Raw genomic sequence first — 72,089 nt, forward strand, 5'->3', positions numbered from 1 at the left:
TGGGTCAAGCTAATGACGTTAAAAGAGCGCTTGCTGGGAGGCAACCAAGTGATTTAAAAACTTTTGATTTTGATTTTGGTTTTGTAACTTTTAATTTGTGGACATTATTTTTGTAAATATTTTGTTGGATATAGCATCTACTGAAGGATGCTAGGTGGTTAAGTATCTACTGAAGGATACTCAGTTTGTAACACCTACTGATGGCTGTTGGTAAGAAACTTTTGCACCTACTGATGGGTGTTGGTAAGTTTGTTACACCTACTGATGGGTGTTGGTGGATTTTGGGTCAGGCTCGTGACGTTAAACAAGCGCTACCTGGGAGGCAACCCAGTTGATTGATTATATTTTTGTTTGTTCTGTTGTAGTTGCATAATAGGATTTTGCATGAGTAATCTGAACATGTTATTGCAGGGAGTAAGTGAGAGGCATGGGTAGGAGGCACCTAGGTTAAGCTAGGAAGGAGAAGAGCACTTCCCGAAAGTGCCGCTGAGCGGTAGTGTCGCAGACTGGGCTTAGGCTGCCCCTAAGCGGAATCCGAGCCCATTAGGGTATTTTTATACCCTAAGCTGGGCCTTAGTTTCTCTTTTCAGATTTTTCTGTGCACACACACTCCTACATACTTTTTCAATGGTTCTCTACAACTTTTCCCTCATCCCTTTTGAGAAAATCTCTCTTGCACTCATCTTGTCATTAGCTTTCCATCTAAGTTTGGGGTAGGAAGAGAGATCATCATAGCTTGAAAGCATTCTCAGTTCATCTAGCATCTCCACCCAAGTAAGTCAAGCATTTTTCATTCTAGGGTTCTTGAATGTAAATTTGATTGTTAAACCATGAATCTTTAGGGGTTTTGATTTCTATGCATGATTTGATGATTTAATTGAAGTTTGAACCGATTAAACTGAATGATTTTGATCTGAAAAACTGAAAATTGCATGTGGGTGGAGTTAGGACAGGTAAAAATGAAGTTTTCAAAAATCTGCAGAGTCACCGCTCAGGGGTAAATTGCCGCTGAGCGGCACTCTGACAGACAACAGATTTTTGCTGAATTGCGTTCTGGATTGCTGCATTGGTGGCGCTGAGGGGTGATTTTTGACCCTCAACGGTGGTTTAGCCTCGAAATAAGGTGTTTTCTGTGTTTTACTAATGATTAACAACATGTTTTGTGGTTTGGTATCTGTGTAGGAATGGCATCCTCTTCAGGCAACAGATTTAAGACCATGGCATCCAAAAGAAAAGAAAAGGAACCAGAACAACCCCATTCTAGTAGGTTCCTATCTCGCAAACATGTGAAGCATTTCAAGGTGGTTCAAGATATGAGGCTCCTAATGGAAAGAAAGGTTGGAATGATACCTAACTTTGCTCCTCAATTTGGAGAACAATTGTTAGGGAATGATTGGGGAAAGCTAGCCACATACCCTACACCTGCCAATATAGTTGTGGTAAAAGAATTCTACACTAATGCAAGAAAGATTGGTGATTATCCAGCTGAGAATTACCTAGGCTATGTCAGAGGCCATGCTATTAGGTATGATCCTAATTCCATCAACAACTTCTTGGATACTGTGTGGGCTGGTGAACAGTGCCAGTTCGCTCTTTGTATGGAAGAAGGCGCTGATTTTGATGATGTGGAGAGAGTTCTATGTGTACCTGGAGGACATTTTCAAAGGAATAGAACTGGTGATGGGAGGGTCGCACCTCCCACAAAAGTTGTGCATAAAAGAATGCAGTATAGTACTAGGAAGTGACTCCTAGGTCGTCTCTCAAGGACCAAATTTTGGTTCAGTCTCAGATCAAACACGTAGTGGGGGGTTTGTGACAATGTTTTTGTGATTTTAAATGAACTAAATTAAAACTTGAAATTAAATACAACTAAACATACTTGAAAACATTGACAGAAATGAATAAAGCATGAAGACCGACGGTCCAACCGATGACCGAACGGTTCTACATTGAGACCAAACGACCTCTAAAGCAAGTGGAGAAATTGGAATTGTAAGAAGTTAAAGAACCCGAACAGAGCAAACAACATAGAGGACGAAAACAGGAAACTAAATGGTCCTAACAAGATGTGGGAATTAATTAAAACAGAAAAATTAGAAACACGCATAAATGCACATTGGTTGCTGAATCAAATGATGAGCTTAGATAAGAATTGCAAGAGTGAAACATCATTATAAAATAAAATCAAATATTTATAATCAAATTTTAATGCAAAGAAATGCTTAGACCAATTAAATGCAGCGGAGGAATCATCAATTGCAATTGTCCTATTAAAATGCAGCTATTAAACTAGAGAAACAATAAAATGCTCATTGTGGTCCCACAGCACCAACGCACATCCATTCACTATGTAATATAAAAATAGCTTTAGTTAAATTTGAAGACACTTCTGGACAAAATCATGGGCACAATCCAATTAAATAAAATAAATTTCCATCACCGAGTCAATCTTCTACATGTGTTGGAATAATAAAAACCTAGAGCACTTCTTCCTCCAATTCGCATGCCTCCCATCTCAACTCCGTGGCGGCTCTCCCTCATACAAATCACACGTGCTGCCACCTACTAAATTAAATTCAAATGCTATAAAGGAAAACTGAGCTACTACTCTAAAGAAAGAAACACTCGTTTCTTGCTGCTGTGACCGAGAGATTAAAACGAAAACATGTGTCTCTTCCTTTGTTCCAAAATTGAAATCAGTGCCAGTAAAATGAAAGCAAACATTTTTTTTTTCTTTTATCCAAAGCCAACAAGAGTGAATATGAATGTATCAGCGTGCACAAGTAAAGCAAAAATGAGAAAAGAAAGTGTGGAGGCTGCTGCTCACAACGTGCTGGATGCAGCAGCTCAAGCCAAGAAAAGGAAAAATGAATCTCTCTCTCCAGGATGCAGCGTGTGCTGCTTCCCTTCTCCTCCTCCAGCCGTGTGTTTCTCTCCCTCCGTGACAACACACTACCTAACGTGCTGCTGCTGCTCTCTATTCAACAACCATCCTATCCTCCGTGGTGGCTACAGCTAGTGCGTTCCTGCTGCTACCCATAGCCCTCCATTCTCCGTGTCTTTTTTTTTTTCTCCAGTTCTTCCCCTACTAGGTCACACCAACTTTCTCCCGCGTGGGCCGCTGCACCTCCATCCTTTTTCTGATGCCTCCATGTGCACACCAAAGCTACTGGAAGCGTGAAGAAGTGTGGGCCTGTTGTACCAATTCAAAGCTGCTGGCTTGGAGCTCTCCAACGTGCATCCGCTTGCTGCTGGACTTCTAAGCTGCTGGACAGCTTCTTCTTTTTGCCACCACATGCTTTCTGGACGTGGATACCCCTTGCTGGATGCCACCTCCTAAGTGTGGGCCGTGTGCTTCAATTCCCGTGGAGACCTAGTTCCGTGTGTGTTCTTCTCTTCTTGCTGGATCAAGGCCGTAAGTGCCTCTTCCCAAATGAATCCAGCTTCTATGTGCACCCCTTGCTGCCAGCGTGTGGGCTGTGACACTTCCAAGAAAACGTGGCAGCACCTCCAATTCATTTTCTCGGCTGGACCATGTGCTTCTATGTGGGCCCTTCCATTTTGCTTCTTAAAATTCAAGAATTAAAGGACTTGGTTAAGAGTGTTGGGAGGTCTTAGCATCATCCAATGATCAATTCCAGCCACCACAATTACTAAACAACAAGCAAACAATGCAACAGATTAGAAATCACTCAAACAGCAAGCATTGGAATGACATAGGGGAGTAAAAAAAAATACTGGGAACAACACAGAACGAATTTGAACAAAATAAAAACTATACGTGAAAATAGACATCCATACGAAACTATGAAAAAAAATTGCATGGAAAACGGATAAGAATTGAACTCAAACGAAGACACACAAGTTGACACAAACAGCAGTAATCACTGGACTGACATATGAGAGTAAAATAAATACTGGGAACAGCACAGAATGAATTTGAACAAAGTAAAAACTATATGTTAAAATAGACATCCAGACGAAACTATGAAAAAAAATTGCATGGAAAACGGATAAGAATTGAACTCAAACGAAGACACACAAGTTGACACAACATTCACGCGGCAGCCAGCGAAAATAAAAATGGCTAAGATGCATTGGCTCAATTGCCATTTCTCATTTAGCTTTCAAATGTCCCAAAAAGTTATCCAAAATTTTCCCGTAATTAATAATGCAAAATAATAAGCTCAGATAATTCAAATTAGTTAAAATAAGAATTTCCGATCAAATTAAGCACAATTAGGAAAAACAGGAAAATACCGGACGTTTAAGCATAATTCCCCAACTAATTCTAGCACATTAAACTAAGTGAAGTGAGGAAAATATTGGTTCATCAAAATAGACCACACTTAGTCTTTTGCACTCCTGGGCAAAATCAAGACGCAAATCAGGGAATAGGTCAAAGGACTTTTAAGAAGGTGACACAACGTCGACACACAGAAAATAAAGACTCACAAGGAAACAAACAAAATTACACATTCCTCAAGAAATCTGGACAAAGAAAAGAGGTAGACAATATCCAACTCAGAATCAGAGAAAGCAGATACTCATGAAATTATCCAAGCAATTCAAATCATGACAAAATGATCAATCAGCTCAAGAGGTGAATCAAAAGTAACAAAACCTCACAGATGCACTATCAGTGTTTCTCTCAAGTGTTTAAGGTAAATCAATGTCACTCAATGCACTCAAGAAAGCAAACACAAATAGACTTGACAAGCCTCTAATATCAAAACTCAAGCACATACGCATGTTCAAATCAAAAGGTCTTTTCATGGTTGTAATGGGGCCAAGGACAAGGGAGGATATATCTGGATAAGAAGCTACAAACCATAAGGAACAGAGGAGCAATGGGGAACAAGTGTAAACACATTCAAACACACCCACAACCTCTACTTCAATCCTCTTCTTGACTCCATTATTCACAATTATTCACAATTTTTTTTTTCATTTTTTCTGTATTTTTTTTTCATCTTGTCTCTTTCTTTTCTCTCTGTTTAGGACACAACTATAAGAGACAAGATACACAACATATTTACAAACACAAAACAAGAAGAGGAACCAACCAGCCAATTCATCAGAAACCCCTAGGAGACCACACTTGTTCCCAAAACACTTCCAAAGCTCCAAAATTCCCTAAGGTTAAGGTAATCATGGTTTTTCACTTAGGGCTAGTGTATGAGCTTCAAAACAAAGAAATGAGGAAAGTATAGGCTCAAAAGGGGTTATCAAAGGATCAGAACAAGGTAAGCTTATTTGGCTAGAGAGGCTCAAAAACAAAATTGCCTTTATCACTTCCAAACATGCATATCAATCAAGAATTATCAACAAGAGTCAAGCCAAGGCATATGCGCAAGCAATCAAGAGACGTATCACACACAAGAAAGAACATAAAGTGGCTCAAATCTCACACAGGGTAATTCTGTCACAATCAATTCAACTCTCAAAAATCATAACCATCTTCCCAAGCAAAGAAAAGCAAGGATTCCAACATCTCAGAGTATCAATGAAGTGAAGGAAATGATAAGTCTACAACCCAAACAAGGTTCAGAAATGAAGAGAATCATGCACAACTGTATACAAGACACGACAAAAATAACCTAGAAAAGAAAAAAAATTTAACCAAGAAATCAAAAACTAACAAAGAAAAATAAAAAAATCTCCCCCAATAGACCACACTTAAACTACACAGTGTCCTCAATGTGTCATAAGCATAAGATCAGAAATCAGAACAATCAACACATCATGGACAAGTGCAATAAAAGTAGGAAAAGGAGGAGAAGAGAAAAGAAAAACTCCCCTGATCATGGTGGCAGTTGCCAATTTTGGACTTGCAGGGAGATGTCTTCCACCATTGGATCCAGCAAGGAAGTTTTGAGGAAGAATTGCTTCATCCTCCAGATTTGATCTAGCAGGGAGATATCATCCACAGCTGGATCTAAGAAGCAAAGATTGTTGATGAGCAGGTTCAGCTGGTGCCTATTGATCTTGAAGCTTTTGTCAGTGTTAGCACCTTTCTTTTCCACTGTGGGTGTTTGTTGATCAAATTCATTTGTACCTCCTGCAATAGGGTTAGTGCAATGTGGCTCTACAGAAATTTCATGCAGGGGTATAACACCCAATCCCAATTTATCAGACTGAACCTCAGATACATCCTCAGAACATGAATCAATTTCAAAATCACAAGCAATATCAACTACAGACTCAGATTCATGTTCAATGCATGGAGAATAAACATTCGGATGCGACAGCAAAAATTGGTTCTCATCATGCATAGAGGGAAAATTAAAATCAGACTCAACAACAATATAATCATCAGCATACCTCTCAACAACATAATCATCAATATAATCAAATTGAGGTATGCTCACCTCCTCTTCCTTGAAGATTGCTAAAGTGTGGGAAGATGAAGGTGGTCTACCTGGTTCAGGATTACTGCTTATTTCTGCCTGCTCTTCAAAATACTCATCACTCTCCTCAGGTGCAAGGGTATGGACATAGGATGATGGGAAAGTAGATGGCACAGTAGTAAGCTCATGACTCTTCTCCCAATCTTCTATGTTGATGCCACTATCATCATCATCTGGAATCTGAACAGTCTGAAATGGTAACTCTGAATCTTGAGACTGTTCCTCAGTGAGTTGAGTGGCCATCTGCCCTATCTGATCAGTCATACTCTGAATGGCAGCTCCTATTTCTTGCTGGAACTGCATGTTCTCTTGTTGGAACTGAAAGTTCTGCATGGTCATCTGCTCCAACAACTCCTTCAATGTAGGCTCAGAAGTAGAAGGCTGAGGAGCTATTTCGGCAGGAGCATTATACTGCTGACTCTCGTATTGCTGGACTGGTGGAGGCATAAAAGTACTCTGGAATGGTGGTTCTTGATATTGATGCTGTGGAGCATCATACCATCCCAAGGTAGGGTCATTCCACCCAAGACCGTTGCTGTAAGCATATTGCACAGGGGAAAATTTGCTCAGAAACTGATGCTCAAGATATCCCCAATCGGTAACGGATCTCAGAGGAAGAGAGTCTTTCCAATCCTTAGCTGCTCCTTGTAGTGAATGCGGAAATGCGCTCAGGAAAATGTAATCAAGAGGGACATCTGGAGGTTTCATTGAAGAGCACATGATGTGGAGCTCCTCCAAATGTCTGTGTGGGCATTCTCCTGCAAAACCATGAAACTTAGGCAGCAAATGTATCAGTCCAGGGGTGAGATCGCAATGAAGATCATCCTCCTTAAGTGAAACCGGCTCACAAAGAGCACTCTCAGAAATTAAAGGATGAGTCATATTGTTCTCAACATAGAAATCAGCAGAATATGAATTACAATCAGAGTAACATGCAGAAGGAGAATCATAATCAGAGGCACTAGCAAAACAAGCAGTATTCACGAAATCAGAATAGGTAGACATGGAAAAAGAAAAATACTACAAATTACGAAATAAATAAAACACAACACATTTATACATGCAAACACGCACACACAAAACAGAACATCACATCACATCACATCACATCACAACACAAGACAAAACACAACACACACAAACACAACAAAAAGACCTAAGACCGAACCATTAGTCCCCGGCAACGGCGCCATTTTGATGGGAGGGTCGCACCTCCCACAAAAGTTGTGCATAAAAGAATGCAGTATAGTACTAGGAAGTGACTCCTAGGTCGTCTCTCAAGGACCAAATTTTGGTTCAGTCTCAGATCAAACACGTAGTGGGGGGTTTGTGACAATGTTTTTGTGATTTTAAATGAACTAAATTAAAACTTGAAATTAAATACAACTAAACATACTTGAAAACATTGACAGAAATGAACAAAGCATGAAGACCGACGGTCCAACCGATGACCGAACGGTTCTACATTGAGACCAAACGACCTCTAAAGCAAGTGGAGAAATTGGAATTGTAAGAAGTTAAAGAACCCGAACAGAGCAAACAACATAGAGGACGAAAACAGGAAACTAAATGGTCCTAACAAGATGTGGGAATTAATTAAAACAGAAAAATTAGAAACACGCATAAATGCACATTGGTTGCTGAATCAAATGATGAGCTTAGATAAGAATTGCAAGAGTGAAACATCATTATAAAATAAAATCAAATATTTATAATCAAATTTTAATGCAAAGAAATGCTTAGACCAATTAAATGCAGCGGAGGAATCATCAATTGCAATTGTCCTATTAAAATGCAGCTATTAAACTAGAGAAACAATAAAATGCTCATTGTGGTCCCACAGCACCAACGCACATCCATTCACTATGTAATATAAAAATAGCTTTAGTTAAATTTGAAGACACTTCTGGACAAAATCATGGGCACAATCCAATTAAATAAAATAAATTTCCATCACCGAGTCAATCTTCTACATGTGTTGGAATAATAAAAACCTAGAGCACTTCTTCCTCCAATTCGCATGCCTCCCATCTCAACTCCGTGGCGGCTCTCCCTCATACAAATCACACGTGCTGCCACCTACTAAATTAAATTCAAATGCTATAAAGGAAAACTGAGCTACTACTCTAAAGAAAGAAACACTCGTTTCTTGCTGCTGTGACCGAGAGATTAAAACGAAAACATGTGTCTCTTCCTTTGTTCCAAAATTGAAATCAGTGCCAGTAAAATGAAAGCAAACATTTTTTTTTTCTTTTATCCAAAGCCAACAAGAGTGAATATGAATGTATCAGCGTGCACAAGTAAAGCAAAAATGAGAAAAGAAAGTGTGGAGGCTGCTGCTCACAACGTGCTGGATGCAGCAGCTCAAGCCAAGAAAAGGAAAAATGAATCTCTCTCTCCAGGATGCAGCGTGTGCTGCTTCCCTTCTCCTCCTCCAGCCGTGTGTTTCTCTCCCTCCGTGACAACACACTACCTAACGTGCTGCTGCTGCTCTCTATTCAACAACCATCCTATCCTCCGTGGTGGCTACAGCTAGTGCGTTCCTGCTGCTACCCATAGCCCTCCATTCTCCGTGTCTTTTTTTTTTTCTCCAGTTCTTCCCCTACTAGGTCACACCAACTTTCTCCCGCGTGGGCCGCTGCACCTCCATCCTTTTTCTGATGCCTCCATGTGCACACCAAAGCTACTGGAAGCGTGAAGAAGTGTGGGCCTGTTGTACCAATTCAAAGCTGCTGGCTTGGAGCTCTCCAACGTGCATCCGCTTGCTGCTGGACTTCTAAGCTGCTGGACAGCTTCTTCTTTTTGCCACCACATGCTTTCTGGACGTGGATACCCCTTGCTGGATGCCACCTCCTAAGTGTGGGCCGTGTGCTTCAATTCCCGTGGAGACCTAGTTCCGTGTGTGTTCTTCTCTTCTTGCTGGATCAAGGCCGTAAGTGCCTCTTCCCAAATGAATCCAGCTTCTATGTGCACCCCTTGCTGCCAGCGTGTGGGCTGTGACACTTCCAAGAAAACGTGGCAGCACCTCCAATTCATTTTCTCGGCTGGACCATGTGCTTCTATGTGGGCCCTTCCATTTTGCTTCTTAAAATTCAAGAATTAAAGGACTTGGTTAAGAGTGTTGGGAGGTCTTAGCATCATCCAATGATCAATTCCAGCCACCACAATTACTAAACAACAAGCAAACAATGCAACAGATTAGAAATCACTCAAACAGCAAGCATTGGAATGACATAGGGGAGTAAAAAAAAATAATGGGAACAACACAGAACGAATTTGAACAAAATAAAAACTATACGTGAAAATAGACTTCCATACGAAACTATGAAAAAAAATTGCATGGAAAACGGATAAGAATTGAACTCAAACGAAGACACACAAGTTGACACAAACAGCAGTAATCACTGGACTGACATATGAGAGTAAAATAAATACTGGGAACAGCACAGAATGAATTTGAACAAAGTAAAAACTATATGTTAAAATAGACATCCAGACGAAACTATGAAAAAAAATTGCATGGAAAACGGATAAGAATTGAACTCAAACGAAGACACACAAGTTGACACAACATTCACGCGGCAGCCAGCGAAAATAAAAATGGCTAAGATGCATTGGCTCAATTGCCATTTCTCATTTAGCTTTCAAATGTCCCAAAAAGTTATCCAAAATTTTCCCGTAATTAATAATGCAAAATAATAAGCTCAGATAATTCAAATTAGTTAAAATAAGAATTTCCGATCAAATTAAGCACAATTAGGAAAAACAGGAAAATACCGGACGTTTAAGCATAATTCCCCAACTAATTCTAGCACATTAAACTAAGTGAAGTGAGGAAAATATTGGTTCATCAACTGGCTCTGTTGTGAAAATTAGGAGGACTGACTTGACTCCTCTTGCAAAGTATTGGATGGCGTTCTCTCATGCCAACATTCAGCCATGTTCTCATGTGTCAGACATCACTCTTAGCAGGGCACTCCTCCTTTACTGTGCAATCAGGAACTTGAATGTCAATATTGGACAGGTAATAGCTGATGAGATAAGGGTATGCGCTAAGACAACAAACAACAAAGCACCCTTAGGACATCCTTCTTTAATCACACACCTCTGCAAGATAGCTGGGGTGGATACTTCTGCTCCACCATTTGAAAGGCCAAGGAAAGCCATTGATGAGGCTTATTATAGACAATACTGTGGAGGTGAGGAAGCAGCTGAGCCAGTTTCACCACGCCATACTCGCAGAGAAAGAGGGCAAGCACAGAATCAGGCATCTGCTGAGACACATGAAGCAGAACCTTTCCAAATGAGGGACATGTACATGTCTCTTATAGGTGCACAGTTACAATCTATCAACAGAGGGCAGGTGGCCACTGTTGAGATGATTGTTGGAATGTATGATACACCTCCAGCACACAGGTGGACTATGGAGGAGTTTCATAATGTGGTAGCTTGGCCAGAAGAACAGGTACAAGGCAGCAGAGTTGGAGCAGCTGAAGCTTCAGCTATGGAGATGGATGAAGAAGATGCTGATGATGATGATGATGATGCATTTGAGGATGCGGAAGATGAGGAAGAAGAGGAGGATACAGATGACAGCTCAGATTGATGAGGAGCTGAGATAGCATTTACTGATGAATGCTATCATAACTAGAGCAGGACTTATGCTTTTATTTGGTTTTGTGTTCTGAACTTAATTACTGTTGTTTTAGAATAGGGTTTGATGTACTCAATTAAAAACTTTGTCTGGTATGATGGTTTGCTTATGATTGTGATTGTTTGATAAGTGATGCTTGATGATACTTTGATATGGATTGATGTGGAGATGTACATTATATGCTTGTACAGGTGATTCACAAGCTTTGTGAACAAATGCAAGATGTTGTGATTGTGATTATGAATCTAAGCAGGATGTTATATGTGGAATGTGAATGAGCTTATATGTGAGGTTTTGAGCTCCAGAGTTGTTATTGTTGAATACTATTACTGTGGAAACATGAATGACTTTGCCCAGGTTTTCTATGATTGAATTACTTGCTTGTTTGCATCATATGATCAAGGCCATTTGTTGGTAACCCTTATATTAGCCAATTTCATGATTAGCCACTAAAAGAGAACACTATGTGTTCTACCCTTTGAACCCTTAGCCTTGAACATGATTTGGAAACCCTTGTTGAAAAGCTTTACCTTGAGTTACGTAGAAAATATTTTGTGGTATTGATAAATGTTCAAGTTTGGGGTTGTTGTATAGAAACGGAAATTGAAAGCATTGAGCTAAGAGCTAAGAAATAAGAATATGAAAAGAAAAGGAAAAAGAGAAAGAAAAGAAAAGAAAAAGCAAAGCTCAATGCAAAGGAAAGTTGGGAAAAGTAAGAATGATTGTGTTGATATGATTCTCTTAACTCAAGGGTTTTGTGATCCAGAAAAACCAATTTTCTTGTTAGCCCAGCCACATTATAAGCCATTGAAAAAGTCCTTGTGATGATGCATGCTTGTGAATTTATTTGATTGTAGTTAAATGAAAGGCAAAGACAATTCATGTGACATTGTGATAGTAGAGTGAATGAGTGATTACCTCTTATACACTTGTGTTTGAGTGAAACACTTTACCTAGTGAGGAAATATTCATTGAGCACATGAACATCCATGTTTAGTTGATTGATCATTCATGAAAAATAGCATTTGTTGGATATTAAGTAATTTTGTGAACACTAAGGCATGTGCACGTCTTGATTGAAATCTTTGTCATGAGTTTGATTGAAGTCTTTACTTATCTTGAAAAGAAGATTTTTGAATGACTGAACCATTATAAGGATTGGTAGAAGATTGAGTTACATCTTGTTTGCTTGAGGACAAGCAAAGTTCTAAGTTTGGGGTTGTGATAACAGTTGAAAAACTGTTATTTTCATGCTTAAAATTGATACTAAAAGCAACCTTTAACACTTAGAAACTAGCTTGAAATCATGCTTTTGGTCATATTTTTAGAAATAAGAGAGCTGGACAGGTTTATGCTTAATTTCAGTGTTTTTAGCAGGTTTAAGGTGAATTTGGTGAAAGAACTGAAGAAGTATAGAGATGGAATCAGAAAAGGCATGAAAAAGTGCAAAAGGAGAAGCCGCAACTGCCGCTCAGCGGCAGTTTACCGCTGAGCGGCACTCAGGCAATCACGTTGGCTCTGCTGAGGGGAGGAAAACAACTCACGCACTTATCGTTGAGCGGTAGTTTACCGCTGAGCGGCACTATTTTGGGCTTGGGCCTAATTTTCTGTAATTTTAGAATAGTATATATGCTTTAGGATGTCCTAGGGTTTGTATCTTTGGCAGAGACGAAGCAAACACTCTCTTTTCCACCCCTTGAAGGAAGACCTTGGATGCTCAGGCTACCGCCTCCTCTTTCTAGGGTTTTATCTTTCATTCTTTCATTATTGTTCATCTAGTTTCACCATGAATATGGTGAACTAAACCTTGTATTGTTGTTGGGGAATCAATGTAGTCTTGTGAAACTCTCATATATGGAATTTGTTTTAACATCTTATATTAAGATACATGCTTTCTTTCATCTTTAGTTAGTGATTTTCCTCTTTCCTTAATGCTTGCTTTGTTTAACTCATTCACTGCCATGATTATTGATTTTCTCGATACGGGAACGTACGGGGAAATCTAGATCAAGGGAATTTCTTCCAATAGCATATTGGTTGCCTTTAAGCTCCTGCACTTTAGAACTAATTACTAGGAATGCTAGGAATTGTATGAACTCGTAATTAAGGATAGGCCTTCTTGCAAGGTGATTTAGAGAGTGGCATTAGCATTGATGAAAAGAATGATGAATTCCTAAAAATATATGAGAGTGGATAAGATGAAATTGACACTAGTGCAGAAAGGGGTTTTAATGTCCGATATTTTGGCCTTTTGACGTCCGCCGTACGCCCGACGTTTATGTGGGTGACGTCGCTCAGACGTCCGTTGTGGCAGGACGGACGTCTCTGTAAACGTCCGTTGTGTCAGCACGGACGTCTACATGAACGTCCGTTGTGTCATGACGGACGTCGACATGAACGTCCGTTGTGTCAGGAGGGACGTCTACATGAACGTCCGTTTTGTCTGGACGGACGCCTATGTAAACGTCCGTTGTGTCTGGACGGACGCCTATATAAACGTCCGTTGTGTCTGGACGGACGTCTATATATACGTCCGCCTCCTCCCCCCTGACGTCTACCTTGCTGAAATGTTTTAGGTAGGAGCTGGGGGGTGGACGTCCGTGTGTGCACTAACAGACGTCTATAGACGTCCGACTGTGCACTAACGGACGTCTACTGGGCGTTTTTTTTTTAAAAATTAGTTTATTTTTTCAATAAAACCACACCTGAAAACCAGAAAAATGTCCCAGAACAATTTTGCAATATTATAAAAATGCGTTTTATATAAACAAAGTTCTACTTAATGTGGAGTTCAATCCACTACCAACTATCAACATAAAACTTAAACTAAAAAACTAAACAATGTTCAACAAGAAATATAACTATTCCTAACTCCATCTTTGCAGAAGATAAGCGGTCCACTCCTGCCTTATCTGTTTAATTGTGTCTTCTGTAATAGGCGATGTAGTCTTGAAGCGCTGCAAAATTCAACAAAGATTCATTATTGTTTCATATATAGTTGAAGATGAATATGATTTGTAATGTATTGAAGGTATACATCATTACCTCATTCCAGTCATCTGTAATGACTGCTCGAATGATGGTCTTAATCCAACACATCACATAGAAGCCACATTCCCATGAATCTAGCTGGTGGTTACACTAAAATAACAAACTAAATAGTTAAGAATTTAGATCATTCAATAACATAAATGAAAAGGAAACTATAAATGACTTACAACCTTTGGATACAAAATTTGAACCAGTTGACCACGAGATTTACCAATAACTCTGTACAGATTGAAAACACAAAGTATAATTAATATGACTATTTTATCATAAAAGTTAAAGGTGAACATCAAATTCAAAGTCATTTTTGGAGAAACACTTACCCTTGAAGCATGGTTCTCAACTCAGTTTTCATCCTCCTGTGCAACGAACAAAAAAATATAATTTTACATTGTTTGGGAATGATTACCATCAGCTGCCAGTGCGACCTATCACGAAGGACAAATAGTTATTCAACTAATTAACGAAACTATAATAATAAACTGACCACATATAACAACACCTACCCGTCAATGTATGGCACAAGGTATACGTCTCTTTTTGACTCATCCATCCATGTTTGCAAATAATCTTGTCTGTTTTGAAGTGTGTTACCAGACGGTTGAATGGTCTGAGGTTCAACAAATCCGTACATGGAAGACCGACCTTGGTCTACAACGATTGTGTCCATGTACCTAAAACAACAAAGTTAAGTTGTTAGAAACTATATAACAATGTAAATAAAAGTAATATGAAAGACCAAATTGAGTAACTTACATGCACCACAGCTGAATGATGGAAATATTCAACATCCTGTCTCCCCCAATCACCTCCAATGCATCAGAAAATGTGATATAAACTGGCACATGTGGGGGAAGACCAAATACCCTCAAATCCCAGTAGAGTTCTAATGATGCTTTCTTTAATCTGGGTAATTTTGTCACTAACTTTGATAGAGGATCATCCTCCGCTTCAGCCATCTCATCATCTTCATGTATGACTGTATCATGAATTGGCTGCTTCTGAGGACGTGTGAACTGAAGATAAGAATTTACGTCAAAGCTTTGTCAACAATTATATGAAGAATAAACATAGAAATACTATTTTAAAAGACATTATACCTGTGGAGTAGCGATGTGGGACATGATCAATGCTCTAGGCCATGCAATAAATGATCCTATGGCCTCCCCCACAAAGTTAATTTCTGGAGTGGGTACAGGCACCTGAGCCTGGGGATCCCGAACCTCGTCAATGGTCACACGCACGTGCTGGGGTAATATGGCAACACCATGAATGGTCTCCCCTCCCTCAAGCACTCGTCCGACAGCCACAATGCGTGGGGGATCCCCATCAACCAACAGCTCATATTGACCGCTATACTGAGTGGGGTCTACAGCAGAGCATGATCCTTTAGTGCTGACACGAGGTGGTGTGGGAGTTTCATCGACCCCCATGTTGCCTTGCGTCATGGAATGCAGCTTTTCTTCAAGTGCTCTTTGTATTTGTTTTTGTTCTTGTAGCTGCTCCATGAATCGTTGCTCCATTGATCTCATGCTTTGGTTGAGTCTTTCCTCCCATTGAAGATCCATCTGCCTCAGTGTCTCCTGACTCATTGATTGGGGGGTTTTCTGTGTAGGGCCAAAATAGTCACGAAGACCAATCGCCCCAGGAACTCCACGTACACGTCCTGGGTGCTCGGGCCTTCCAATGGCCGTTGTCAGAATGTCGTCCCTACCTTGGCCAGCAAATGTGCCCTGAGTCTGCTGCTCAACCAACTCATCCTGCACATAAAAAAACCAAGTTACTTAGAAGACATGCTGTGATAAATACACAATCAAATAACTGCTTATAATTTGAACTTACAATTCTCTGTGAGATCAAGGCAGCTGAGGAAGATGTCATGTTCCCATCAGATTTAGTCCGAGCAGCCTTCCACAGCTCGTACCTAGCAGGTGCAGGTGCTAGGTCCGGCGACTCAAGTCCCAAGGCATCGGCTCTAGACTTTCTCAGTTTCTTCTCCAATTTTGCATATCCACCTCGTGATAACAAGTGGGGTGCGTCGTTTAACCTTTGTCTTTCTTGGGCGGCTAACCTTTTATCCTGTGAAACCATGTATATAAGTAAGTGTAAAATCATAAAAACTCAATGAAAGACGATCTTAAGAAACATACCTTCCATTCCTCAGACTCTCTAGATGCACGAAACTGCATCCAATCCTCCTTTGTGAAGGTATAATGCTGAGATGGATTTTCATGTTGTCTATCTCCAAAGACATATAGTCGTGTCAGCCTTGTCTTGAAATCCCTCCATCTTATCGCTATATGCGATAACACTTTCTTTCTGATTTGCATTGTGTTTGGAATATCAAAATGTTGCTGTTTAAAACCAAAAACTTGTTACCAAAAGAAAACATAACAGATAAGTATATCACAAATTGCATGAAGTCTAAACATACCTGAACATCTTGCCATAAGAGGTTCTTGTCGACCTCTGGGACGTCATCCCAACATGCATGAAGGATAGAGACATGACTTTTTGCTAACTTGCCCAAATAACTCCTAAACCTATCAGCATTTGGCCCTGATGGATGACCTGATCTGGGGTCAATGTCAACATGCCTCCTCTGACCATCCACGCGTCCGGATGTCACATCTGCCACTCGGGTAACGCCTCGTCCACGTCTGCTCTTTCCCGATCCTGAGTCTGAGGCCGACATACCTGAAAAAATATACAACGTTAGTAATAATTCAATTATGATGAACATACATATAAAGTCAATAAAAGTGAAAATATTAACCTATTAATTAATTGTTTTTTCCCAAATGCCTTCGTTGTGATCACTACGAATTGCCTGCATTACATCGGCAACGTCATCAACTGGGTCTTCAGTGGGTCTACATGCAACAGATGTTGTCTCAAGTATATCAAGAGAATCGTCATCCTCATGTCCATGCATGTTTCTACCTTCTAAAACCACTGACCATTTGTTATTCGATGGATCACTTACGTAGAATATTTGTCTTGCTTGACTAGCCATGATAAATGGTTCATCAGTGTAATTCATCTTGTTCAAGTCTACCAATGTGAAACCAAGGTCATCCATCATGACACCAGAATTTATATCAACCCATTTACACTTGAAAACTGGTACTCTAAAAGTAACGTAATCAACTTCCCATATTTCTTGTATTATTCCAAAATAACTGATGGATGCTGTGATTGGATTTTTGTCTTTAGAACTAGCAAAGTGCACAGCCTCAGCTTGTAGTGTGACGCCACTATTTTGAACTCTGCTTTTGTCATCTTCTACCTTTGTCTGAAACGAAATATTGTTTATATAGTACCCACCATATGTAATGACCTCTGTGTTCGGCCCACGAGATAACCTCAATAAAGTTTCAGAAACATGTGGAGTCGCATACATCTTTTTCTTAAACCATCCCAAGAAGGTTTTCACATGTTCATTAAGATGCCATTTTTCACTCATTTTTGGGTTTGCTGCCTTTATTTCATTAACGTGGTCAGAAATGTAAGGAATCACATCAACAGTGTTGTTTAAGACGTACAAATGAGCTTGGTGAATTTCTTTTCTGCTAACACTTTGAATTCTCACACCTCGAACACCCTTACCTTCACATTTTCCTTCATTTTTGCTCTTGGGAAGACCGACGGGTTCACAAGATGGCATATAACTTGAACAAAATTCAATGGCTTCTTCTGCAACGTATCGCTCTATGATTGAAGCTTCTGGTCTATACTGATTCTTGACATATCCCTTTAAGATCTTCATGTATCTTTCAACTGGGTACATCCACCTTAAGAAGACCGGCCCACATATTCGAATTTCTCTGACTAGATGAACAATCAAATGTACCATGATGTCAAAAAAGGAAGGTGGAAAATACATCTCCAATTGACATAGTAGTCTTATTCCCTCATTTTCCAATTCATCTAAACCTCGAGGGTCAACAACTTTCTTGCAAATGGCATTAAAGAAAAAACTCAGACGTGTCAGAATACCCCTAACAGAAGGAGGTAATATACCTCGAATAACAACTGGTAACAACTGTTGCATCAATACATGACAATCGTGAGACTTTAAACCAACTAGCTTTAAGTCTTGCATAGACACAAGGTTACTAATGTTTGAAGAATAACCTTGCGGAACCTTCACACTTCTTAAACAGTTACAAAAACTTTGTTTTTCTTTTTTGGAAAGTGTGTGACAGGCTGGGGGCAGATAGGTGCGTCTTCCTATTATCTGTGGATGTAACTCAGATCGGATTCCCATGTCAGCCAAATCTTGTCTTGCTTTTATTCCGTCTTTGCTCTTCCCTTTGACGTTTAATAAAGTTCCGATAACACTGTCACAAACATTTTTTTCAACGTGCATCACATCAATACAATGTCTAACATCAAGTTCACACCAATATGGAAGCTTAAAAAATATCGATCGTTTCTTCCAGATGTTCTTTGCATAGGTACTTTTATGATGTTTTCCAAACACAATGTCAATGTTTTTCACTTCGTTGTACACCTCTTCACCATTCCGGGGTCTGCACACAACCTCATCCTCAGCACTTCCATTAAATGCTTTTTTCAATCTACGATAAGGATGATTACGAGGAAGAAATTTTCGATGTCTTGTATATACTGTCTTCTGACCATGCTTCAACTGAAGGTAACTAGTGTTTTCTTCACATATGGGACATGCAAAATGACCTTTAACACTATAACCGCTCAAGTTTCCATATGCTGGGAAATCATTTATAGTGCAAAACAACATTGCACGCAAACGAAACTGTTCCTGAACATGTGAGTCAAACACGTCGATGCCTTCTTCCCACAACAATTTCAAATCATCAATTAAAGGTGCTAAGTAAACATCAATGTCATTTCCAGGTTGTCTAGGACCCGATATCATCATGGACAACATCACATATTTTCTCTTCATGCACAACGAAGGAGAAAGATTGTAAATCATCAACATAACTGGCCACGAACTGTGTTTGCTACTTAAGTTTCCATAAGGATTCATACCATCAGTTGCAAGTGCAAGCCTTAAGTTTCTTGGATCTGCACCAAATTCAGGGAATTTGTCATCAATCTTTTTCCATTGTGGAGAATCAGCAGGGTGTCGAAGAAGATTATCGCACTTTCTTTCGTCAGAGTGCCATTTAAGGTTCTTTGCATCTTCTTTAACAGAGAACATATGTTTGAACCTAGGTATTATAGGCAAATACCACATCACCTTAGCAGGTGCACCATCATTACCTTCATCACTAGTGACTCTGTCAGATTTCTTTTTAAAACGGGATAAACCACATGTTGGACAATACTTTAACGAAGCAAACTCCTTTGTGTACAAAACACAATCATTAGGACAAGCATGTATCTTTCGATATTCAAGACCCATTGGACATAAAATTTTTTTGGCCTCGTAATTACGAATAGGTAGAGTATTATTTTCTGGAAGCATCTCCTTCAACAACTCCAACAACTCGGTGAAACTTTTATCGGTCCATCCATTCCTTGCTTTTAAACTAAACAATTTTAAAGTTGAAGACAGACGTGTAAAGTTCGAGCATCCTGGGAACAACGGTTGCTCTGAATCATTAATAAGAGAATCATACAAATTAGCCCTTACAAAATTATCTTCACCGACATCACGTATCATGTCCTCTAAATGGTCACTCATCCATTCTTCCACATAATCCGTTCCTCGTGACGTGGTTTGCTGCTCCAGTAGTTCTCCATGCCAAGTCCAAACGGTATAAGTCCTCATTATGCCGTACATGAATAGATGGTCACGCACATTGCCTAAGTCTTACCGTATTTGATTAAGACAACGCACACAAGGACAAAAATATGTCCCGTTGACAGACTTAGCATTTTGTTCAACGTATTGCAAGAACTTTGAAACACCCTTCTCATATTCTTCACTGATGCGACGTTCCTTCATCCAGCTTCGATCCATACTATGTTCGTAAAATCATTAGTTCAAGTGTTTTAACTCTCACAAGGTTAGGCCCTACCCATTCAAAAAAACTAATTTTCATAATTATATCAGCCACGTGCATTGAAGTCTACATCATAAAATTGATAAGATTTCGGCAGCATTTCGCATTGGTCTCCGAAATACACGAAATGAGAGTAGTCAACGATGACCACAATCAAATATGCATCCGGAGAACAACACAAGTACTGAACCGAAATTTTATCAATCTTATCCTTAAACTCCAAATGACATGGAATTGCAAATTATGGAAATTAATTTTCTCAAACTGTCCAATCGGACAATTCAAAATTTAACACAAACGATTAAAAGATTAATCGTTTGTCTTAAATTTCAAACGGGAACTAAGTGTCACTCAATGATTTGATACTTATATAATACACAACTAATACAGATATATTCAAAAGCCAATTACGCAGTCACATTTTACAGTAAAAAACGTGCATTCACAAAACTCAATTACATGCATACAAAAAATTTTCAACCACCAAGCTAACCTGAAAAGTAGATTCGAAATGAAAAGGATGAAAACGGAGGAGTGAACGGCCTAAAACGCAGTCCAAAAACAGTCAAAGAAGTCGTCCAAGAACACGCAAGAGTCTGCAAAAAAACGGACCGAAAACAATTTTTAATCGGTTCAAATCAAAGGTATTTCATCACAGAGCAATGTAATCGGATTGAAAATGAATTTAAACGGTCCAAAAACGAGAAAACTCACCTGGAAATCAATGGCGCAGCAGCGTTTTGCGGAGGAAGACGATGAACAGTGCGTTTCCAAACGTTAACTGGTCACGGGTTCGCAGGAGCACGATATTATACTCTTAGACGTCCGGCGAGCTTGTGGACGGACGTCTATAATATTATAGACGTCCAGTTCGTCACTAATGTGACGTCTTTGAGGATTTAAAAATGATATTCGCGGGTGGGTTTAAACGTCAGTCCTTGGTTGCGCCGACGTCTGTAATATGATAAACGTCCGTTTTGGGGGGCTGACGTCTATTATATTGAACAACTGAACGTTTCAACTCCCCATGGCAGGCCCTCAACGTCGGTCCTAAGAGGGCCCGAATGTCTATAATATTATAAACGTCCGGCCCCGCATATTCGACGTCTCAGGACCTGAAGAGAATTAAATATCCAACCACCCTGTCAGTACATTAAACGTTCGGTATACGGGCTCGGACGTCTATAATATTATAGACGTCCGTGCCCGCCGAAACACAGACGTTTAAGGACCTGAAGAGAATTAAATATCCAACCACCCTGTCAGTACATTAAACGTCCGTTATGCGGGCACGGACGTCTATAATATTATAGACGTCCGAGCCCTCCCAAAACGGACGTGTAAGGTCCCTACTTGGGAAATTGAAACGTTCAGCCTCGTAGACGTCCGTCCCCCTGACACGGACGTTTAAGGGCTGCCATGGGTACTGATAACAGTTGAAAAACTGTTATTTTCATGCTTAAAAGTGATACTAAAAGCAACCTTTAGACTTAGAAACTAGCTTGAAATCATGCATTTTGTTTATATTTTCAGAAATAAGAGAGCTGGACAGGTTTATGCTTGATTTGAGTGTTTTTGTGCAGGTTTTGAGGTGAATTTGGTGAAAGAAGTCAAGAATGAGAGAGAGGACATTAGAAAAGACAAGAAAGAGTGCAAAAAGGAGAAGTCGAAGGCACCGCTCAGCGGCAAACTACCGCTGAGCGGCACTCAAGAGGTGGCGTTGGAACCGCTGAGGGGCAAATGGCCGCTGAGGGGAAGAAAGAAGACGCGTAACCACCGCTGAGCGGTAAATGGCGCTGAGCGGCACTTTTTGGGCTTGGGCTTTTGTAATCTTTTGTAACTCTAGATTAGTATATAAGGGCTTGCACGTCCTTTAGTTAGGGATCTTTGGCAGAAACGAGGCAAACACTCTCTCTTCCACCCCTTTGAAGGAGGATCTTGGATGCTCAGGCTACCTCTTCCACTTTATTGGGTTTATTCTTTCATACTTTCATTGTTATTCATCTAGGTTCACCATGAATATGGTGAACTAAACCTTGTATGTTTGTTGGGGAATCAATGTAATCTCTTGAAGCTCTCATATATGGATTTGTTGAATACATCTTTGAATTAAGACATATGCTTTCTTTTCATCATTAGTTAGGGTTTTTCCTCTTTGCTCAATGCTTGCATTGTTTAACTCATTCTAATGCATGATTATTGGTTTTGTTGATACGGACACGTACGGGGAAATCTAGATCCGGGGAATTTCTCCCAATATTTTACTGACAACATTATATTGGTTGCCTTAAGCTCCTGCACTCATGAACTAATCATTAGGAATGCTAGGAATTGTATGAACTATTTGATTAGGGAGAAGCCATCTAGAATGGTACATTAGAGAGTGGCATTAACAATGATGATTTGAAAGAGGAATTCCTAAAATATATGAGAGTGGATGAGATGAAATTGACCCCCAACAACATATTCATTCATTTAATCCATTGAAAGTGTTTATCTTATGTCTTTGCCATTGATCAATTCATGCATACATGTTTATTTTCGTCTTGCATATTAAAATTTCAATCATTGTTTTCTTAAGTCTTAGCTAATCAAGAAATCACATAACTAAACTAGGCCGTGAGTCCTTTGGGAAGAACGATACTTGGTCTTACCAAGTTTTATTACTTGAACGATTCGGTCATACTTGCCGATTGTGAAACAAGTTTGTGACATCATATTTTGGTGCTTACAAATTTGTCCATCAAGTTTTTGGCGCCGTTGCCGGGGATTCGTGGTTTAACTGGTTAATTTGTGTGATTATTGATTATCTTTGACTTATTTTTTTTATTTTTAATTTAAATTTCGAATTTTTTTAATTTTATTTTATTTTTCTGTTTATATTTTTCAGTTTGTATTTTATTTGATTTTATTTTATTTTTCTGTTTTCTGTTTTTCTGTTTTCTATTTTTATTTTCTGTTTTTTTTTATTTTTCGGTTTTTATTTGATTTGATTTTATTTTATTTGATTAGATTAGATTTTATTTTATTTTATTTTATTTTCTGTTTTTATTTTTATTTTTTTTTGTTTTTATTTTTCTGTTTTTATTACTTTATCTTTTTATCTTTTTAGATTAGATTAGATTTTATTTTATTAGATTTTATCTTTTTATCTTTTTAGGTTAGATTTTATTTTATTCTTATTCTATCTTTTAGGTTAGGTTAGATTTTATTTTATTTTATTTTATCTTTTAGATTAGATTTTATTTTTTAGATTAGGTTTTATTCTATTTTATTTGATTCTATCTTCATTCTATCTTCTAAATCTTTTATCTTCTTATATCTTTTCAATCTTTATTTTCTTCTATATCTTTTTGTGCTAACAATTGTTTTAGGGTTTTGTGCCTAATGTCTGCAGAATGCAATTTGGTCAAGAGTTTAACTATAGGGGCACTCAATTCTACCAAAGTAATCTCAACCAATGGTGGGAACCTCACTCAAGCATGGATCAAAGCCAATTTTGGCAAGCTGCTGGACAATTTGAGAACCAACCACAACAACAATGGCAGCAAAAATCCTCTCTATCAGAAAGTTTGGAGGACACCCTTCAACGATTTTTGAAAAGTTCCGACTCTACTCAGAAAAGCATTGAAGAATCATGTAAAAGGATGGAGATGCACTTTCGTTACATTAGTCAGAGATTGGATGATGAGGTTAATACTGAAGTTAACCTTAAGGAGGAAGGGCAAACCAATGTCACTGAAAGTGACAAGATTCTTGATGAGAAAAAAATAGAGGGAGATGCGGAAAAGATAGAGAGAAAAGAGAAAGAAGAGTTGAGTGAGAAAAATAAAGATGAAGAAAAAGAGAAAGAAGTGGTTGAGAGAGAAGAGAGAAAGAAAATTTGTGTGAAGATAAAGAAGTTGAGGAGAAAAAGAGAAAGGAAGAAAAAAATAAAAGAAGAGAAAAAGAGAAAATTTAGGGAGAGAAAAAGGAAGAAAAAGAAGATGAGAGGAAAGAAGAAGAAATCACATGAAAAATCACATCCTCATCTAAAGAAGAATCATAGGAAGGAAAAGAAATTTAAGTGCTTTATGGAAATCTTCAAGAAATTGGAGATTAAAGTTCCTATGGTTGAGACATTGCAACAGGTTCCTGGTTTGATCAAATTTCTGAAGAAGTTCAGTAGAAAGAAGAAAAAGAAGAAGGAACTTGAGGTTGGGTCAAGCTAATGACGTTAAAAGAGCGCTTGCTGGGAGGCAACCCAGTGATTTAAGAACTTTTGATTTTATTTTGGTTTTGTAATTTTTAATTTGTGGACTTTATTTTTGTAACTATTTTGTTGGAGATAGCATCTACTGAAGGATGCTAGGTGGTTAAGTATCTACTGAAGGGTACTATGTTTGTAACACCTACTGATGGGTGTTGGTAAGAAAATTTTGCACCTACTGATGGGTGCTGGTAAGTTGGAAACACCTACTGATGGGTGCTGGTGGAATTTGGGTCAGGCTCGTGACGTTAAACAAGCGCTACCTGGGAGGCAACCCAGTTGATTGATTGTTTCTGTTTGTTTATTTTTAGGATTTGCATAAGCATTTTTAACATTGAATTGCAGGGAACCTATGAGGGGTATGCTAGGAAGGCACGTAGGTCAAGAAAAGAAGGAGAGGAGCACATCACGAAAGTGCCGCTGAGCGGTATTTTACCGCTGAGCGGTACTCTCGCAGACTGGGCTTTAGTTCCCCTTAGCGGGACCCGAGCCCATTAGGGTATTTTTATACCCCAAGCTGCGTTTTAGGGTTTATTTCCAGACTTCTCTCTGCACAAATACTTCCACACACCTTCTCCTAGGTTTTCCACATCTTTTCACTCTTCCCTCTTAAGAAAATCTCTCTTCTATTCACTTTTATACTAGTGTGCCATCAAAGTTTGGGGTTGGAAGAGAGCATTCTAGTTTGGAAGCATTCTCATATCATCTAGCATCTCCACCCAAGTAAGTAAAATGCATTTTGTTCATTCTAGGGTTCTTGAAATTGACTGTGATTGTCAAAGCATGAATATTTAGGAGTTTTGATTTCTATGCATGATTTGATGATATATTTGATGTTTGAACCGATTAAACTGCTTGATTATGAACTGGAAAACTGAAAATTGCATTTGGGTGGAGTTAGGACAGTTTAAAAACGAGATTTGCAAAAATCTGCAGATCACCGCTGAGCGGCATTTACCGCTGAGCGGCACTCTGCCAGATTTGCTTTTTCTGGTTTGTTGCGTGTTTGAATGTGGCACTGGTGGCGCTGAGGGGAAATTCTGGCCCTCAGCGGTGGTTTAGCTTCAAAAGGAGTTTTGTTTTGTGTTTACTAATGATTAACATCATGTTCTGTGGTTTTGGATTTATGTTTGAATGCAGGAATGGCATCCTCTTCAGGAAAGAGATTGAAAACCATGGCAACCAAGAGAAAGGAAAAGGAACCAGAGCAGCCCCATAATGGCAGGTTCCTCTCTAGGAAACATGAGAAGCACTTTAGGGTGGTTCAGGACAGGAGACTTCTAATGGAGAGAAAGGTTGGAATGATACCTAACTTTGCTCCTCAATTTGGAGAGCAAGTGTTAGGGAATGATTGGGGGAAGCTAGCCACTTATCCATCACCTGCCAACATAGCTGTGGTGAAAGAATTCTACACCAATGCAAAGAAGATTGGTGATTATCCAGCTGAGAATTATTTGGGCTATGTTAGAGGCCATGCTATCAGGTATGATCCTGAATCCATCAATAACTTTCTGGATACTGTGTGGGCTGGTGAGCAATGCCAGTTTGCTCTTAGCATGGAGGAAGGTGCTGACTTTGAGGATGTTGAGAGAGTATTGTGCATACCTGGAGGACACTTCCAAAGGAATAGATCTGGCTCAGTGGTTAATATTAGGAGGACAGATTTGACTCCTCTTGCAAAGTATTGGATGGCATTTTCTCATGCCAACATTCAGCCATGTTCACATGTGTCAGATATTACTCTCAGCAGGGCACTCTTCATTTACTGTGCTATCAGAAACTTGAATGTTAATATTGGGCAGGTGATAGCTGATGAGATTAGTGTGTGTGCTAACACCTCAAACAACAAAGCACCACTGGGACATCCTTCTTTGATCACTCACCTTTGCAAGCTAGCTGGGGTGGACACTTCTGTTCCACCATTTGAGAGGCCAAGAAAAGCTATAGATGAGGCCTATTACAGACAGTACTGTGGAGGTGAGGAGGCAGCCCAGCCAGTGCCACCACGCCAGGCTCGTAGAGAGAGAAGGCCAGCACAGAGCAGGACTTCTGCTGATACTCATGAGGCAGAACCATTCCAGATGAGGGACATGTATATGTCTCTTATAGGTGCTCAGTTGCAGTCCATCCACAGAGGGCAGGTGGCCACGGCTGAGATGATAGTGGGGATGTATGATACCCCTCCAGCACACAGGTGGACTATGGATGAATTCCATAATGTAGTAGCTTGGCCAGAAGAACCAGTACATGGAGAAGGAGCTGGAGCAGCTGAAGCTTCAGCTAGAGATATGGAAGAAGATGAAGCTGAGGAGGAGGATGCATTTGATGAAGATGATGATGAAGAGGAAGAGGAAGATACAGAGAGCTCGGACTGATGAGGAGCTGAGATAGCATTTACTTATGAATGCTATCATATGATTATGCTTTTGTGGTTTAAGTTTTCTGAACTTATTTGTTTTTGTTTTTAGATTAGGGTTGATGTACTCTATTGAACACCTGGTTCCTTATGATGGTTTGCTATTAACTGTGATTGTGTGATAAGTAATGATTGAATGATGCTTATTGATTGATTGATGTTGAGATGATGTGCACATTTAAATGCTTATACAGGTGATTCACAAGCTTTGTGAACAAATGCATAATATCATGATTGTGATTGTGAAATTAAGCAGGATGTGCATGTCAAATGTGAATGAGCTTATATGTGAGGTTTTGAGCTCCAGAGTTGTTATTGTTGAATGTTGTTACTTTGAAAGCATGAATGACTTTGCCCAGGTTTTCTATGATTGAATCAATTGCTTGTTTTGCATCATATGATCAAAGGCCGTGTTTTTGAAACCCTTTTATTGGCCAAATTCATAAAGTTAGCCTTCTAAAAGAGAACACGTTGTGTTCTATCCTTTGAACCCTTAGCCTTAAATATACACTGAACACCCTTGATTGAAAATCTTTACCTTGAGTTAAGTAGAAGATCTTGTGTGGTATTGTTAAATGTTCAAGTTTGGGGTTATTGGGGAAACATGAAAAAGGAAAAAAACATTGAGCTAACAGCTAAAAAGTAAAAATATGCAAAGAAAAGAAAAGAAAAAGAAGCAAAGCTCAATGCAAATGCAAAAGCAAAGGCAAAAGAAAGTTGGGAATGAATAAGAAGATTGTGTTGTTATGATTCTCTTAACTCAAGGATTTTGTGATCCAGAAAAACCAATTTTCTTGTTAGCCCAACCACATTATAAGCCATTGAAAAGTCCTTGTGATGATGCATGCTTGTGAATGTATTTGATTGTGGTTAAATGAAAGGCAAAGTTGATTCATGTGACATTGTGATAGTGGAGTGAATGAGTGAAATACTTTACCTCTTATACACTTGTGTGTTGAGTGAAACACTTTACCTAGTGAGGAAAGATTCCATAAGCACATGAACATCCATGCTTAATTGATTGATCATTCATGAAAAATAGCATTTGTTGGAACTTAAATGACTTTGTGAACACTAAAGCATGTGCACATCTTGAATTAACTCTTGGTCATAAGTTTGAGTGAAGTTATTACTTATCTTGAAAAGAGGATTTTGAATGAGTGAACCATCATATGAATTGGTTGGAGATGGAGTTACATTTTATTTGCTTGAGGACAAGCAAAGTTCTAAGTTTGGGGTTGTGATAACAGTTGAAAAACTGTTATTTTCATGCTTAAAAGTGATACTAAAAGCAACCTTTAGACTTAGAAACTAGCTTGAAATCATGCATTTTGTTTATATTTTCAGAAATAAGAGAGCTGGACAGGTTTATGCTTGATTTGAGTGTTTTTGTGCAGGTTTTGAGGTGAATTTGGTGAAAGAAGTCAAGAATGAGAGAGAGGACATTAGAAAAGACAAGAAAGAGTGCAAAAAGGAGAAGTCGAAGGCACCGCTCAGCGGCAAACTACCGCTGAGCGGCACTCAAGAGGTGGCGTTGGAACCGCTGAGGGGCAAATGGCCGCTGAGGGGAAGAAAGAAGACGCGTAACCACCGCTGAGCGGTAAATGGCGCTGAGCGGCACTTTTTGGGCTTGGGCTTTTGTAATCTTTTGTAACTCTAGATTAGTATATAAGGGCTTGCACGTCCTTTAGTTAGGGATCTTTGGCAGAAACGAGGCAAACACTCTCTCTTCCACCCCTTTGAAGGAGGATCTTGGATGCTCAGGCTACCTCTTCCACTTTATTGGGTTTATTCTTTCATACTTTCATTGTTATTCATCTAGGTTCACCATGAATATGGTGAACTAAACCTTGTATGTTTGTTGGGGAATCAATGTAATCTCTTGAAGCTCTCATATATGGATTTGTTGAATACATCTTTGAATTAAGACATATGCTTTCTTTTCATCATTAGTTAGGGTTTTTCCTCTTTGCTCAATGCTTGCATTGTTTAACTCATTCTAATGCATGATTATTGGTTTTGTTGATACGGACACGTACGGGGAAATCTAGATCCGGGGAATTTCTCCCAATATTTTACTGACAACATTATATTGGTTGCCTTAAGCTCCTGCACTCATGAACTAATCATTAGGAATGCTAGGAATTGTATGAACTATTTGATTAGGGAGAAGCCATCTAGAATGGTACATTAGAGAGTGGCATTAACAATGATGATTTGAAAGAGGAATTCCTAAAATATATGAGAGTGGATGAGATGAAATTGACCCCCAACAACATATTCATTCATTTAATCCATTGAAAGTGTTTATCTTATGTCTTTGCCATTGATCAATTCATGCATACATGTTTATTTTCGTCTTGCATATTAAAATTTCAATCATTGTTTTCTTAAGTCTTAGCTAATCAAGAAATCACATAACTAAACTAGGCCGTGAGTCCTTTGGGAAGAACGATACTTGGTCTTACCAAGTTTTATTACTTGAACGATTCGGTCATACTTGCCGATTGTGAAACAAGTTTGTGACATCATATTTTGGTGCTTACAAATTTGTCCATCAGGTACTTGAAAACGTTCAGCTATAAACGTTCAGCCTTTTAACGTCCGTCTCCTAGGACGGACGTTCGCTGAAGTATAAACGTCCGTCTCGACCAGGGACGGACGTTCAAAGGCTGCACATCGTTTTCACTGTTCAGCCTAATAAACGTCCGTCACTTAGGACGGACGTTCACTCAAGTATAAACGTCCGTCTCGGCCAGGGACGGACGTTCAAAGGCTGCACATGGATTTTCACTGTTCAGCCTAATAAACGTCCGTCACTTAGGACGGACGTTCACTCAAGTATAAACGTCCGTCTCGGCCAAGGACGGACGTTCAAAGGTAACACATGGTTTTCACTGTTCACCTTATAAACGTTCAGTTGTCTGCGTATTAAACGTCTGTCACATGGGACGGACGTTCAATCAAGTATAAACGTCCGTCGCGGGCAAGGACGGACGTTTAAAGAGCTGATAGGTGTTTACTAATTCAGCCTATTAAACGTCCGTCACCTAGGACGGACGTTCATAACATTATAAACGTTCGTCTCGACAAGGGACGGACGTTCAAATGGCTGACACGTGTTCACTTGTTCAGCCTATTAAACGTCCGTTACCAAGGACGGACGTTCAGAACATTATAAACGTCCGTCTCGGGCAAGGACGGACGTTCAAAGAGCTGATAGGTGTTTAGTAGTTCAGCCTATTAAACGTCTGTCACCCAGGACAGACGTTCATAACATTATAAACGTTCGTCTAGACAAGGGACGGACGTTCAAAGGGCTGACACGTGTTCACTTGTTCAGCCTATTAAACGTCTGTTACCAAGGACGGACGTTCAGAACATTATAAACGTCCGTCTCGACCAAGGACGGACGTTCAAAGGGCTGACACGTGTTCACTTGTTCAGCCTATAAACGTCCGTCACCAAGGACGGACGTTCATAACATTATAAACGTCCGTCTTGATCAAGGAAGGACGTTCAGAGGCTGACAGGGGTTCAATTGTTCACCCTATTAAACGTCCGTTTGGCAACGCTGGACGTCTATAATCTTATAGACGTCCGGCTCGATCCAGGACGGACGTCTACAGTTCCACTTATTTACTAATATGCCACCGGTCAATTATATACGTTGGGGCTTTTGTGGACGGACATCTATTGGGAGACGTTAAAACCCCTTTCTGCACTAGTGTGATAACCCCAACAATATACTCATCCATCTAATTCATTGAAGTGTTTGTATTCTGTTTTTCTCCATTGATCAAATTCATGCATACATATTTAATTACTGTCTCTTGCATTTAAACCTACAATCAATTTGTTCTTAAGTCTTAAATATTCAACAAATCATATAGCTAACTAGGTCGTGAGTCCTTTGGGAAAACGATACTTGGTCTTACCTAGTTTTATTACTTGATACGATTCGGTCACACTTGCCGATTGTTAAACAAGTTTGTGGCGTCGTTTTTCGGTGTTCATAAATTTGTCATCACATACTCATCCATCTAATTGGTTCAAGTGTTTGTGTTCATCTTTTCCATTGATCAAACTCATGCATACATGTTTATTTATTGTCTTTTGCATTTGAAACCTATAATCAATTGTTCACAAGTCTTAAATAATTAACAAATCATATAACTAACAAGGCTGTGAGTCCTTTGGGAGAACGATACTTGGTCTTACCGAGTTTATTACTTGATACGATTCGTTCACACTTGCCGAGGGTTAAATAAGTTTTTGGCGCCGTTTTTCGGTGTTCATAAATTTGTCATCAAGTTTTTGAAACCTATACTCAATATCGACAAAATGAAAGATCATGCAATTGAATGAGTTAAACAAAGCATGCATAGAGTATAGAGAAAAACCCTAACAATTAATGAAGTAAAGCATATATAATCAAGAATCAATTCAATACATGAGAGTTTAAGAGGTTACATCTTTCCCAACAACAAATAAGGTTTAGTTCTCCATCGTCATGGAAGAACTAGATGAACAATGGAATGAAAGAATGGAAGAGATAGAAAAACCCTAGAAAGAGAAGAGGATAGCCATCACAATCTCCAAATCTACCCACAAGGGGTGAAAGTGTGTTTCTGTGTGATGACAAATTTATGAACACCGAAAAACGGCGCCAAAAACTTGTTTAACCCTCGGCAAGTGTGACCGAATCGTATCAAGTAATAAACTCGGTAAGACCAAGTATCGTTCTCCCAAAGGACTCACGGCCTAGTTTAGCTATATGATTTGTTGATTATTTAAGACTTAAGAACAAATTGATTGTAGGTTTAAATGCAAGAGACAATAATTAAATATGTATGCATGAATTTGATCAATGGAGAAAAACAAAATACAAACACTTCAATGAATTAGATGGATGAGTATATTGTTGGGGTTATCAATTTCATCTTATCCACTCTCATATATTTTTAGGAATTCATCATTCTTTTCATCAATGGTAATGCCACTCTCTAAATCACCTTGCAAGAAGGCCTATCCTTAATTACGAGTTCATACAATTCCTAGCATTCCTAGTAATTAGTTCTAAAGTGCAGGAGCTTAAAGGCAACCAATATGCTATTGGGAGAAATTCCCCGGATCTAGATTTCCCCGTACGTTCCCGTATTGACAAAATCAATAATCATGGCAATGAATGAGTTAAACAAAGCAAGCAATAAGCAAAGAGGAAAAACCCTAACTAAAGATGAAAGAAAGCATATATCTTAATATAAGACGTTAAAACACAAATTCCATATATGAGAGTTTCACAAGACTACATTGATTCCCCAACAACAATACAAGGTTTAGTTCACCATATTCATGGTGAAACTAGATGAACAATAATGGATGAAAGAAAGATAGAACCCTAGAAAGAGGAGAAGGTAGCCTGAGCATCCAAGATCTTCCTTCAAGGGGTGGAAAAGAGAGTGTTTGCTTCGTCTCTGCCAAAGATACAAACCCTAGGACGTCCTAAAGCTTATATACTATTCTAAAATTACAGAAAATTAGGCCCAAGCCCAAAATAGTGCCGCTCAGCGGTAAACTACCGCTCAGCGGTAAGTGCGTGAGTTGTTTTCCTCCCCTCAACGGCATTTTCACACCTCAACGGAGCCAATGTGGGTTTCTGAGTGCCGCTCAGCGGTAAACTGCCGCTGAGCGGTAATTACGCCTTCTCCTTTTGCAATTTTTTTATGTCTTTTCTGATTCCATCTCTATACTTCTTCAGTTCTTTCACCAAATTCACCTTAAACCTGCTAAAAACACTGAAAGCAAGCATAAACCTGTCTAGCTCTCTTATTTCTAAAAATATAACCAAAAGTATGATTTCAAGCTAGTTTCTAAGTGTTAAAGGTTGCTTTTAGTATCAATTTTAAGCATGAAAATAACAGTTTTTCAACTGTTATCATAACCCCAAACTTAGAACTTTGCTTGTCCTCAAGTAAATAAGATGTAACTCAATCTTCTACCAATCCTTATAATGGTTCACTCATTCAAAAATCTTCTTTTCAAGATAAGTAAAGACTTCAATCAAACTCATGACAAAGATTTCAATCAAGACATGCACATGCTTTGGTGTTCACAAAGTCACTTAATATCCAACAAATGCTATTTTCATGAATGATCAATCAACTAAACATGGATGTTCATGTGCTCAATGAATATTTCCTCACTAGGTAAAGTGTTTCACTCAAACACAAGTGTATAAGAGGTAATCACTCATTCACTCTACTATCACAATGTCACATGAATCAACTTTGCCTTTCATTTAACCACAATCAAAAACACTTACCAACAAGCATCATCACAAGGACTTTTCTATGGCTTATAACGTGGCTGGGCTAACAAGAAAATTGGTTTTTCTAGATCACAAAACCCTTGAGTTAAGAGAAACATATAAACACCGTCATTCTTATTTATTCCCAACTTTCTTTTGCATTGAGCTTTGCTTTTTCTTTTCTTTTCTTTCTCTTTTTCTTTTTCTTTTCAAATACTTAATTATTAGCTCTTAGCTCAATGCTTTCAATTTCTCTTTCTATTTTCCAACAACCCCAAACTTGAACATTTGGCAATACCACAAAATATTTTCTACTTAACTCAAGATAAATCTTTTCGACAAGGGTTTTCAAATCATGTTCAAGGCTAGAGGTTCAAAGGATAGAACACATAATGTTCTCTTTTAGTGGGCTAAATTTATGAATTTGGCTAATAGAAGGGTTATCAACAAATGGCCTTGATCATATGATGCAAACAAGCAAGTAATTCAATCATAGAAAACCTGGGCAAAGTCATTTATGCTTCCAAAAGAATAGTATTCATTCACACAAACTCTGGAGCTCAAAACCTCACACATAAGCTCATTCACATTTGACATAAACATCCTGCTTAATATCACAATCACAATCACAACATCATGCATTTGTTCACAAAGCTTGTGAATCACCTGTATAAGCATATAATGTACATATCCACATCAATCAATATCAAAGCATCATAGAGCATTACTTTATCAAACAATCACAATCACAAGAAAACCATCATAACAGACAAAGTTTTCAATTGAGTACATCAAACCCTATTCTAAAAACATAAGTAAGTAAGTTCAGAACACAAAACCAAACAAAAGCATAAGTTCTGCTCTAGTTATGATAGCATTCATCAGTAAATGCTATCTCAGCTCCTCATCAATCTGAGCTGTCATCTGTATCCTCCTCTTCTTCCTCATCTTCCGCATCCTCAAATGCATCATCATCATTAGCTTCAAGAACATCTTCCTCCATCGCCATAGCTGAAACTTCAGCTGCTTCAGCTCTGCCTCCTTGTACCTGCTCTTCTGGCCAAGCTTCCACATTATGAAACTCCTCCATAGTCCACCTGTGTGCTAGAGGTGTATCATACATTCCAACAATCATCTCTGCAGTAGCCACCTGCCCTCTGTGGATAGACTGTAATTGTGCACCTATAAGAGACATGTACATGTCCCTCATTTGAAAAGGTTCTGCTTCATGTGTTTCAGCAGATGCCCGACTCTATGCTTGCCCTCTTTCTCTGCGAGTACAGCGTGGTGGAACTGGTTGAGCTGCTTCCTCACCTCCACAATATTGTCTATAATAAGCCTCATCAATTGCTTTCCTTGGCCTTTCAAAGGGTGGAGCTGAAGTATCCACCCCAGTTATCTTGCAGAGGTGTGTGATTAAAGACGGATGTCCTAAGGGTGCTTTGTTGTTTGTTGTGTTAGCGCATACCCTTATCTCATCAGCTATTACCTGTCCAATATTGACATTCAAGTTCCTGATTGCACAGTAAAGGAGGAGTGCCCTGCTAAGAGTAATGTCTGACACATGAGAACATGGTTGGATGTTGGCATGAAAAAAAGCCATCCAGTATTTTGCAAGAGGAGTTAAATCAGTACTCCTAATGTTCACTACAGAGCCAGTTCTATTCCTTTGAAAATGTCCTCCAGGTACACATAAAACTCTCTCCATATCATCAAAATTTGCGCCTTCTTCCATACAGAGAGCAAATTGGCACTGCTCACCAGCCCACACAGTATCCAAGAAGTTGTTGATGGAATCAGGATCATACCTAATAGCATGGCCTCTGACATAGCCAAGGTAATTCGCAGCTGGATAATCACCAATCTTTCTTGCATTAGTGTAGAATTCTTTTACGACAGCTATATTGGCAGGTGTAGGGTATGTGGCTAGCTTCCCCCAATCATTCCCTAACAATTGCTCTCCAAATTGAGGAGCAAAGTTAGGTATCATTCCAACCTTTCTCTCCATCAATAGCCTCCTATCTTGGACCACCTTGAAATGCTTCTCATGTTTGCAAGATAGGAACCTATTAGAATAGGGTTGTTCTAGTTCCTTTTCTTTTCTTTTGGATGCCATGGTCTTTATTCTTTTGCCTGAAGAGGATGTCATTCCTACATCAAACACAAATACAAAACCACCAAAAATTGTTGTAATTCATTAGTAACACACAAACAACACCATATTTTGAAGCTAAACCACCGCTGAGGGTAAAAAATCACCCCTCAGCGCCACCAGTGCAGCAATTCAACAAAAATCTAATGTCTGTCAGAGTGCCGCTCAGCGGCAATTTACCCCTGAGCGGTGACTCTGCAGATTTTTGAAAACTTCGTTTTTAACCTGTCCTAACTCCACCCACATGCAATTTTCAGTTGTCCAGATCAAACTCATTCAGTTCAATCGGTTCAAACCTCAATTAAATCATCAAATCATGCATAGAAATCAAAACCCCTAAAGATTCATGCTTTAACAATCAAATTCACATTCAAGAACCCTAGAATGAAAAATGTTTGACTTACTTGGGTGGAGATGCTAGATGAACTGAGAATGCTTTCAAGCTATGATGCTCTCTCTTCCTACCCCAAACTTAGATGGAAAGCTAGTGATAAAATGAGTGAAAGAGAGATTTTCTCAAGAGGGATGAGGGAAAAGTTGTAGAGAACCTTTTGAAAAAGTATGTAGGAGTGTGTGTGTAGAGAAAAATCTGAAAAGATAAACTAAGGCGCAACTTAGGGTATAAAAATACCCTAATGGGCTCGGGTTCCGCTTAGGGGCAACCTAAGCCCAATCTGCGACACTACCGCTCAGCGGCACTTTCAGGAAATGCTCTTCTTCTTCCTAGCTTAACCTAGGTGCCTCCTACCCATGCCTCTCACTTACTCCCTGCAATAACATGTTCAGATTACTCATGCAAAATCCTATTATGCAACTACAGCAAAACAAACAAAAAATATAATCAATCAACTGGGTTGCCTCCCAGGTAGCGCTTGTTTAACGTCACGAGCCTGACCCAAAATCCACCAACACCCATCAGTAGGTGCAAAGCTTTCTTACCAACACCCATCAGTAGATGTAACAAACCTAGTATCTTTCAGTGGATACTTAACCACCTAGCATCCTTCAGTAGATGCTATATCTCTGTAACTAAATTATAACAAAAACAAAAATACTCAAAAGTTCAAAATTACATCACCAAACCAAAAATTAAAAGTTCTTAAATCACTGGGTTGCCTCCCAGCAAGCGCTCTTTTAACGTCATTAGCTTGACCCAATAAAGTTCAAGTTCCTTCTTCCTGGTTGATGTCCATATTCCACCAACTCCTCAGCTGCTTCCGGTGTACTCTTTTGACTCTTCTAGAATATGGAGACTCTATCTCAATCATATCCTTTTCTTTATAGCCTTTCACAACCCACAACTTGTTTTTGAATCTCACAGGTGTACCTAGTTGGAGTTGTTCTTTCATCCAGTCATCAGGAACTTTCCTTCCTCTTCCAATCTTTTCTTTTTCCGGTACCTGAAACAATAAACAATGTTTACCTTTAACCTTGGGCTTTTCATCTTGAGAGCTAGTCATGAGTACATCTTGAAATGCAACTTTATGACTAGCTTCTTCCTCCTGCATCTGCCTCTCTTCTTTGAAGACATCTACAACAACTCTCTCTTCTCTGTCTTGGAGCACCACTATACCTTCGTTCACATCAATGATAACTTTGGCTATTTTCATAAACGGTCTTCCAAGAATAATGGGTATCTTTTCAGTCTCCATCTCCATCACCACAACGTCTACCAAGAACTGGAGTTTGCCCACACAAACTATAATATCTTCTACTATTCCATAAGGTTCCTTTGAAGATCCATCTGCCATTACTAAGTTAACTTTTACAGGCTTCACATCAACATCACCGATCTGCTCTAGTAAAGAATAAGGTATCAAGTTAACACTTGATCCTAAATCGAGTAAGGCCTTGTTTATCCTTTTCTTCCCTATTGTGCATGGAATGGAGAAACCTCCTGGATCTTTTGCCTTTAGAGGAAATGGCTCCTTTTTAACAGCTTTATACTTCTTTGTATCATCATCTCTACGTCTTTTCTTTGTAGAGACTTCTTCTTCAGGTTTAGTATAAACTGCAATTTGTTGTAGTATCTGATTCCAAGGTACATCATTGTCCACCATCTTGAATAATTCTATAAAATCAAATTGCTTCTCTTGATTTATTGGAAAAGGAAAAATATCATTACTCTCTATCTCTCTTCTCTCTCCTTTCTCTTTTCTCTCTTTTTCTTTTTCTCTCTCTTCTTTCTCTCTTTCTCTCTTTTCTCTCTCTTCTTTTTCTTGTTCTCCTTCTTCTAACTCAACTCTCTCATCATTTGTACTCTCTACCACTTTGCATTCTTCCCTAGGGTTAACCTCAGTATTAGCCCCAAAATTTTTGTTTGGCCTCTCTTCCAACTGCTTGGTAATCTGACCCATTTGAGTCTCCCAATTCTTAATAGAAGCCTCAGTGCTCTTTTGAGTAGACTCAGTTTTCTGTATGAACTGATGAAGAGTTTCTTCCATCCTTATTGACCTTTCATTAAGTATAGCAATCTGTTGCCATAAGGTTGGTTGTTGTTGTTGGTTATTGAATTGCCCAGTTTGTCCAGCTTGCCCAGTTTGTCCGTGACCAATGCTTGGGTGTGGTTTCCACCCTTGATTAAAATTCCCCTAACGGTATTGATTGGCCATGAAGTTTACATCCTCTTATGCTTCTACTGGAAAAGCGCATTGACCATTGATATGGTCACCTCCACATAATCCACACAACTGTGATTGAGCCTGTGCAACAGTCTTTAACTCTTTTGGCAGTTGTGCAAGTGTTTTTGTAAGAGTCTCCAGTTGTTGAGTTAGTATCTTGTTTTGTGCTAGCAAGGCATCATGGGTTTGTAACTGTAAAACTCCTTTTTGTTGTATAGGAGCTCCTCTTTCACTGTTGAGCTCATTGTCACTAGTAGCCATATTGTCAATGATTTATGTAGCTTCCTCTGGAGTTTTCCATTTGATATTTCCTCCTGCTGAGGCGTCAAGCATCATCTTGGTTTGTGAACCAAGACCTCCAAGGAAGATTACGACTACTTGCACATCATCAAAGCCATGCGTAGGTGTCTTTCTTAATAAGCTTTTATACCTGTCCCTTGCATGCCCCAGTGATTCCTCCATGCCTTGCCTGAATGATGACATCTCTTGCTTTCCTTTATTTACTTTTGATTGTGGAAAGTATTTATTTAGGAACTTGGTCACCACTTTCTTCTGGAAAAGAATTTGACCAAAGCTTAGCGTTGCCTCCTAGTGAGAATGGAAACAAGCTAAGTTTGATTGCTTCATCCGGCACCCCATTTATTTTCACCGTGTTGCAGATCTCATTAAAAGTTGTGAGGTGCTCATATGGGCTTTCGTGATACAACCCATTAAATTGATTACTCTTCACCAGTTGAATTAATGTTGGCTTAACCTCCATGTTGACTGCATTGACCCTTGGTCTTGCTATGCTGTTAAAGTGTTGAGGTCCAGCTATATTTGTGTAATCTGCAAGAGTTCTTCTGGCATTATTATTCTCCATATTTTCAGTGCTATGTTCAGAACCTTGTGGTGATGGTTGTAACAGAGTTTTCGGAGGAGGAAAGAGTTCTCTAGATGTACGGATTCTTCTCCTCCGTCTACTCTCGTCTAAACCTTCGAGAAGAGGTTCTGCAATTTTCTTGCTCCTAGTTCGGATTGCTTCCTGCATACACAAGAAAACAAAACCCTAGAAAAATTGGTTTGCACAAAAAGATATAAAAGAAGATATAAGATAAGAGATAAGAAGATAAAATAAAAACAGAAAAAATAAAAACAAAAAATAAAAACAAAAAATAAAAACAGAAAATAAAATAAAATAAAAATAAAATAAAATAAAAATAAAAATAAAAACAGAAATTCAAAATTCAAAATTCAAGTCAAAGATAATCAATAATCACACAAATGAACTAGTTAAACCACGAGTCCCCGGCAACGGTGCCAAAAACTTGATGACAAATTTATGAACACCGAAAAACGGCGCCACAAACTTGTTTAACAATCGGCAAGTGTGACCGAATCGTATCAAGTAATAAACTCGGTAAGACCAAGTATCGTTCTCCCAAAGGACTCACGGCCTAGTTTAGCTATATGATTTGTTGATTATTTAAGACTTAAGAGCAAATTGATTGTAGGTTTTAATGCAAGAGACAGTAATTAAATATGTATGCATGAATTTTATCAATGGAGAAAAACAGAATACAAACACTTCAATGAATTAAATGGATGAGTATGTTGTTGGGGTTATCAATTTCATCTTATCCACTCTCATATACTTTTAGGAATTCATCATTCTTATCATCAATTGCTAATGCCACTCTCTAAATCACCTTGCAAGAAGGCCTATCCTTAATTACGAGTTCATACAATTCCTAGCATTCCTAGTAATTAGTTCTGAAGTGCAGGAGCTTAAAGGCAACCAATATGCTATTGGGAGAAATTCCCCGGATCTAGACTTCCCCGTACGTTCCCGTATCGACAAAATCAATAATCATGGAAATGAATGAGTTAAACAAAGCAAGCAATAAGCAAAGAGGAAAAATCCTAGCTAAAGATGAAAGAAAACATATATCTTCATATAAGATGTTAAAACAAATTCCATATATGAGAGTTTCACAAGACTACATTGATTCTCCAACAACAATACAAGGTTTAGTTCACCATATTCATGGTGAAACTAGATGAACAATAATGAAAGAATGAAAGATAGAACCCTAGAAAGAGGAGGAGGTGGCCTGAGCATCCAAGATCTTCCTTCAAGGGGTGGAAAAGTGAGTGTTTGCTTCGTCTCAACCAAAGATACAAACCCTAGGACGTCCTAAAGCTTATATACTATTCTAAAATTACAGAAAATTAGGCCCAAGCCCAAAATAGTGCCACTCAGCGGTAAACTACCGCTCAGCGGTAAACTACCGCTCAACGGTAAGTGTGTGAGTTGTTTTTCTCCCCTCAGCGGCCTTTTCACCCCTCAGCGGAGCCAACGTGACTGCCTGAGTGCCGCTCAGCGGTAAACTGCCGCTGAGCGGCAGTTGCGGCTTCTCCTTTTGCACTTTTTGATGTCTTTTCTGATTCCATCTCTATCCTTCTTCACTTCTTTCACCAAATTCACCTTAAAACCTGCATAAAAACACTGAAATCAAGCATAAACCTGTCCAACTCTCTTATTTCTGAAAATATAACCAAAAGCATGATTTCAAGCTAGTTTCTAAGTGTTAAAGGTTGCTTTTAGTATCAATTTTAAGCATGAAAATAACAGTTTTTCAACTGTTATCACATCCCTAATAATTAATTCTGAAGCACAAAAGCTTAAAAGCAACCAACCCTCATATCCCTATGTCTAGGCAATATGCTATTGGGAGAATTTCCCCGGATCTAGATTTCCCCGTATGTGTCCATATCGACAAAATCAATAATCATGACATCGAATGAGTTAAACAATGCATGCTTTGAGCAAAGAGGAAAAACCCTAACTAATGATGAAAGAAAGCATGTATCATAAATATGATGTTTATACCCAAAATTCCATATATGAGAGCTTCAAAATATTACATTGATTCCCCAAGACCAAGGAGAGTTTAGTTCACCATATTCATGATGTAACTAGATGAACAATAATGAAAGAATGGAAGAGATATAAAAACCCTAGAAAGAGAGAAGAGGAGAGCCGTCACCATCTCCCAATCTACCCCCAAGGGGTGAAAAGTGTGTTTCTGCTTCCTCTCAGCCAAAGATACAAACCCTAGGAAGTCCAAAAGCTTATATACTATTCGAAATATTACAGAAAAGTAGGCCTAAGCCCAAAATAATGCCGCTCAGCGGTAAGTGCGTGTGTTGAATTCTTCCCCCTCAGCGGCATTTTCACCCCTCAACGGAGCTGACAGGAGTTCATTAGTGCCGCCAGCGGTAAACTGGCGCTGAGCGGTACTTGCGGCTTCCCTTCTTTTGCACTTTTTGAGTTCTTTTCTGATTCGATCTCTATCCTTCTCGACTTATTTCATCAAATTCACCTTAAAACCTGCATAAAACACTGAAATCAAGCATAAACCTGTTCAGGTCTCTTATTTCCAAAAATATGAACAAAAGCATGATTCCAAGCTAATTTTTGAGTGTTAAAGGTTGCTTTTAGTATCAATTTTAAGCATGAAAATAACATTTTTTCAACTGTTATCAATAGGAGAAGAGAAGGTGTGGTTCAGCATGTTCGAAGCATGGAAGCACCCGAATAAAGATCATTCTTTGTTTTGTATTGACTTATCAAGTGATGTTGTAAACAATTTTTATTTTTCAAATATGTCGTGCCTAATTGTGGATGAAAAAGGAAACTGTAAAGCAGGTGATATTGAGGACGTGGTATTAATAGATGATACCTCTATGGCGTCCGAGTGTGATGTTGAGGTGGCTAAGATTACCTTAGGCAGTAAGATGTTGTCCTCTATGGTACAACCACCCGTTTTGGAGTTGAAACCTTTACCATCCCATTTGAAATATGCTTGTCTTGAGGGGGATGAGGAACTCCCTGTTATTATGTCTGCATTGCTTACTGATGAGCAGGAAAAATAGCTATTATAGGTTATCAGAGACCACAAGAAAGCAATAGGCTGGAATTTAGCAGATATTCTTGGTATTAGCCCTTCTTTTTGCATGCATAAAATACTTTTGGAGGAGGATGCTAAACCAGTGATACAGCCTCAAGGAAGACTGAATCCTCAACTGATGGGGGTTGTAAAGAAAGAGGACACCAAGTTGCTACGAACAGGTATTATATACTCAAAATTCTGACAGCACTTGGGTGGGCCCTATACATGTGGTTCCCAAGAAATATGGAATCACAATGGTCAAGAACGAGAAGGACAAGTTGACTCCTATTCAGGACAGAAGTGGGGCACATAATTTAGTAGTTGACCATCTTAGTAGGAGTGAAAAGGGAAAAGATAACATTTCGATCCAGGATGACTTTTCCAATGAAGTCCTACTAGCATTCCTTCCACCATGAAGGAGGTAAGTTCCCTCATACTTTTTCTGTGCATTCCATATATAAGGTATACATTGAGCAATATGCATAATTTAAGTGTGGGGGTGTGGGGAAACAATTAACTTTGTTCCCTATTTTATTTTGTTTTTTTAATAAATATTTGCATTGGATTTGAGAGTTTGAATCAGTAACTAGATTGATCATGAATTCAAGAGAAAAATGAGTTATGTTGATATGAGTGGATTGCTTCTATGATTTGCTGATTGAGTTGACTTGAGAAATTCTTGATTAAATCTTTTGTGAAAGAAATTTGAACCATGTGAGTTTTGAGCTTAATGTTAAGGATGGACCACCATGTGCCATACCTATTTTTCATGAGTGATTTGACCATGTTTTGTTGATACTCTAATAGTTAGCTTGATTCTGTGTTGTGGAACTGAGGTGAATATGCATGATTTGACATGATTAAGGCATTTCTTGTTTTAGCTACTTGGCCAAATAAACTTGTCCTAACATTAAACCATTGGAAACCCCTTTGAGCCTTAAGTCCATTTTTTCTTGTTTTTATTCATTGTCAAATGAGAAAAGAAGGAAAAATCATATGTTCCTACCTTAGGAAAAAAGGAGTAATGGATTTTGTTAGAAGTAAGTGATGAATAAGTGTGTGGGTGATGATGAACAAATCTTCAACCCCCGAAAATGGAGTCAAAAACTTGTTAACCCTCGGCAAGTGTAACCGAATCGTATCAAGTAATAAACCTGGTAAGACCAAGTATCGTTCTCCCAAAGCACTCACGGCCTAGACAATTGTGTGATTTTGTTGATTAATTAAGACTTGTGAACAAATTCTTGTAAGTTTCAAATGCAAAAGACTGAAAAGTAAATATGTATGCATGTGATGATCAATGGGCAAGAAGAAACAAAACACGTGAAATGAAATATATGGATGAATATGTTGTTGGGGTTTATCAATTTCATCCTATCCACTCTCTTATATTTAGGAATTCATCATTCTTTTCATTAATGTTAATTCCACTTTCTAAATTACTTTAAACCCGATGTCTCGGCGAAAAAAGCCTAAACATAATCACTAGTTTACAATGTCTTGTTTCCCTAAAAATTAATCATGCATTATAGTGAACAGAAGCTTAAAGGCAACCAACTATCATACTCCTATGTCTAGGTTTGTAATATACTGTTGGAAGAATTCCCATATCGTGATTTGTAAGATATCTCTCAATAACAATCATAGGGAGAGAAGAGGAGAGCTGTCACATCGCCAAATCGTCCAACCCTAGGAGTATGAAATCTCCTGATACTTACAAATCATAAGATTTATGCCATACATGAGTAAAAATATCACAAGCATTTGAGCAAAGAAGAATATCTCTAACAATTAATGAAAGAAAGCATGTATCATAAAAATGATCTTGAAGAAAAAATTCCATACAAGAGAGTTTCTAAGGATTTACATTGATTCCCCGATAACAAAATATGTTTAGTTCTCCATCGTCATGGAAGAACTAGATGAGCAATGGAATGAAAGAATGGAAGAGATAGAAAAACCCGAGAAAGAAAAGAGGAGAGCCGTCACCATCTCCAATTCTACCCCCAAGGGGTGAAAATTGTGTTTCTGCTTCGTTCCAGCCAAAGATACAAACCCTAGAACGTCCTAAAGCTTATATACTATTCTAAAAAATACAGAAAATTAGGCCCAAGCTCATAAAAGTGTCGTTCAGCGGCAAGTGCGACACCTCAGTGTTTCCCCTCAGCTGCTGCTTTTGCCCTTCAGCGGTGATTTCGGCACCTGAAAACTGACGCTCAGCGGAAATTACCGCTCAGCGCCACTCGGTCACAACTTTTTCTGCACTCTGGTTGACTTTTCTGCATACCAATCATTCGGTACTTCAACTCTTCTTTCAAACCATTCAATTAGCCTACAAAATCAAGGGAATCTAGCGTAAAACCAATAAATTCACCTTCAACTCTCTTATTTCCAACAATTCAACAAAATCATGAGTTCAAGGTAATTTCTAAGTCATAAAGGTTGTAATTGACGTCAATTTTAAGTATAAAAATAACAGTTTTTCAACTGTTATCACAACCCCAAACTTAGAACTTTACTTGTCCTCAAGCAAATAAGATGTAACTCAATTTTCCACCAATCCATACAAGGGTTCACCACATTCAAAAATCCTTCTTTCAAGACAAGTAAATACTTAATTTAGCTCATCATCAAGACTTCAATCAAGATGTGCACATGCTTTTAGTAATCACTCAAACTCATACTATTCAACAAATGCTATTTTCATGAATGATCAATTAACTAAGCAAAGATGTTCTTATGTGTTCATGGAATATATCCTCACTAGATAAAGTCTTTCACTCAAACACACAAGTGTATAGGAGATATTCACTCATTCACTTTACTATTACAATGTCACATGAATCAACTTTGCCTTTCATTTAACCATAATCAAAAACACTTACAAGCAAACATCATCATAAGGACTTTTCAATGGCTTATAATGTGGTTGGGCTAACAATAACAATTGGTTTTTTTGGATCACAAAACCCTTGAGTTAAGAGAATCATCTAAACACAACCATTCTTGATTGTTCCCAACTTTCTTTTGTATTGAGCTTTTTTTTTCTTTTTCTTTTTCTTTTCACATGCTTAACTTTTGGCTCAATGCTTTTTTATTTTCCCTTTTTATTTTCCAACAACCCCAAACTTGAACATTTATCAATACCACAAAATATTTTCATCTTAACTCAAGGTAAAGTTTTTCAAAAGGGTTTTCAAATTATGTTCATGGCTAAGGGTCCAAAGGATAGAACACATTGTGTTCTGTTTAATTGGGCTAAATTCATGCATTTCGCTAACAAAAAGGGTTTCCAATAAATGGCCTTGATCATATGATGCAAACAAGCAAATGATTCAATCATAGCAAACCTGGGCAAAGTCATTCATGCTTTCAAAGTAATAGCATTCAATCACAGCAACTCTGGAGCTCAAAACCTCACATATAAGCTCATTCACATTCCACATATAACATCCTGCTTAGAATCATAATCACAATCACAACATCTTGCATTTGTTCACAAAGCTTGTGAACCACCTGTATAAGCATATATTGTGCACATTCTCAATCATCAATCAAGATCCAAACATCATCAAGCAATACTCATCATGCAATAAGTCATAAGCAAACCATCATAACAAATAAAATTCAAATTGAGTACATCAAACCCTATTCTAAAAACAGAAGCAAATAAGTTCAATTTTACAAAACCAAAGATAGAAAAGATCCTGCTCTAGTGCTGATAGCATCCATCAGTAGATGATATCTCAGCTCCTCAATCTCTAAACATGCAACTAAAGCAAAATCAAAACAAACAAAATATAGTAAATCAACTGGGTTGGCTCCCAGGTAGTGCTTGTTTAACGTCATGAGCCTGACCGAAAATCCACCAACACCCATCAGTTGGTGCAAATCTTTCTTACCAACTCCCATCAGTAGGTGTAACAAACCTAGTATCCTTCAATAGATACTCAACCACCTAGCATCCATCAGTAGATGCTATACCCTGTAGAAAAAAATTTATAACTAAAACAAAAATAACAAAAGTTCATAATTACATCACTAAACCAAAAACAAAAGTTCTTAAATCACTGGGTTGCCTCCCAGCAAGCGCTCTTTTAATGTCTTTAGCTTGACCCAATAAAGCTCAAGTTCCATCTTCTTTTTCTTCTTCTTTCTACTGAACTTCTTCAAAAATTTGATCAAACCAGGAACCTGTTGCAATGTCTCAATCACAGGAACTTTAATCTCCAATTTCTTGAAGATTTCCTTAAAGCGCTCAAAGTCCTTCTCTTTCCTATGATACTTCTTAGAATGAGGACAAGATTTCTCATATGATTCTTTCTTTTTTCTCTCATCCTCTTTTTCTTTTCTCTCACTTTCTTAAGATTCACACAAATTTTCTTTTCTCTTACTCTTTTTTTTTCTTTTCTTTTTCTACTCACTTTCTCAATCTTCACACAAATTTTGTTTCTCTCTTATCTCTCAACCACCTCTTTTTTCTCCACTCTCTCTTCTTTTTCCTTTACTCTCTCTAACTCAACTTTTTCAACATCTACACTCACTAAAACTTTACACTCTTCTCTAGGGTTAATCTCAGTATTAGCCCCAAAACTCTTATCGGGCCTTTCTTCCAACTTCTTATTTAATTGTCCGATTTGCATCTCCATATTTCTAATGGATGCTTGATTGTTGTTATGATTGGAGATGGTTACCTGCATAAACTGGTTAAGAGTTTCTTCCAACTTTGTATGTTTTTCAATGAGTGTACATATTTGTTTCCATAATGATGGTTGTTGTTGTGGCCTATTAAATTGTCCTGATTGCCCAGCTTGTCCAGATTGTCCCTGACCTTGACCCATGCTTGGGTGAGGTTTCCACCCTTGGTTGAAATTACCTTGGTGGTATGGAAATTGATTGTTCATGAAATTTACATCTTCTAGGGCCTCCACTGGAAAAGCATATTGACCATTGATATGGTCACCACCACATAGTTCACACATCTGTTGTTGAACTTAAGCAACAATTTTTAATTCCTTCGGCAATTGAGCAAGTATCATTGTTAGATTCTCCAACTATTGAGTTATAATCTTATTCTGAGCGAGCAAGGCATCATTTGATTGCAATTGTAGAACTCCTTTCTGTTGAATAGGAGCTCCTCTTTCACTATGCATTTCATTGTCAATAGCAGCCATGTTCTCTATCAATTCTGTTGCTTTCTCTGGAGTCTTACATTTAATATTACCTCCAGCTCAGGCATCTAACATCAACTTGGTTTGTGAACCAAGACCTCCAAGGAAAAGTAGAACTACTGCTGCTTCATCAAAACCATGCATGGGAGTCTTTCTCAATAAACTTTTGTACCTGTCCCATGCTTGACCTAATGTCTCCTCCATGCCTTGTCTAAAAGAAGAGATCTCTTGCTTCCCTTTGTTGACTTTAGATTGTGGAAAGTATTTGTTCAAAAACTTTGCTACCACAGCTTCCCATTCTGTAAAACTACCTTCTAGAAAAGAATTTAACCATAATTTAGCATTGCGTCCCAATGAGAAAGGAAACAAGCTAAGCTTGATTACTTCATCGGGCACTACATTTATCTTCACAGTGTTACAGATTGCATTGAAAGTAGTGAGATGTTCATACGAGCTTTCATGTGATAGCCCATTAAACTGATTGCTTTTCACTAACTGTATCAATGCCGGTTTCACCTCCATGTTTGCAGCATTGACCCTCGGCCTTTCTATACAATTAAAATGTTGAGGGCCAACCAAAGTGGTGTAATCTGCAAGAGTCCGTCTACCATTATTCTCCTCTGTCATATTTTCAGTGTTATCGTAAGACCTTGGTGGTAAAGGTTGTAAGAGTGTCTCAGGAGAAGGGAATCGTTCTCTTGAAGTTCGAATTCTCCTCCTCCTTCTACTTTCGTTCAGGCCTTCCAGAAGAGGTTCAGAAATCTTTTTGCTTCTAGTCCAAATATTACCCTGCACACACAAGGAAACAAAACCCTAGAAAAATTTTGTTAGCACAAAAAGATAGAAAAGAGAAGAAATAATCAAAAGATATAATTGAAAAGATAAGAATATAGAAAATAAAAACAGAAAATAAAATAAAAACAGAAAACAAAAAAAGAAAATAAAAACAGAAAAATAAAAACAGAGAATAAAAATAGAAAATAAAAACAGAAAAACAGAAAATAAAATAGAAAAATAAAAACAGAAAAAAAAATTCACAACAAGTCAAAACTAATCAAAAATCACACAGATAGACTAGTTAAACCACGAGTCCTCGGCAACGGTGCCAAAAACTTGATGAACAAATCTTCAATCCCCGAAAACAGAGTCAAAAACTTGTTAACCCTCGGCAAGTGTAACCGAATCGTATCAAGTAATAAACCTGGTAAGACCAAGTATCATTCTCCCAAAGAACTCACGGCCTAGACAGTTGTCTGATTTTGTTGATTAATTAAGACTTGTGAACAAATTGTTGTAAGTTTCAAATGCAAAAGACTGAAAAGTAAATATGTATGCATGTGATCATCAATGGGCAAAAAGAAACAAAACACGTGAATTGAAATATATGGATGAATATGTTGTTGGGGTTTATCAATTTCATCCTATCCACTCTCTTGTATTTAGGAATTCATCATTCATTTTGTTAATGTTAATGCCACTTTCTAGATTACTTTAAACCCAATGTCTCGCCGAAGAAAGCCTAAACATAATCACTAGTTTATAATGTCTTGTCTCCCTAGCAATTAATCATGCATTATAGTGAACAGAAGCTTAAAGGCAACCTACTATCATACTCATATGTCTAGGTTGCTAATATACTATTGGAAGAATTTCCCAGATCGTGATTTGTAAGATATCTCTCAATAACAATCCTAGGGAGAGAAGAGGAGAGCTGTCACATCCCCAAATCGTCCACCCTAGGAGTACGAAATCTCCTGATACTTACAAATCATAAGATTTATGCCATACATGAGTAAAAATATCACAAGCATTTGAGCAAAGAAGAATGTCTCTAACAATTAATGAGAGAAAGCATGTATCATAAAAATGATCTTGAAGAAAAAAATCCATACAAGAGAGTTTCTAAGGATTTACATTGATTCCCCAATAACAAAATATGTTTAGTTCTCCATCGTCATGGAAGAACTAGATGAACAATGGAATGAAAGAATGGAAGAGATAGAAAAACCCGAGAAAGAGAAGAGGAGAGCCGTCATCATCTCCAATTCTACCCCCAAGGGGTGAAAAGTGTGTTTCTGCTTCGTTCCAGCCAAAGATACAAACCCCAGAACGTCCTAAAGCTTATATACTATTCTAAAAAATATAGAAAATTAGGCCCAAGCCCATAAAAATGCCGCTCAGCGGCAAGTGCGGCACCTTAGTTTTTCCCCTTAGTTGCTGGTTTTGCCCCTCAGCGGTGATTTCAGCACCTGAAACTGGCGCTCAGCGGAAATTACTGCTCAGCGCCACTCGGTCGCAACTTTTTCTGTACTCTGGTTGAATTTTCTACATTCTGGTTGACTTTGACTGGTTGACTTTATTCGTTGAGTGGTTGACTTTTCTACATTCGGTACTTCAACTCTTCTTTCAAACCATTCAATTAGCCTACAAAATCAAGGGAATCTAGCGCAAAACCATTAAATTCACATTCAACTCTCTTATTTCCAACAATTCAACAAAATCATGAGTTCAATTTTAAGTATAAAAATAATAGTTTTTCAACTATTATCAGGTGAGTACCTCACCCACATAATAATAAAAAGGGAAAAAAGGAAGATGAAAAGTTGGAGTTTTAAGAAGGAAAAATAAAGGGGGAGAAAGAAAAGAAAAGAAAAAAAAAAAGAGAAAGAAAAATAAATCTTCCTTAAAAGAGCAAGAAATAGATTTGTTTTTGAAATCAAGTATCATTACTCTCTCTATATCAATTTCAAAAACTCAAAAATTCCAAGATAATTTCCTACCATTGCCTTGGCTTCAATATAACCTTTAAAAAGCCCTCATGATCAATAATTGCAAGTTTTCTGAAGTGTGTGAATGTTAGAATCTTGCTAAAAATCAAGGGTGTCTACTTACATGGGTATTTTGAGTGTAAACACAAGCCAAAAACACTTGAGAGAGTTGGAGAGAAATAGATACATTTTTACATGAGTGTTATCTTTCATATTTGATTTTCTTGGGAATTCAAAAGGTTAACTCATGTGTGAAGAATAAAACAATTTCATTTGCATGTCCATGACAAAGTAATGTCTAGATGATTGATCTATGTATGGTGTTGTAAATTCTTTTGATCCAAATGCAAATATGGAAAAAATGACCCAGAACAAAGTTTTGGAATTAATTAATTTTGCCCAGGAGTGCAAAAGGATAAGTGTGGGGGTGTGATGTGTGCATATTTATGCCCACATTTATGCTTTAAAGTTCAAGTTTTTGATGGGATATTTGTACTTAAATGATTGATTTAAAGTGAATCTGTGTGAAGTTGAATTGTTGGGTTTGAGGGTTAAAGAGACGTAATAGGTGAGTTTTAGTGCATAAATTATTCTTTGATGTTCTAATGTTTAATTGTGCAGCTGAAAGTTAAACTTTGTTGGTCCAAATTGCAAATTAAGGTCCAAAATCAGATTTTGTTTGGAAAATAATGTAAAGATGGGCCAAACAAGCAGTCTTTACCCTTGTACCTCCCAAATTTCCCTACATGCACCCCTCTTTTGTTAACCAAGCCTAAACACTAAGCCTTTTCTTCTACACCCCTAAATTTTCCTACCCATACCCCTCCTACCACTAACTAGTCATGCCACATGTTGAAATCCTCCACACACACATCTGACCATTGAGAAGATGCCACGTCACCACCCTTACACATCACCATCTTCTTCATAGAAAGCCTAAACTCCTAAACCCTAGCCGCCACGACCAACCACTCTCACCATGAAACCCATTCCACCGTGAACCATCTTGATCGGACCACCTCCATGCCGCCGTGAAGCCGCCACCATCGCGAGACCAGACGTGAGTTCTGCACCGTCAGCTTCGAGCCTCCTCCTGTGCAAAGCCATCACCGTCTTCAAAACACAACTCGCGAGAGCCATCATAGGGCATCAATCATGCCTGCCACCATTGGGTGAGTCCCTCCACTGTCGCACAACCAACCGCACTTCCATAACCTACAAATCAATCACAAAAGCCGCGAAGCAGAGGAGCCCTAAAACGCAGAAAGAAAACCCAATCACAGAGAAACCCAGAATTGCGCCGCCCACGCTCACGACCAATCTATCTTCTTCATGTCGCCAACACCAAAGTGTGACCTCCATGGCCGCCGTGACACCACCATCTCGCACCTTCATCTTCTCCAGCAAAGCCACCACGTCGTGGCGAGTTTTCCTCCTTCACGCCCAAACTCCATGGACACCATGTTCACCTCGCACCAGCGTCGAACAGAAACACCTTCATCCATGAAACCCATTCGCTTCTACGTCGCACCTGTAAAGAGGAAAACACAGAAAAACCAGATGCATAGAGGGCAAGCTCGAACCAATTCGAAAAGGAGAAGAGAAACCTCATTCTCGCGGCACAGGCAGAAGCACATGAGTTTCCCCAATTTGTTGAAACCCTAATTTTAGGTGGAAAAGGGGGTTGACACGTGGCATACCATCATTGGGCGCGACCTCTCTGGTCAAAACTGGTCAACAAATTTGAATCTGGTCAAGGTTGGTCAAACAGGGGTTTTGTTACAATTTTGGGAAATTCAGTTGGTGTTAAAGTGTAGTTAAAGGAACTCTCAAGGGCTTTTTTGTAATTTTAGAAATTGAAGGACATTAATGAAATAGATAATTCAGTTGATATTTTTAAAGATAATTGATTTAATCTAAAAATATATCAACAGAATATATCTTATCAACAAACTATTCAGGATTCAAGCCCAATCAATTCCTATATAAAGAGACCCAGGGAAAGCAGAAAAGGGACTTCATTCATTCATTCACCACTTCTCTCTCTCTTATTTCATCATGTATTCAACTCCATTCATGGAGAGCTAATCATCTAGGGCTATTCTGCTATAATTCCATTATGGATTCTGAGGTTAGGTTGAGTTAATGTAATTGTTTATTTTGATTATTGATTTAAGTTGTTCTCTCTCTGTCTTTCATCTCTCTATCATATTAAAAGCAAAAAATTTTGCATCATAATGTGTTTGAATATACATGCATATTGATTATATGAGTTCTAGGGTTTCTAGGTTTAATTGAGAATCTACTTTGATTTAATTTAGGAACTTTCGTATGATTAAATGGTTTTTACTATCAATTGAGAATGTACTTTGATTGGTAGTAATAATTTCAACTATAATCAATTGAGAATTTACTTTGATTGATTAACTTTTAACTTGGTTAGGAGATTTAAGAATAGACATGATTAAACACAATAGAATTTGATTGAGAATGTACTTTGGTTGAATTTATAGGGAATAATCTAGTAAAGGTTTTGCATTTGATTGAGAATTTACTGTGGTTAATTGCATGATGTTGATGGATTGGCAAGTGTACCAAATCGCACAAGTAATATAAAATGGTAAGACCAAGTATCGTACCCTAGAGGACTCTCGACACTAAACAATCGTGTGATAAATTAATTAATTAAGACTTAAAAGAAAAAAAGATTGATGTAATCCTGCCCGACGTAGTCCTTGTTTAGTATTTTTACCTTTTATAGGTTAGCTTGTAAGGAGCATGGGTTACTATAAATACCCGTCTCCATCACTGTATCATTCACTTTTGAGATTAATGATAATTGAATTTTCTGAAATCAGAAATTATTCTCTCTTGAAAGTCATAGGCTAGAGAGTCCACAGACTCCCTCTAGCCACCTTCCAAGCACACTCTCTCATTTTCATTTTCCTTGATTTCCACTGTGCTCCACATTTTCCTTTCTCCTCTACGACGTCGCTTCTACACCAATCCATTTTCCTTTGCGTGGAGCGCCTCAGCAACTACAATTGCACGCGTCAGCTCCTTCATTCCACATCACTGGCATTCTCTCTCGCGCATCAGACACGCACAACGTCATTTGCATTTCACTCTCTCAATAGCTCCTCCGCCATCAACCACATCCTCTTCACCGTTTTGCTTTGGTTTCATCACAGATTCCACGTTCAATCTTTATTCTACCTTGCTTCCGTCATTGCAACCCTAGATCCAGGTTTTCCACCGAATTTCATCTTCTCCGCTAGGGTTTCGTCTCACTTCCTCCTTCATTTTCATTATTCCTTCATTTTTCACCGAACAAACCTTATTTCCTTCGTTCATCCTTCTTTTCCACCGTTCAATCTGTCATTTGAACCGATTAATCGGTTTATATTGAGTCTCCTCACCATTTTAGGGTTTCTTCGTGTCCGATTAGTGTCTCCATCGTTCGATTTAGGGTTTATCCATTATTTAGGGTTTTCTCGAGTTCTCTTCCAATTAACTCTCAATTTAGAACTCTGTCTACATATCCGCTGCATCTTCTCTCGTCGAGGAAGGCTCGAGGAGTTCGAATCGTGCTCGTACAGCTTCTATCATCATCTTCGCGGGCGTTCGTCCATCAAGTGGTATCATGAGCTCAGGTTTCGTTCACGCGTCTAAGGTAAGTATCTCGGTTCATCTCTGTTCTGAGTTGTTCGGTTTTCTTCTGTTCTTGCGTTGTTTCGCGTCTCTGTGCATTCATCTTATTTTGTCTCGGTTTGATTCTGTTCTTTGCGTTTTGTTTCGATTCGGTCTTGTCTGATTCATATTTTGTTCATTTTGATTATGATTCGCGTTTCTATTTTATGTCATCCTCTGTTCGTTTTGTCTCGTTGGGATTCTTTGTGTTTTATTTTGTTCAATTTCATAGTTGTTCATCATTTTCCTTCATTATCATGAGTGTTATGACTTGTTCTGAGCCTTCAGTCAGTGTTTTGATCATTTTAATTCGGTGCAAGTATTTGTTTGAGTCTTTTATTTTCTGAATCTTATTTTGTCATGTTCTAGTCTTGTGGTTTGTTTTAATTGTCAATTAAATCTGAGTTTAACTCTGATTCAATTGAGTTTTTTTGCTTTGAGTAAGATCTGTCCATCATCATAAGCAGTGACATTCAATTGAATGAGCTTGATGACAGACTTCAACAGCAGTTTTAATGTCATTTCATTTCTCTGAAGCTGTCTTGAGTTTTTGATGTTGTCCATTACATGTAATTGTATTGCACTTTTGAAATTCTGTGAGCTGAAAGTTGAACCTGCTTGTGGATAGCAAATGCACCCCAATTAAGCTATGAAATGTTGCATTGAGCTTGGGTGCAAGATGCTTACAGCAGCATCAGCCTCTCTTTTGGCCAGCTACACCGAACTAGTTTTTCTTTGAAGTCTGTGTTAATGTTTTGAGTGTGTGTTTGTTCTGCTTGGTATTAGTTCATTGCTAAGCTTCTAGTTCAATCATATTCAAGAGTCATTTGTGTTTGCTGTTTTGTTATTCAAGTTCAATTTCTACAGTTTTGGTTAAGAGTGAAATTTGATGCTAGAGTCAAAAGTTATCAATGAAACCAATTATGTGTTTTCTTTTTATTAAGTTGAACCATTAATCTGATGCAAGTAAAGTGCTGATTTGTAAACTGCATTGATCTTAGTCTATTGTGGATTGTAGCAAGAGCTGTAAGTCAATAACATTTGAAGCAATTAAGGATTAATCCTACTGTTACAAGTTAAAAAAAAAAAAGAGTTGAAGGACTTAGTGCAATTCACAATAGCTGCCTCTAATTCAGAACATCAAATATGAAAAATAAAACAAGTTTCTCTAAGGCACAATGTCAAACAGTTTGGTATGCCAATTTATAAATCAAATCTGTTCAGTATTGGTTCAACTTAAGTCCCTTTTCTTGTTTTACTAATCTGTTCTAGTTCTATTCCTTAGGTTCTATTTGTTGTGCTTACTTTGATCAAAAGCTTTGTTTCTTGCTTGTCATTGTTGAATGTTCTAGTTTTGTCTCAGTGTAAATGTAAACTCTGATCTGCTGTTCATAATTGAGCTTTTGTTGCTTCTATTAATCTGGTCTAGAGTTGATCTTGAGTCAATTTCATTATCTGGTGCCTACATTGTTGGTGGTTGTCCTGTATTGTCCATTACTCTGCTTAGCCTAGCCTTTTCTGAAATGAGAAGCTGTACACTCTTGATTTTTGGAATTTGAAAGAAGGTTTGTGTGCTTGGTAGCATCTTAGGTGGTGGTGGTCTGAAAGACTTTCCAGCTTTGTACTGCCAAGGGAGAATCTCCCTTCTAAACCTTTCCGTTTTGAGTGCTTTAACTTTTTAAAGAGAAACCTCAGTGCTGTGAGCTTAGTATGGCTGATTTAGCCCACTTTCTTGGCACATTTGTATGAGAGAATCAGTTTTACTTAACTGTGTACTGACGGTTTACTTGTGCAGGAAAGTGAGATTGATTAAGCTGGAATGCAACCATTGGACCAAGAGCGAAAGTTTTCTTGCATTGAATCTGATTATTACATTATGTTGCATTCATTTTAGATTTTAAGTTGTTTACTGAAATCATTGGTATATTAATTGTTTGGAATGTGAATGCTGAGTCTTATTTGATAAGACATATGGGAATTTGGTAGATGCATAAGAATTGCAAATAAGGTGTTGATTGTTTTATGAGCATTTCTGGAAGTGCAACAACACTATTTTAAAACTGCCAATTTCTGATTTGCCTCACATTACTCTTTGTCCATTGATTTGATTAGCATGGTCCACTGATTTCTGAATTAGTTTTGAGCTTATTCATTTCTGCATCAACACTGTTTTAGCTGCCAATTTCTGCATTGCATCATGTTAATCTTTCTCCATTGATTTGATTAGCTTGGGGTGGTTGTTTAATCAGTTGGACTAAGGATTGAAATCCATATCTTTGAATCTGATGAAGATTGAGTACATTGGCCTATGAGTGCATATCAGAATTTCAATGTGATGATTTGAGAGCTTAAACAGCTGAGATTTATTTGTGCAGATTTCCATTCTGTTTAAATTCATTGTTTAATCTTAGCTGAATTTTCTGCATTACATCATATCATTTTTTTTGTCCATTGGTTTGATCAGGTTTTGATTAATTTGGAATGATTGTTTAATCAGTTTGGTTTCAGCCTTGAATTACACCCATTTGCATCTGGTTTAATATCCATGTTTGTGTATTTTGCTGGAATTGGTGTAATTTCTGTGTGCATATTTGAAATCAGTGCAGGGAGAAAGTGTAGAATAGGTGTGTTGTTGTGTGCAGAGTTGATAAATATTTGGAGTCAAGAATTTTAAGCAGTAGCAGAATCTCAGTAGAGTTTAGAGCAAGCTAAACCAACCATTTAATTAGGGGAGTTGCTTAACTTTCTTACCTCTGGATTGCTTAACTATTTCTATCTTAGCTTGAAATTGATAGCATTGATGGTTGCTCTGCTGAATTGAGTGTGAATATTTGATTGCAGTTTGTCATTTGAGAGCAAAAGAAATTTATATAGCTGCATCAAGTGCAAGAGACTAGGAGAAAAGGGAAGAATCTTTTATATTGTGTGAAGTTAATCCTCTTGATATCCGTGTGTAGATAAGGTACATTGATTCCAATTGTGATTTGTGATTGTAGGATTATACTGGCTAGGAGATTCAAAAGCATTAATTCCAGAAGCTGTCAAGAAGCAACATCAGTGTACGTGTTTTTTTTAGAACAAGGATTTGGCATCAAAAGTGGACTGTAGCTGAACCAGGAACAGACCGTGGCTGCTGTTTGAATCTTTTGTAATTGTTTTCTTCATTTTTTTTATGTGTAATAGGCTTGTGTTAGCCTACTGTTAGCTTTAGCTTTTGTTTTGTAAAAGGGCCTTTTATAAAGTCCAAGTTCTTTGGAAGAGTCCTTGGTGCTCTTTCAAACTCTTGGCAACTTTACTTGCTTTAATTTAGCATAGCTAGACAGGTGAGTGTGTCTTGTTAGCCAAAGCTACAAGCTTCACCATAGGAGTAGACTTTAATATTGACTTGATTGGTGTATCTCGTAGGGGTCATTAGAGTCCGCTGATTTCTTAAGTGTTTTGTTTGTTTGATTTTGTGTTCACGTTTAGGGGTGATTAGGCTAGAAGGGATTAAACTCTAAGCCTTTTCACATTAGAGTCCGAAGAGTCTAGTCTTTTAGTGTTTAATTGTTTGTGATTGTTTGAGTTGTGTACTTTGTTTCTAAAGGTGATTTTAGTTTAAGGGGTAATTAGTTAGTAGCCTAAGACATTTCTGGCAAGGCAAGACTTGGTACTTAAGCAGCTCTTTAGCTCACCTCTCTTACCTGGGACTTATCTAAGTGAAAGTTTCGAACCCTTTAAATTAAGAAAACTCTTAAAAACAAAGATGTCTTCTTATAGTTCATATAGTTCTTCTAGGTTAGATAATGTTGATAAAATGTTTAAACAAGCTAGGAATCTTCCATCCTTTGGTAAAGACATAGGTGCATTAACATACCTAGCTTGGGAAAAAGAAATTGATAAAATAAATCCTTGGTTTTATGGAGAAAGTGAATATTATGTCCTTAGCATATATCTCTCTAAGTTAGAAGAGCATGCAAGTGAGTGGTGGGATGAAAGACAATATCATGTTAGGAAAGGTAGAAAGTCCTCCATACATAATTGGCATGATTTAAAAGCTTGCATGAGAAGAAAGTTTGTGCCTTCAAGCATTAAAAGAAACCTAGAACTAATTAGGGATTGCATTGATGATGGAAACTTATTTCTTGAGCGTTTAAATGATCATGGGTTTCTTCGTAGAGAATTAGAATTTGGGGCAAGACTTAAAGAGCTCAAGAATAAGAAAAGAGAAAGAGAGATTGAGAGAAAGGAAGAGGAAGAAAGGAAAGAAGAAGAGAAGAGAGAGAGAAAAGAAAACGAGAAAAGAGAAGAGAGAAGAAGAGAGGAATTAAGAAGAGAAGAAGAGGGAAGAAGAGAAGAAGAGAAGAGAAAAGAAGAAGAAAGAAAAGAAAAAAAGAGAAAAGAAGAAAAGAGAGAAAGGCAAGAAAGAGAGAAGAAAGAGAAGGAGAAATTGTTGCTGATGACAAATTCTATTCTTTCCAAGACTATGGAACTTAAAAGGGAAGGTTTCCAAATCTTTACTTCTTTTCCAATCATGGTTTATTCTTCAAATATTGACTTCTCTTTCAAACCAATTGTCATTATATATTCTATAAAAACATTTTCAAAATATGACAATTCAAATCTTGAGTTATTGTTATCTTTAAGAAAACAATTAACTCAAGACAAAATTGAATTTGGACTTCTAAAATTTTCAAAGATTACATATCAAAGTATTAGAAGTTCTTATTCTCTTGTCTTTAAAGAAAATTTCTTTCTTGGATTGATATTAACTGAAGATATGTTTGATGTGTATTGCATATTCGTGTTTGATCCAGGAGGAAGAAAAATAGATCTAAAGTAATAAGGCCACTTCATGGCTCTGCTCCCAAGACTACGTGGAGCTTCTTCATAAGGCGATGCCAGATTTGAAGACAAATCTTTTTTAAGAGGGAGGGTATGATGTAATCCTGCCCGACGTAGTCCTTGTTTAGTATTTTTACCTTTTATAGGTTAGCTTGTAAGGAGCATGGGTTACTATAAATACCCGTCTCCATCACTGTATCATTCACTTTTGAGATTAATGAGAATTGAATTTTCTGAAATCAGAAATTATTCTCTCTTGAAAGTCATAGGCTAGAGAGTCCACAGACTCCCTCTAGCCACCTTCCAAGCACACTCTCTCATTTTCATTTTCCTTGATTTCCACTGTGCTCCACATTTTCCTTTCTCCTCCACGACGTCGCTTCTACACCAATCCATTTCCCTTTGCGTGGCGCGCCTCAGCATCTACAATTGCACGCGTCAGCTCCTTCATTCCACATCACTAGCATTCTCTCTCACGCATCAGACACGCACAACGTCATTTTCATTTCACTCTCTCAATAGCTCCTCGGCCATCAACCACATCCTTTTCACTGTTTTGCTTTGGTTTCATCACAGATTCCACGTTCAATCTTTATTCTACCTTGCTTCCGTCATTGCAACCCTAGATTCAGGTTTTCCACTGAATTTCATCTTCTCCGCTAGGGTTTCGTCTCACTTCCTCCTTCATTTTCATTATTCCTTCATTTTTCACCGAACAAACCTTATTTCCTTCGTTCATCCTTCTTTTCCACCGTTCAATCTGTCATTTGAACCGATTAATCGGATTATATTGAGTCTCCTCACCATTTTAGGGTTTCTTCGTGTCCGATTAGTGTCTCCATCGTTCGATTTAGGGTTTATCCATTATTTAGGGTTTTCTCGAGTTCTCTTCCAATTAACTCTCAATTTAGAACTCTGTCTACATATCCGCTGCATCTTCTCTCGTCGAGGAAGGCTCGAGGAGTTCGAATCGTGCTCGCACAGCTTCTATCATCATCTTCGCGGGCGTTCGTCCATCAAAGATCATTGGTTTGCGATGCAAAAACATAAAATAAAATATGAATGCAAATTGATCAATAGTAGAGTAACACAGAGATGAACGGATGTTGTTTAATATGAGATGAATATGTTGTTGGGGTTAGATTTCACCAGGTTCCCTCTCATGTATATAAGAATTCCTCTTTATGCATTAATGTTAACGTCACTCACTAAAGTACTTAGAACCCAATCCCTTGGCGCAATAAGTCTGCCTTAATTCCTAGTTCGTGCAATTCCTAGCGTTCCTAGAAAAGTAAGTCGTAAGATCAAGAGCTTAAGACGACCAAGTACTAATACCCTCATCCCTGAGAAATATTACCCTTGGGAGAATTCAACAAGAACCTGAATTGTAAGGAACCTCCCAACACTCATGCAATTCATAAATCATGCAACTAAATGAGTTAAATAGAGCAAGCATTAAAATAGATGAATTCCCTAACAATTAATGAATAAAGCATATATGATTAAGAATCAATTCAAATACATGAGAGTTCACAAGGTTACATCATTCCCCAACAACAAATAGAGTTTAGTTCCCCATAGACATGGAGAAACTAGATGTACAATGGAAAAGCATGAGATAGTAAAACCCTAAGAGTAGAAGAGGAAGCTTCCGCCTTCAGATCCGCCTTCAAAGAGTAAAAGAGTGTGTTGTTGTGTTGCTCCAGCCAAAGATACAAAACCTAGAGCACCTGGGTCCTTTAAACAAAGTTGGAAAAGAGTAGAAACAGGGCCCGGTCCAAAAGAGTCGAAACAGAGCAAAAACTGGGTCGGATCAGCAACCCACGCCACTCGGGCGCCCCATTTGGCCACCCGGGCTGTGGACGTCGATGTTCGTAAGGCTTGAGCCTTCAATTTCGCTCGCGCTTCGATTTTTCCACGCCCAAGCCCAAGCCTCCTACAGGTCACCCAAGCTTCGTGTGGTTCCCTCTTCTAGTACTTTTCTAGGCCTTTCTGAGCTCTATATCCTTAGCACTTCATCTCTGTTTCCTGTATTAACTCATTTTCTATCAAAACAAAGGGAATTAGTCATAAAATCATCAAATTCAACCTCAATTCTCTTATTCCATAACTTAATGAAAAAACATGAGTCCAAGCAAGTTTCTAAGTCAAAAAGGGTGTATTTTGCATCAAAATTACATCACAGATAATGGTATTTTAAACCGTTATCACATGATCGCCCTCAAATTAATTAAGAATGTACTTTAATTAATTTGAAACTTGAACAATAATCAATTGAACAATTATTTGTGAATAATTGATGATGAATCTATCTTGGAAAAGCAGTTAAATTAGCCTATTTCATCATAATTGTTTTTAAGTTTCTTATTTGTTCTTTAAACATTCTCCAAACATTACTTTTATTCTTGAGCATTGCATTGCATTCATAAGATTCAAATATTGAAAGACAATTTCGTATTCATTGGGAGACGACTCAGGGTTACTTTAACCCTATCTACTTTCTTGAATACTACTTGGCAATATTGAAGTTTCCTTGAAAAGTAGTATTAATTTCATAGCTTCAACGACAAAATATTGATGTTTTATCTACTATAAAACGTAAGTATTGTGCCTACCCAATCCAATGATGTGCTAAGAAATATAGCCTAACAAGGCCTATTAAGGCTCATTGACTTGAAGCAGCTAGACAATATTTTAAGACATATCTATTGGGAAAATATTCACATATTAATAGTAATTATGACAAATCTCGTTAGTTTGATTACATCACGAGATTTCTTGACATCATATTTACAAAATATTTGGGCTATGAGGTAAGGTGTCACTTTATTATTATTATCATATATGTGAGGTAAGTCTTTATTTTATTGAAATTATTTGATATCATATTACTTATTTTATCATATGAACTCTAAGGTCTAGAAACTTTATAAATATATTTTGTATTTCCCATGAAATATACGCACTCGTAGTCATTCTCTCTTACTAACTTGAATATTGGATAATCTTTTACAGGTGGATCGTTTCTTGTGTTATAGTACATGAGAGTATACATCAAGATTTTTCAACTCCTTTAAATCTTTTCACCTATTCAAAAGTTTATCTCAAGTCTTCAATAAAAATAAATATATCGCGTAATGTTAAAGATTGTATGTGATTTCAAGTCAAAAGTTTATCTCAAGTTTTCAATAAAAATAAATATATCATGTAACATATAAAATAAAATGTTAAAAGATTGTATGTGATTTCAAAAATTGTGAATTCAATTAATATTCATCTAAAACATTTGTTTTTGTATATAATTAGTTTAATTGGAATGCATCTAATAAAATATCCAATATTATACTTTGCTGTAGAACAAAATATATTAATATTTGCTATTACTTCATCGTATATTTGCTTAAAGATGATATGTTAATATTGAAAAAAACGAAAAAAATAAAAATGCAACAAAAATATTATAATAAATATAGGTAAAGAAAATAGATATAGACAAACTAAAGTTGTGCTAAACTTTAGTTAATTTGTCTGAAAAAAATATGAAGATAGTTGTTATGTTGATTAAGATGTAATGAGAAATTAAAACTAATTTTAAATGAGAGATGATTGAATTCACTCATTTTCTGAAATGAAAAGGTAAATGAATAGAATAAAAAAATATGTAAAATAAGAAAATTAAATGAGCGAAACAAAATTTATTTGGAAAATGACACTTGAACAACCATTTTTGACAACATTTAGACACGTGCACACGTGTCAAAATCTGAGTGGTCCAGTTGGAAAAATTAAATGAAAATGGACCACTCAGATTTTGACACGTGTGCGCGTGTCTAAATGTTGTCAAAAATGGTTGTTCAAGTATCATTTTCCAATTTATTTATACGTGTATATAACAATAAATTCTAACAAGAGAATTAGTTAGAGAAATATTTTATTTATAATTTTTGCGTAAATAGATTGAAACGAAGTGTTTTTGTAAGAAAATACTTTATAATTTTGTGTTTTAATGAAATGTATGAAATTATTTTATGTGGTATAAATGTGATTATAAAGGATTTGGCGTAGTTAGTGTTTTGAGGTGAAACATAGCGAAGGTGGTGTTGAAAGTGTGATGGAAGTGTTTGACCCAAAACTGTAGCATTTGATTTGAGGCATGTGGAGGTAGCTTTTGCAAAATGATAGAAGGTGTTGAAAGCCCAGCATGGAATGGGGTTTAAGAATTAAGATTCGTGTGGTTCGCACATTCCCAGCCACAGCTATCAGAATGACACGCGCAGGATAAGTAACACGTGGGCCAATGGACCACCTGCTTCTGTCGGAAACCTTACCCTGCACCGTCGCCTTTGCGATACCACGCCATCGCTTTCGGGTCCAGCTTCATCTCACCCCAAACTTTTAATAATAATCACCATGTGATCCTTCCTTAAAATGCTCACTACTTCAACACTAACATTTTATTATTATATCAATATCATATAACTCTGCTCTAAGCTAATAATATAACCTCATTAAATAAATATTTTAACAACCACCTACTGCATTTCATCTTCTGAGTGTGATCTACGCTAATAAAATAACATCATTAAATATTCTATCAACAATGTTTAAAACTATGGATATCCTAACGAGATCTATATAAGTATTTCTGTTTTTATCTGTTATTATTATCGGATTATCCATTAACTTTTAATCTTATACATGAAATGTCTATACCTCGACGTAAAGAGTGCGTTGGAAATCTCACATCGAATATGATCAATTTACAATAATTAAGATTAATTTATAATATATATAAATAAAGTGCAGACTTACAAACTGGTCTGTGAAGTTGAATTAGGTTTAGGCCCACTTTCTAATAATAACAACATCATATTGTATTCATTAATATATAATTCTTTTAATTTCGTAAATACTTTGGAATTTTATTACTGTGGCAATGATATTTATGTTGAATGTCACACACACACACATATATATATATATATATATATATATATATATATATATATATATATATATATATATATATATATATATATATATATATATATATATATATATATATATATATATATATATTATAGTTTAAAGAAGACAATTTTCTTTGAATCAAATAAGATTTTTTTATATTATCTATTTTTTCGAAGTAACAAAATTGTATCGTCACGATTTAAGGAAAAGAAATTCATTGTTTGTTTCAGGGTAATATCAGGAAGAGAATGAAATAAATAAGTATGATACAAATATCAAAACTTTACTGTTTCGTGAGAAAAATTGAAAGCGTTTCCTTTTTCGTGTGTGTTGGACCAACTACTAAAATAGCATGAAATTTTGGGAACGGGTGAATGAAGACTTTTTATCATTTTTTATATTATTTTAATTTCTGAAGCATTAAACAATTTTGTAACTCAAATAAAGTAAAGAAATATTTTTTGTTAGAAATATAAGTGAACTTCAACGATATGAGGGGATTGACTATAATCATCATTTACTCCTTGTTTAGAAATTCTGACATCTTATTTTCTATGTAGGAATTAGATTTCGTGGATCTTAACTCAATTAGCGAACTTAATAGTTTTGTAAAAATCTTTTGGTGGGGAATTATTATACCTTACCCATCGAATAAGTAATGGCGACACTTGTTGAAATACTTTGTTTTAAACAAGTAACTATCAATTTCTTACTACATAGTATGAAACTTTTATTGACATTCATTTAATTTATGTGCTGTTAGATTAAACATTTCTTCTCAGTTATTTCAATTTACTTGATTTTAGATTTTTAGGATTGTTATTCTCTGTTCTTTACTTTTTCATATTTATTAAACATTCGCACCTCTTAATTATTTTCTCTCCTAATTATATAAATTTCAATAATTTTTTGTCAATACAAAAAATATACATTATGAATTCTGTTGCTATTACTCATTACAAAGCAATGTCAACCAAACCAACTTAATTAACAATAGAGATGGTGAAAATCGTGAAATTAATAATTATGAACCCTAATATAGGTTTTCTACTTTTGAGGGTACATAGGTTTTGATTTCATTGAAGTCGCCCATACTTGTTTCGAGAACACCAAAATAAAAAATCTTTTCAAATTGTAAGGGGAACAAATTATTGGAAAACAGTTTATCAAAGTAATTACGTTGTTGAACATCTTATGACAAAATAGGACGAATGTTTAGCCAAGGGAGTTAAGATGCATAATAAGAGCATTCAAGAAGAGCATAAATCAAAAGAAGTGAAAGGAAAAGAGCAATAAGTATAGAAATGTTTGACAATGTCAGTGTGGTTAAAAAAGATTTTTCATATTAGAAAAAAAAAAACGAGTTTGTAAAAATTAATTTATAAAACTTTTCTATATAACCTTTTTATTTATTTTTTTAATTTGTATTAAAGTTTACTCATTTTACCGAGAAACTCATTTTGTTTCTTCGCTCAACTCTTTTTTTCTTTCATAAGCATTTATAAAGAAATTTTTATCAACATATCCTACGTTCAATATAAAAATCATTATATATATATATATATATATATATATATATATATATATATTAAAATTACACTAAATTAGATCATAGTGTAAAATGAACTCTTGAATCTCCTTATCTTATTAACCATGAGATATCTTTTGTTGTACTGATTATAAATATAACACAAAAACACGTAAGTGAAATAACAAAATAAACCATAATATTTTAGATATATAATTTTACAACATACAAACATATAATATTCTTATTCCAAGAAAAATTAAATCGGATTTATAATTTATAACTACAAAAATCTTCAATCACCCATTAAGGTAATCATTACTATTTAATATCTTCTAAAATACTCATATAATGTGAGTATGATTTCTTATAAGTACTTTTGTTAATTCAATGTTAACTTCCATCACCCATTAAGGTATACTAAAGACTAACACTTGATTTATTATAAGTACTTTTGTTAATTCAATGTTAACTTCCAAGGTGAGTATGATTTCTTAAGCATTTATTAAGCTTGATGCAAAATCCTTCAACTTTTTACCACCTAATATCTTAATTCGTATGATTTAGATAAATGATATATTATTTTCTTATTTAGTTCATTTACTTAATACAATAATTTGATCATACAATCCCATATATTAGTCTTTTCTTACTTATTCTAATAATCATAAATATCAATTCATACTCATTTATTTTACTCACACATATATACGCTTGCTCCATACACATTAATTCAATAATTTCATATTTTTATGTACATAATACCAAATCTTACACTTAACAACATGTAATTAAAAGCATAGATATGTCACTTGAGCATGATGCCCTTGTTTGAGCAACTTGTTTTTACTAAACAAGGGATGATTGATGACCCTCCATTGTCCAAGTTATGAACACCACTTAGTAATCCTTCTTGTTGCTTAAACGAACTTGTGTGACTTGAGAGATGATAACTTTACAATAGAGATAATTGATTGGACCATTTTCTCACTTAAGTGTCCAAAGTAGTGATTGAACATCCAACTCTAAATAGACAAATAATAGACATTAATTCTCCCTCACTTAAGCATTATATCGTCACTTTAATGATGAAACTTTTTACAACAAACCATTGACATACAAAATTCACCTATTGGCTCCTTATAATTTAGAGAACCATTTATTGTTTAAAGGATGAAAGTTCCAAAGAAAAGATAACTACTCTAACGTCTCTCTAGTTCAAACTTTAAGTTATAACTTAAACGATCTAAGTGACAATGCTTTAACTTATAAAATCAATACTTCCACTTATTGAGATTACTTATTTCTCACCTTATTCAAGTAGGTAGATTATAAAACTTTCACATAAAAATAAAACACTACAAAAAAATTTAATTTTAGCGGAGTTTATAAAACCTCTGGTAATTTATACACATAGCGAATGTTTTTTAATGAACCCTAGGGAAATTTATAAAACCTCTTGTAAGTATAAGGGGTTTTGTAATGAACCCTAGGGAAATTTCCCACCACCTTTTTTTTACAAACATTGTTTACATTTTTTTTCACAAAACCTCTTTTATCATTTTATACCTTCGAAAAATAATCTACCCTAAAAACACTTTCCTCAAACTTCAAATATTCATCTCTTAACTTCAAATCTTCATCTCTCAACTTCAATGCTTTTCCTATTAGACATTAGTGCAAAATTTTTTTTATACCTGTTAAAAAGGTTTTTTATACATGTTCGAGCAGGTATAGAAGCAGGGGTATAAAAAGTTTTTATGTTTCACACCAGTCCTTAAACCAGTGTAAAAATTTCAACCTTTTACACCGGTTCTATCTATAACAGATATAAAAGTTTGTATTCATACCTGACATTCTGGGAGTAGGTATAAAAAAGCATTAGGAAAAAACCCATTTTTATACCTGATGGGTCCACAACAGGTATAAAAGAATCTTACTTTTATACCTATCGTTATTATAACAGGTATGAAAAATAAGTCATTTTATAGTTGTTGTGCTTTAATAGGTATAAAAGTGACGTTTTGTTTTTGAATATTTGATTTGTATGTGCTACTATCCATATTTAAACCGGTATAAAATTCAATTCTATAATAGAGTCTAAATAATTAATAACTTGAAACGATTATACACGGAAATAGAAAATTACATTGTTTGTAATCCAACTTAAAAAATTAACAATTACGTTGTCTATAATCCAATAACTTGTCTTTCTAACAATTAATCACTTGGAGTATTTGATAAGCAATTTATCGCCTAGACTCAGCTTCTTAAAGCGTTAATCATATTCTTCTAATAGATCAAGCTCAAATGCAGTCATGTCAATAGCTCGAACCAGGCTCTTATCACCCACTTTTCAACTTCTATTAGACCTTTAAATTAGAGGTAGAAATAAAATTATAAAAAAGCACCGAATGTTGATTCTATATATGCAAAAGGGTTAGAGTAATAAAACAAAACAGTAGAACGGGGACAGTATCAGTATCAATAGACACCAAGAGGAAAGGGGAAGTAACATTATCATATTACTAATCAACCATAAAAAGATTGGTTTAAATCATGAAAATGATTATTAATATATATAGAGAATAAAAAGTTAATTAATGAGAGTGGTCTCTAACTAGGAAAGTGGAGGTGGATAGACCCCAATTCTGATTGAAGTGTACTTGGCACGTGGCATAGCCGTGTGAAGCATGCAAGTGAGTGATTGCCATTGATTCAAACTCAAGGAGTCCCCCACAAACAAAATACTCTTCCCTCTAAGCCTTCTCAACAAATCTTCACCATTGAATATGTACACACCATGCACCAAATTTCATTGAACTCTAAGGTGGGTCCATCACCATAATGATAATTGAAATAGTATTTTCTGTGAACCAATCTTGCATCTATGCATTTCATTATGACATAATAGGTGAAAACATCACAACCACATGCTCTTAATTTAGGATTGGGAAAAACTCCCTATGGAATAGTGCATTAAATTTTATGTTAGTGGAAACATATATTAAGCCTGACATCTGAAGCAGTACATTTGGTGTTTGAAATTTTTTTTAAACTTTTAGAGATTGAACACATATATCCAGAGTTTAACTATCACAATTCACCTTGCTTGGCTGATGTAACAATTTGATTATTCTAGCCTCTTGAACCTCTTATATTAGTCAATCCACATCTATATTTTTAAGTTTGAGAAGCAAGAGGTACTACAAGAGAGTTAACATGGTACTGTTTGAAAGCACTGACACCCAATGCTGCTGGAATTGCCTGTATCCTCGAATTATTAGGCAATAAATATTTAAAATATATTGATAAACAAACCAAGTGCATCAGAATTTGAACTCAAAAAAATATGAAATGCCAAAATAACTCACCTTGAACATAAGCCCATTTGTATCTTGGAAAAATAGAACCCATTTCAGAGTATTCTTTAAATTATTTAGAAACATGTATTGAAAAGATTTTCAAATGTACAACATAGAAAATAAGAAATTGACACACAAGGTGATCCTAAAAGATAAATGTACTGTTTGAGTCATACCATACTTTTAGAATCCCGCTTGAATAAAGAAGTGAATGCACATCATCATGCCCATGAGGTTTTGTCTACATAAAGAGAAATGGTCATTAAATTAATATTAGTTTCAAAATATAACTATGAGGTTAATAGAATGCACTACATTCATTACTTTTTGATAAATAAACTTCCGAGTCACAATCATACTAGTACCGTGTATATCACTACCTGAATTTTGTACTTTTTTTTGTGGTTTCAATGCAAGTCTGGCATCAATATCTTCTAAGCATGCCACTCTTTCCTGAATTACAAAACTTAAGAATTAATTAAAAAAATATTAATATAAAATTTTGGTCCCCGCATCAAATATTATTTTTTCAATTTAGTTCCTAAATGAAAAATCTATTTATTTAGTTCCAATATGAAAAAACATATACCAATTCATCCCTAAGTTTCTCAAAGTTACAATATAATATTAGATTTAACCACTGTACTTGACACCATTTTTAAGTTTCTCAAAGTTATAATAATCTCATTTGATCAATCCCTAATATGAAATTAAAACTTCCTATCAGGCCATCTATATTTTTAAGTTCAAATAAATTTGATGGAAAAGTTCCATTATTTGAACAACCTAATTGCTTAAGACACGTGCACTACACTTTCAAACAATGAAGGTTGAGAAAAATCTCACATCAACTAAATCAAATTAATTATCAGCTTGCATCACATCCTTCCTCCACCAATCAAATCTTACAAGCATCCAAAAAATCGAAGAAGAAGAAAAAAAAAGGAACCAGAGACATGGTCGAGCGACAGAGAAAATATGAACTTTCTTCTTGTGAAGATTATAATTGTTTATGCATTCTACAAAAGCCTTTACAAGTTAATTACAAGACCCAAACTTCCCATAACCACTATAGAACATGACATGAGCTGAAATTTGATGTTGAAAACTGAAATTGTAGTAAAAAGAGAAATAATATTGGGCAATTGTGTCATGTTGTCTCTAATCATGTGATGGTAAAACATTGTGATCCTTTTATAAATGTTCTCCACCCAAATCTTATTTCTCTACATATTTTATTATCTCTTTGATCAAGAAATATTCATGGTTGTTGAAACTGTGAGATTGAGGAAGTAAAAGCCTAAAATAAATAAACTAACATAGAAGCAATCATGGTTTCACTATGATGAGAAAAGTAAAGAAAGAAAAAATGAAACCTCATGATATTGACGCGCAGGAAAAAAAGAATCCAATCTTGTTCCCACCCTTCGTCTCTAGTACGTGAGCCTTCAAGTTCTTGTCCCTGCTCACGCCGGAAATCACCACCCTCCAGTCCTGTCCCGCGAAATCTAAATTTTATTAGGTATTTTTCAATAAAAAATTAAGTATAACAAGTATAACAAGTATAACAATAGGAAATGTAATGATAAATATAAACTTCAATTTTGATAGAAAAGTAGGAATCGAAAATAGTTACAGATATGAATCGAAGTTTGTTGATAGTTAGAAATGTAATGATAAATATAAACAAAAATTTTAAAAATTATATATAAAATAGGCGTTATCATCAAATTTAAATCCCCAATCACTCGAACAATACAGAACCAGAAGCAAATGTCCAAAGAATACACAATGTACACGTGAACGTAGGAACAAATTAGGCAAAAATGAAAAAAATGTTGGTACAAAAACATAGAATGCGTACAGATCGGGGAATCGGTGAAGCAACATAGAACGAAAAGAAAAAAATATACGCAAATGACAAAAACGCGGTTGAGATGCAGGGGAAAAGCTAACAACGAAAACAGATCGAGATTGAGCATGAGAGGAGATAATGTATAAAGAAATGGAGGGATTAGGGTTGAGAAAGGAGACCTTAATGTCGTGTTGAAGACAATAAAGCTCCCAGCAGGCGTTTCCGATCTGAATGCCAGCCTGGCCAATGGGGATTGAGATGCACTCTCTCACTGTTGCTGGCGAAGAAGGAAGATTGAAATGGAAAAGAAGGAAGAGTGAAACCCTAAACAAACCTTCGAGAATGGAGTCTTTGTCACTCATGCTTATCAAACTCTAAACAAATAACAATGAGTGTTTCATTGAGCAATAACCCACAAGAGCAGCAAACGCGTACAAACATTCTGCTATAGAAGAGAGAGAGGGGTCGAAGAGAGAAAGATGCAAAAGAGAAAAGTGATCCGAGAAAAGGGATCTAGGGTATCAAAATTTTTACAGCGGTTAGAGTGTTTAACCGGTGTTGAAAAAGTTTTTCAGCATCACATTTTTGTGGTCACATTATTTTTATACCTATTATAAGTTTATCAGGTTTAGAAAAAATATTTTTTTACACCTGTTTTAGGTGTAATCGGTATGAAACTTTTTATTATTGTCCTTAAGTCATTTTTATACCTGTTTTTTGATGGAATAGGTATAGAAAAATTTCTTTTATTTACGATACTACAACTGTATCACTTTTTATACCTAGTAGATTTTAGCAGGTATAACAAGGCGCTATAAAAACATATTTTACACTAGTGAGATATTCTAGTTGAAGGAAGATTCTTAAAGATTATACTGAAGATATACATAAGAACATTATTCAAATGAGGAACATAAAAGTTGAATGTATAATTTAGTTATACTATGATTGTTGTTAATTTTAATTGTTTTATGTTTTTGAAGGCAAATTTGATGTCCATTATGATGTTCACATAAACCATGTCCTCAAATCACTTAACACAAAGTGGAGAGACCACCGATAACAATTGTGGCAACTAAGGAATGATGGAACACATACTAGAAATGAATTGATCATAATGAATCCAAAAGACATATATAGAGATCAATGAGCTTCTTTTGTTGATTATCGTCTAAATTAGAAAACAAAGGTATAATTGAAACCTTTTTCCTAAATATTACCGAGAATTATTAATTTTTATACATTCATGATTAGGATCATGCTCTAAAAGAATTAAAAGAATAGGGCGAACCAAACCATTGTTCACATAGGGGGATCTAAGAGCATTTGATAACGGTTGAAAATACCGTTATTTGTGATGAGATTTTGGTACTAAATGCACCCTTTTCTACGTAGAAACTTGCTTGAAATCATGTTTTTCTGTTAAGTTGTGTGAATAAGAGAGTTAAGGTTGAACTTGTGATTTTATGACTAAATTCCCTTGTTTTGGAAGGAAATGAGATAATATGGAAGCAGAGCTGAAGTACCAAGGAGATGGAGCTCAGAAAGATCTGAAAAAGCACCAAAGCCTACCGCACACCGCCTAGGCGCCCTTTTGGGGGCACTGAGCGCCATTTTTCCTAAAGAACCATGCCTGCTTCCCTTCCAAGTGAAGCTAAGCACCAGTTTTAGTATTGCAGCACGCCCGGGCGCCCTTTCTGGGGTTCTGAGCGCCACTTTTCCTGAACCACGCCTGCTTTCCCTCAAAGTGAAGCTGAGCGCCAGTTTTAGTATCGCAGCACGCTCGGGCGCCCTAAGTGGGGCGTTAAGCGCCAGCGTAATGGGCCTGGGCTTTGTTTCTGTTTTGATTCCACTCTATTTAAGGGACCCACACGCCTTAGGTTTTGCATCTTTGGCAGAGGAGGCGCAGCAACATGATAACAGTTGAAAAACTGTTATTTTTATACTTAAAATTGACTTCAATTACAACCTTTATGACTTAGAAATTAGCTTGAACTCATGATTTTGTTGAATTATTGGAAATAACAGAGTTGGACAGGTTTTATGCTTGATTTCCTTGGTTTTGCAGGTTTTTAGATGAAATTGATGAAAGAAGTTAAAAGGGATAGAGATGGAATCAGAAA

At 36.9% G+C, this 72,089-nt stretch overlaps 1 protein-coding gene across 1 annotated transcript; it reads right to left on the minus strand.

Annotated features, from left to right (window-relative positions):
- Positions 1-14,559: 14,559 nt before the first annotated feature.
- Positions 14,560-50,873, minus strand: LOC148203541 (uncharacterized). The gene is made up of 3 exons (XM_088107644.1): positions 50,712-50,873; positions 14,869-15,872; positions 14,560-14,786 (listed from the first exon to the last, which is right to left on the minus strand). Exons 1-2 carry the CDS (start codon positions 50,871-50,873, stop codon positions 15,207-15,209), a joined length of 828 nt encoding a protein of 275 aa, XP_087963770.1. The 3' UTR covers positions 14,560-14,786; positions 14,869-15,206.
- Between the last annotated feature and the right edge of the window lie 21,216 nt (positions 50,874-72,089).

This window comes from Vigna umbellata, chromosome 2 (genome assembly GCF_029865625.1).
Source record: "Vigna umbellata cultivar VRB3 chromosome 2, Vumbellata_1.0, whole genome shotgun sequence".
Classification (NCBI taxonomy): domain Eukaryota; kingdom Viridiplantae; phylum Streptophyta; class Magnoliopsida; order Fabales; family Fabaceae; genus Vigna; species Vigna umbellata.

Bases quoted from the DNA above. Each gene is read 5' to 3' on its own strand.
- LOC148203541 (XM_088107644.1), bottom strand. From the start codon at position 50,873: ATGGCTCTCGCGAGTTGTGTTTTGAAGACGGTGATGGCTTTGCACAGG. The intron at 15,873-50,711 runs GTGAGAGTGGTT...TTTTATGTGCAG, and splicing joins ACGGTGGAATGGGTTTCATG to GATGAGTTGGTTGAGCAGCA.